Here is a 72,089-nt window from a genome sequence, read left to right on the forward strand (position 1 = left end):
CTCTAACATTTCCTTAAATTACATTTTTTTACTTACTTGCATACATTTTATCCCCCTAAAAATTTAAGTTTTTTTTTTATGAGCAGAGGCACTTTATTGTCTTTGTATCTCCAAAGCACTAGCCAGTGCTTTGCATGCAGTAGTTTTTGTTGAATTGAATGGAAATGGAGTCTACACACACTTAAAGGAAATTGGTATTTGTAATAGAATGTATACTGTAACTGGAGTTAGAACACTTAAGAGCTGAATCTTCAAGGCACCACCTGTCTTTCAACCCTACTTTAGTTCCACCTGGCTCAATTTGGTACTCCATGGTACTCCATCCTCCACCAGATCTCTCCCATTAGTGCATAAAGTCTCCCCGGTTCATATTCTCAAGGAACTCCATCATTCTCCCTTTCATCAGACATGGGCCCATTTCCCTTGCTCTTTGAATATTCCTTAGAGGCAATCAGGCTCCCATCCTTCAATTACCTTAGAGAAATCATTCATTCAGTATTTTTTCTGACTGAATTTGGATCCAAGTGTCTTGGCTTAGGTTTCATGAGATCTGGGGCTAGACATCATTGAGATTTGGGGGTAGCTGGGTAGCACAGTGGATAGTGCCAGGTCTGGAGTCAGGAAACTCATCTTTCTGAGTTCAAATCTGGCCTCAGGCACTGACTAGCTGTGTGACTCTGGGCAAGTCATTTAACCATATTTGACTGAGTTTCCCCATCTAAAAATGAGCTGGATGGAGTAGGAAACAAGTCACTCCAGTAATTTTGCCAAGAAAAGCCCAAATAGGGTCACAAAGAGTTGAACACAACTGAAATGACTGAACAATCACAATTATTGAGAGAAAGCAAGGGGCAATGGGGGGAGAGAAATTTGGGGAGAACACTCATTTTTGAGAAGTCAAAGCACCTGAGAAGCTTCTAGAATTTTATTGGCAAAAGAGCAATTAAAGAAGTAGGAAGAGATAGTAGTGGCTGACAATTGGTTTTTACTTGAGATTCTTTCTGCTCATTTCCGGGCAAAGACAGGTGAACAATCTAGTTTCTTCTTCTGAGAAGAGTCGGGAAATCTACCATAAATAAATAAGGGTTTGCAACTGAGCCACCAAGTGCCTTAAACAAGCATGGCCAAGAGGCAATTTGCTGAGACAATTAGCCATGAGAAATACCAACAAAGATTGAGGACTGAATACCTCACTTTCATTTGGTATGAAAAGAGATTTTATAGTGATCCTTCAGGGAGTGTGCTTTGTTTGTGTTTCTGGTTCAACTATCCATGCATTTTGTCTTTCTTATAGAGCAGAAGCTGAAAAGGCTAGAAAGCTTCTCTACATTTCAGGTTATCAGGGAGAAGGAAATCCTCCTTGGGAAAAAAAATGGTAGATGGACTTAAAAGTAGAAATAAAGAAGACAAATAAATTTAAGTAGGGAAAATTCCAATTGTAGAGAAAAGTGAAGAGGGTCAAGCTGGAATCTCTTAGGACGCAGCAATTTCTCATTCCCCAAGGAAAGAAAATGTGAAGTCACTAATGCCATCAGGAGAGAGATCATTCAATAAGAGGAAGAAGAAATGAGTGGTAATGATTGAGGACTCCCATCTTGAGAGGGACTGAGGCAACCATTTGTCAACCTGCCATGAACAATAGAGAGGTATGCTGTATTCTGGATCATGTATCCAGAATATGAAGAACTTCCAGAATTATTAAACCTTATGACCACTATCCACTTCAGGAAACTCATGTGGTGACAGATGATATCACCAGAAGGAACACAAAAAGGATTCCTGAGGAGTGTGAGATCCTGGGCCAGAAAGTGAAGGTCTTAGGGGTACAACTGGTCTTCTAATTACTGTTGCTGTTTAAGAGGGATTCAGATGGGAACAGCAGACTTGGAAAGTAAGGAACAGCTGGTTAAGAAGAGGCATCTGAGAATGGAATTTCACATTTCCAAACCACAGTTTAAAAATATAGGAATGGATTGGCTAATATGCAGGTTAGTTTTCCTGAACTAATTTTTTTCTCTCTTTTATTCTTTGTTATAAAGGATGGCTGAGGGCAGGGAAGGAAGGACTGGAATGGTGAAAGACTACACCAAGAAATGTATGTGATGTAACAACAAAATATATCAATTAAAGCTTTAAAATAAAGCAATAATGGTAGCCAGGAAAGGAATGCACCTAATGTAGAACTGGGTTCTGATTAGACTGATCGATGAAAAAGGAAAAATGGAAATCATTGGGACAAGACCATTTCATTATACTGTGACAGAGGAAAGCAGGTTCTTTCTGGTTTTCAGAGAGAGCAGATTTGAGAGGGTTCAAAGAGAGGAAAGGTAGGATCCAATAACCTCTTACTCTGGGGGTTGTGATGGGGGGGGTAGGAAACCAACCCAAGAAGGACGGGATCACTTGACTTCATCAGGAACAGGTCATGCCAGACTAATCTCATTTCCTTTTTTGACAGGGTCACTAGACTGGGAGATCAGGGGAATGCTTTAGCTACAACATGCTAAGGTTTCAGTGAAGCATTTGACAAAATCTCTCATGTTATTCTTGTGGACATGATGGAATGATGTAGGCTAGGTGATGCTACAGTTAGAATTTTTCAGAACTGGTTAAATAACCAGACCCAAAGCTTTCTCTTGCTTCTAGGATATAACCTCATTTATTATTTAAAGTCCTCCATAATTTCTTTCCAGATTTATTTCCCACTACTCCACTTCATACAGCATCTTCTGACTAAACTTAACTATCTTCCTCCCCAGTATATTCACAGCGGTCATTCTCTATCCTTGGAATGTACTTTCTCTTCATTTCCATCTTTCAGAATCCTTATCCTCCTTCAAGATTTAGCTCAGGTGTTCCCCATTTCATGTACTCTTCTTTGTTCAACCCAAAAAATCTGGTCTCCCTCAATAGAATATTCCTCAGTATAATATAAGTTTATTGAGGATTTTTTCCTTGTTTCTTCAATATTTAACACAGTGTATTGCATATAGTAGGTGGATGTTTGTTAAATTGAATTGCCCAAAAGAATTGGAAATTAAGTGCATGTCCTTCAATTCGGAAATGGCTTAATAAACTGTGGTATATGTATGTCGTGGAACACTATTGTTCTATTAGAAACCAGGAGGGACAGGAATTCAGGGAAGCCTGGAAGGATTTGCATGAACTGATGCTGAGTGAGATGAGCAGAACCAGAAGAACATTGTACACTCTAACAGCAACATGGGGTGATGATCAACCTTAATGGACTTGTTCATTCCATCAGTGCAACTATCAGGGACAATTTGGGGGTATCTGTGATGGAGAATACCATCTGAATCCAGAGAAAGATTTGTGGAGTTTGAACAAAGACCAAAGACAATTACCTTTAATTAAGGGGAAAAAACCATTATCTTATTATGTAATTTTGCTATCTCTTATACTTTCTTTTTCTTTTTCTTTTTTTTTTATACTTTATTTTTCTTAAGGATATGATTGCTCTCTGATCACATTCAACTTAGATCAATGTATACCATGGAAACAGTGTAAAGACTAATGGACTGCCTTCTGTGGGGGGTGGGGGGAAGGAAGCAAGACTAGGGGGAAAATTTGTAAAAGTCAAAATAAATAAAACCTTTCTTAAAACAAATTGAATTGCCCCCAAAATGTCATTAATTAGTCGATTGTGCCTGGAATAGTGGATAGAGAATTGGCCTCGGAACTAAGAAAAGATGGGTTGACCTTTGATACTTAACACTTGTGTGACCCTAGCCAAGTCATCTAATATCATTGGCTCTCAGTTTCCTCATCTATAAAATGAAGGGGTTACACTGGTTGACCTCTGAAGTCTCTTCCAATTCTGCATCTTTGATCTCTGAAAGCTTGGGGAACTGGGGTTCCAATCAAAGGTGAGAATTCTGTCTCCCATGAATCAGGAAAAGGCTATCAGGATCTTTAAGGTACCCAAAAACATACCTTATGAGAACTGGTTGAAGGAGGAAGGATGTTTAGCCTAGAGAAAGGGAGATTTAGAGGGAACATGATAGCCATCTTCAAGTATTTAAAAGAACTATTCAGCAGATGGAGGGATTAGATTTGTTTTTCTTGGCCTCTGAGGGCAAAATTAGAAGCAATGGGAAGAAGCTGCAGGGAGGTAGATTTAAGACTGATGAAAGTAAAACTTCCTTAAAAAGAGTTTTCCCAAAGCAGAATGGGTTGCTTTTGGGAGACAGTGGATTTTGCTTTAAAGAGATCTTCAGGAGGATATCCCTGAAAGGAATATTGGAAAAGGAATTCAGGGATTTTTAAACAAATGACCTCTGAGGTTCCCTTCCAGTTCTCAGATTCTGTGAGATGAGGGACATGTGAAGGATAAAGATTAGACAGATTCAAGTTTTGAATGAAGGAAGAGGGAAGAGAGGAGAGATGATGATTTAGTGAGGGATTTGGGGTAAGAGATGTGTAGGAGATGAAACTTGAAGGGGGAGGTGAATAAGGGATGCAGATTTTAGATAAGGTGGCTAGGGGTTGAGAATGAGGGGTGGGTTTAGGGAAAGAAGTCATCAGGAATTCAAGGTTTTTAAGTAGAGAGATCAGCAGAGGATACAGATTTGGAAGATAATGTCTGCAGTGATGGGTATGTGTATGGGGTGGGGGCTATTTGGAAATTTGGGACAGAGATAGCAGTTGCATCATCATTTGGATGCCAAATACAACTGTCAGCTAGGCACCAGGGCTAAGTACTTTCTGAGAAAGTAGAGTACAGAGTATAGAATGAAGGATAGATTGGCTAAAAGGTCAATCCCCAAAAAAATAAAAAATAAAAAATAAAAAAAAGGTCAATCCCTAGCTTCTGGTTCCTTCCAGTGCCCCTCCCCCAGGTTCTTCTCAATGAGGGACATGTTGCCCAAAGATCACGAGCTACACAAATATGAAAGAGATTAAAACTCAGTTTTTCCATCTTCCCACTTTTCCTCCCCTCCTAAAAAAAGAAAATATCCAGGCAATAGAGACCATAAGAGTTTATGTGGAAGAATATTTATCTGACTGTTTTATTTCTTAAATATCTCTCTCTACTCAGTAAGTGTACAATTGCTTGCTCTCTACTAGGAGAGCAGATATAAATTAGAACCATTGTCAAACTTTTCAAAGCCTGTACGAGGCTGAAGTCCAAGCCAGATTGGGATGGGTATCTTCTGAGATCTCTCCCTTGTCTTGGCTCTTGGCAGCCCCTGCGCTGGCTCAGGGGTTCCCCATCCCAGTCCACTCCCATTAGAATACCCATAATCTGGATCAGTCCCACCCAAAGTCCTGCCCAGTCATCTGATAGAATTTGAGATTGAAGGGCCGATAAAACTCTCGAAGGCGCTGGACCACATGCTCCTCGATGTGAGGGTGGGGTCGGCCCTTGGACTTGCCCAAGCATCTAGGACGGCTGCTGCCTTCTGGCTTCTTCAGGCAGGGGAAGCCTTTGGTCTCATTGAAATAGAAGTGCTTGTCCGTCACAACCCTCTTGAGGCCCAGGAAATCCTGCACTCGGCCCATCTCCCCGGCTGGGTCACTCACCAGCCTCTCACCACTCACAAACAGGAAATGTGACAGTGGGAAGTATTGCAACCAGTTGTCCAGATGCTTGGCATAGATTCCAATGCGCACAGCACTCCACGCAGTATCGACCAGCCCAGTACTGCCATTTCGGAAGGCCAGCGCCTGGAAGCTCGGAATGGATGGGTTCTTGGACAGTGTCTGAGTATAATCTGAGATGGCCCGTGTAACAGGGTTTCGGACAACCACAATCAGTTTGGTGTCCTGGGACATGTTGTGTATTCGCCGAGGGGCCTCTTTTGTCACAAAGTAGCTGGGGGTCTTCTCCATGGTGATTTGGCCATCCAGTGTCCGTGGCATCAGGCTTCTGGGGAGACAAGAGGGCAGAGCACATATTAAACAAGGTGTTTTAGAACTTCTCTACCACTCATGATCTCTAGAGACCATCTGTCCTCCTCATTCTGAGCCTTAGTTTTCTCATCTATAAAAAGAAGTGGTTGGACTACACAAGTCCCTTTTAGCTCTAATTTGTGTGTGTGTGTGTGTGTGTGTGTGTGTGTGTGTGTGTGTGTGTGTGCAACAGTAGGCATTTATATCTCCTTTCTTAGATCAGAAGCTCCCTGAGATCAGATCTGTCTTCCTTTCAGGGTAGCTTCTCACTAAGAATGAAGACCATGCCTCCTTTCCAAATCAAATCCTATGGAACAGGTCATATTGTATAAATAACAGGAAGGACAGCTTGGGAGATCCTGAAGATTGGAAAGACAAACCAAGTCCTTCAGTCTGATTCAGAAATTTCCTTTTAGAAGCCCCAGACTAAATCATTTGCTCTGAGCCTAACCACAGGGTTGGGATTTGGGCTGTTTACTTTTATCCTGGTGTGGTCTAGACAGCAGTTTCCTGGGTCCATTCATGAGAGACTTTGTCTAGAGAGGGGTCTAACCTCAATACATATATACATATGTATATATGTACACACACACATATAAGTATTTTATTTCCCCCCATATTTTTATATTTTTTTAAATGTCACTGTCATTCCTCAATAACTGAACTATCCTTTCAACTGGAGAATTCTCCTTTATAATAAAGTAGTTAAAACAGAACGACTGGCCACATCTGACTACATGTCATCCTATACCTACAGTCCCCCACTTCTCAACCTAGACTAGAAGAATTATCATTTCAACATCAATAATCTTCTCACAACTTTACTGACCCCTTAGTCCCTGGCCACATTCCACTGAATGCCTACAAAAGGCAGTTTAAGGAACATTAGATTTGAAACCTGAGACCTAGATTCAAATCCTGGTCCTTCAACTTACTACCTAAAATTCACTTCATCTCTTTAGGGCCTCATTTTTCTCCTTTATAAGATACGACAATTGGACCAGATACTATCATTCTTATGGGATGGGCATCAAAACTGTTCTCTACTTGTCTTCTGGGGCAGAGGAGGGGAGACCCATTATGTATCCATTCCAGTTCTGGACCAGGACAGAGGACAGAGACAGTGTGAAAGGTTTATTTCTATCATGGTCTGTAACCCTGTTTTTAGAGTTCCCATCATAGTAACTACTGAAGTCCTTAGGGCCTTCGGATCACTAATTGGAATAGCTACAAGTTATCACAATCATTCTTCACAGGGAGCATCTACTCTGGGACACAGTTAATCTTCCTAAAACTCTTTCATTCCATTGTTTATCAGTTCAAAAATCTTGCTGAGTCCCCCAATGTCCAAATGAGGAAAGCAACCCTGGAATGCACCCCAATGTCCAAAGGAATAAACTCTTGTATTCTAAACTCCTCACAATCTGCCCCCCAACCTGTTCAATTTAGCCCTAAATTGCTAACTCTAGACCAACTTTGGACACAGACGGAGCCCTAGCTGCCATCACAAACTGATTCCCATCCAGGCCAAACCCTGAATCCTAGTCCCACACCAGGACTGTTCAGAAGCATAAACCCATTCAAAAACTATTCTCCATCCCTCCCAGAAGATAATCTGTAGAAGAGGCAAACAGAGATGTAAGGGAACCCCAGTGATCAAAGTTTCCAAATGAGAAAGCAATAAAGGTATTTGGCTTCCTGGGATCAGAAAATACCCAATGAATGTGATCATACTGCCTCCCCTTCATTTATACCTTCATTATCTGAGATAATTCTGGGGGCATAATACATAATCCAGTTTCAAGAGGAAACTCGGTGAGGGGTGGGGAACACATCAACAAGCTTTATCCCTTAGCCAGGAAACCTAGGTTTGAAACCTGCCTGGATACTTACTAGTTATCACCTCCAGATAACTAGCTTAACCTCTCTGGGTTTTAATTTCAAATATAAAATGAGAGGGTTGGCCTAAATGATCTCTAGGGGTTCCTCATGGCTCTAAATTCTAAAATGGTCCCCCTCCCCATTGAACCTCGCCCCTGGCCCTCACCTGACCTCTAGCCTCAGTCATAGACTAACCCTTCACCCCAACTGAAGAGCAAGCTTTCCTCCCTGGCTTACAAATGCCTACCATTGATCCTAAAATCCTAAAAGAGCAGAGAGTGTAGCTAATGCTACCCCGTTCCCACTCCCAGGGACTCAGCTCGGAGCCCCTGGCCCCATGATCAGAGGGGTAGAGGGTCAGGATCGTCCATCCATCTCGTCATTCATTTATCTGACAAGCATTTATAGAGCCTAATACTGTGGGGGAGACAAGAGAAGGATGGAGCTGAGCTCGGGGTCTGGCTGGGGAGACAAAATACACAGGAAACAATTAGAGAATGCTAAAAGGTTAGGCTGCGGGAGGCACTCTGTAAATGTTTGCAGAATTTGTTGAATTGAATTATCTGGGCCAGGCTTGGAGCGGAGGCAGGGGTAGAAGTGCAGAAAGAGCTGTTTCCCAACTGCTTTGGGGACTTTGCTCTTTGAGCATCAAGGAGTGGATGGAGAGAGTTGGAATGGACTCTCGCTCCTCCTGTTTCCTGCCTCGGGTCTTGTTTCCTTACAGCGTGACTGCCCCTCAGACAAAGAGGCTGCCCCTCGGGGGCCAGAGGCTCTTCTGAAAAGTTCCTATAAGCACCGCTGGACGCCACTTGCCCTCCCCCCCAACAACAAGCTGGTTTGGTGACTGGTCTGTCTTGGGCTCTGTCCAGCCTCTATCTGCCCAAAACATTCTCTCCTCAAACCCTCTTCCCCTGCTCTTACCCCATGAGAAAACTCCTAGAAAAACCCCAGGGAGACAGAATTTCTCACCTCCTTTTAGGGAACCCCCCCCAAAAAAAACAAAGACAAGAATATGCTTCAATGATCAAAGATTAATAGCCAAAAGATTTGGGGGGGAAGAAAAGGGGAAGAGCAAGTAAAAGCCCAAACCCAAACATTATTTCATAGATTTAGAGTTGGATATAGAGAAGGCAGCCAATCTCTTCATATTATAAGGGAAAAGACAAAAGTGATTAAATAATACCCAAGATGGTAGTCAGGATTTGAATCCAGGCCCTCTGGCTCCAAATCCAGTGCGCTTTCCCACTACACTATGACAATAGGGATGCCTCATCCAGTACTTGTTTAATGAGTGTTTGTTGACTTATTCTCAAGATGTTCCTGCTGGATTTCCGCCTAGGCTGTAGAAGAGGGTCGTTCCCCAACTTCCAAAGACCTAAGGAGACAGATGGAGGCTCCAAGTCTCCAGGGCAGAAACATCTGTTCCCTCCTGAAAGAATGTGGGGCCAGAGTAAAACCTGAAGTCTGTCCTAGATCACAGCCCAGAGACAAGAGAACCAAGGCCTGGCTCCTTCTAGGCTTCGGAAATGAAGAAAGAAGTCACCCCGGCTCCTTGTTTTCTGTACTTTATTGGATACTCACTCTCTCCACCATTCAGGGATCTTGCCTGGTCCTTAATTCAGCTACAATGGGAAGAGGGAGGCAGAGAAAGCGTACAGAGGGGGGAAAGTGCCCCTGCTTGAGAAATAACCTAAGCAAAGGCTTAATAGCTGGTCCAATGTCATTTTCACAGATTTAGAGTTAGTTAAGCACTCTTGTACCCTGGGATCCTAAGATTTAGCACTGGGAAAGCCCTTTCCTCCCTTTTTCAAATGAGAAAAATAAAAGCGATGAGTGACAGGTCCAAAGTCATACAGATAATAAGGAGCAGATTTGGGATCAGAAACCAGCTCATCCTGTGACTTCCAAATCCAGTCCTCTGAGTGATGCTCCCTAATGATTAAAGACAGCAGGTAAACAAAATTTCCCAGGCAACTGAAGACATCTCCAATTCCCTTCTCCCCAACTTAGACTCACATTGGCTTCCTTATTTCCTTTCTCTTCCCCCAAATATTCAACCCTTTAAAATGAGAAAGCTAGAGCAGGGGGCAAGGGTAACTTCACTTCTCTAGCCTAGGACTGAACCAATCACACCCTCAGCACAACCCCACCCATGAGTGGGAAGAACCTGAGATGACCATTTGGGATAGGTGAAGTGTAGAGGAACCTCTTCAGAGCTGAGGTTCAACCAGGATTTTCCTATCTTCCTCAACAAGGAAGGGAGATCAGATCAAGGTATGAAGGAAGGAAAACAGGCAAAAGTTAGCTTTTTTTTTTAACCAGACTGATAGAATCCTAAGATTTATGAGCTAATGGCACTTCAAGAGATAATCTGGTCCAGGATCCTCATTTTACAGTTGGGGGAATGGGTCCAGAGAAGTAGTAAACTATTAAATGCCTTTGGGTATTAGAGTTTTCCATCTGTAAAATGGGGGGGGGGGGGGGGTTGGACTAACAATAGGCCTTTAAGGACTTTTCTAGCCCTAAATCCTATTACCTGTATTAGACTAATAAGTAGTAGGTAGAACTGGAACTTCAGATCTCTGACTTGAGAGCCAGTGTTACTTCCATTGGACCACAATTCCTATCCCTGGTCAATCATGGTCAGAGCTCTTAGTTGATTTGGGGGCCTGAGCACTCTGGCCTATAGTCTGATAACATCCATCTGTACTATCAGAATCCCAGTGGGGTTCCTTCTAACCTATGGAAAGGCCCTGGACCTTCTTGTGATATACAGAAGGACTGAGATTAGGAACAGCTCATACAGGATCTGTCCCTTACATGGTCAATGTGATACCCTCATCAGCTGGAACCCATCTCATCTTCTCATTGATGTGAGGCTGTGAAAGTTGGAGGTTTCCCTTGGCTCTCCTCCCTGAACTACTCAACCAAAGCTGTCCTGGGTTTTTTTTTTTGCTGGTTCTCCCCCTACACAAAGGCTCCCACCAATGCTCTGTAATTACTCCACTGTACATTTTCATTAACTCATACCTTGCCCTAAATTACCTCCATTAATTATTGACGCCCCCTCCTCCTTCCCAAAAGGGACAGCTTCCTGGACTCCTCCACTCCACTGACAGCCTCCCTTTAATTACCATCGTGCTAATTCTCATTAACCTTTGCCAGGTGGCTCCAGAATACTAAGCAGAACCTTCTGGTGACCCATAGAATGCTGACTGGATGCACCCAACTGGTCCGAGGATCCCAGGGATCCTTGTAATACAGTCTTCATCTCCTCACCTAGGACTCTTACTGGTTACTCACAGTCCTTCATCAGCCCAAACAACCACATCTCCCCAAAAAGATTCATCTTGGGGAAAGAGACTTTAGGGTGAAAGATCCCGTCTCTTACCCATCTGGGAATCAGGGTTTGAAGCTCATGACTCCTCAAAGGAACAAATCACACTTGATCATTGGAAAAAAAAAGTCATGAATTTGCAGATAGGAGACCAGGATTCAAATACTAGCTAAGGTCTTTACTAGTTCTGTGATCAGCCTCAGGCTTCCCATATTTAAAATGGGATAACAATATTTGCACTGTTTCCATTTCAGGGTTTCCACGAGGAAAGCATTTTGAAAATGACAAAATACTAAATCCATGTGAGATTTTTATTTATTATATTGTGAAGCTGGTGATGGGACAGTCCATACCAGAGGAACAAGGTGGCAGCCCTGTGGAGCGGTGGGGTCTGGGAAGATCTAGGGTAATAGGTGATGCCAGATGGCCAAATAACAAAGTGATGACATTAGGTGCCAGGGTGATGGGATCACCCTGGGAACCAGGCAGGCACTCTCTTAACAGCTCTCAAAATGCCTATGAGTCTGCCTCCTTTATTGACTCAGACATGGTAGGGGAATGGAAGAAGGGGAAAAGGAGTTAACAAGCTCAGACTCCCAGACCCTCTAATTGCCATCCCAGTAGATGAATTTCCAAAGCCCAGAACAAGCCAGCAAGCAGGGTTTTTGCTCATTCCTGAGAGCCCTCGTATTTTATTCCAGGGAAATTTCAGATCTCAGTGGCGTCTGCCGTCTTGGAAACGTGCAGCTTTGCCCCTCTCCTTGGGCCAAACAAGCCTAATAGGGCGGGCACAGCCTCCATCCCTTGCCTTTCTGACTCAGGTTGGCAATCGGGTTCTCCCATCAACCCCACCCCGGGAAACAATTCCAGCCTGTAAAACCCATCACCCAGAACTAAGAACCCAGAACCCTGTAAATTCCACTCATTGATCCCATTTCTCGGCTCTGGGAGCAACCCTAATCCTTCAACCCCATGGAGAGACCTTCAGATATTTGAGGACAGCTGCTGCATACCCTCTAAGCTTCCTTTACTCTTAAGTTAGAAAACACTCTTATAGTGCCTTCAAAGTTTCATCCCCTCCTTCCCCCCCCCCCTTACACACATACATCCTTCCACTTGCGGATGTCTCTCTTAAATGGCACTCTCAGAACAGAATACAATATTCCCTCTGTTCTTTCTCAGAAGATAGCGGAATTATCATGTGTCTTCTCTCATCCTGGACATTTACACACACATACATATACACATACATATACACTCCCATACAAACAAAGCTAAGTTTAAAATACCCAGAAGCCATATGACACTTTGGGCATAAAATTATTGAAGACATCTTAGGTCTTCACATGAGTGATGGTACCAGGGTGATGAGTTGGTTGTCTACTCGACACCTCAGAAAGTGCTTTCACAGTGAATTCTCAATATATCATCCTGGGTAGGAGTTTAGTAACTGTGCCTTAGAACAGAAGCAGCTGATAAGGGAAGTCCCTCAGGCTTCCCCTCTGGCAGTTCCTGGCAGAAGGCTTGTTGAAGTGGGTGTGATAAGTAGATGATAAGACTGACATACCCTCCTAGGCTATCCCCATACAGTAAATAGGGAAAAAAAATTAAAAAAGAGCTCGCTGTCTCTCTCTCTCTCTCTCTCTCTCTCTCTCTCTCTCTCTCTCTCTCTCTCTCTCTCTCTCTCTCCACTCCCATCAACTGGATGATAGGATACTACTATAAGGCAAGTTGTCAGGGAACTTAGATTACTATGTCCAACCCCCCCCCCTCACTTTACAAAGGAGGAAACTGAGGTCGAACAGAAAAAGAACCTTCTCAGAGTAACATAATAAAAAATAGGTTGATATTTGAACGCCAGTACCCGCTCTTTTCACTGTTAGAACTCTGCATTAGGCTCCTCAGGATTTACAAAAATAAAAGGGGGGGGGAAGGTTGGCAATTAGGTAATTAGGTAATTAAAGGGAAGGGAAGGGAAAGGAAGAAATGAGGGATTCCACAGAGTGATAAGCACATTCCCGCCTGCCCTGGGGAAGGACAGGTGCAGCCTCATGGTGTCTGCTATTTGAAATCTTGTCATTGCTCACCTGCCCTCCCACTCAGTGTCTGAGTCAGACACAGGTCCCCAGGGGGCCTGTGACAGGTGTCCTGCCTGTGACCTCATCAGCTGCGATAGGCAGCCTATAGTCTCTTGTTGGCCCCCTTCCCTTTCCCCTTCAATTATTCAAAGACTCAGAGTTCCTCCTGAACAACAACCTCCGACAGAGGAACATGGGGTACAGTGAGCTGAGGGCTGGAATTGGATGTTCCAAGTTTGAATCTTGCTTTTACTATGGTGTGACCTTAGGCAAGCCACTTAATGACTTAAGGTCTCAGTTTCCTTGTCTGTAAAATGAGGGGATTGGAAGTCGATAATCTCCAAAGACCCTTTCAGATCTAAGTCTTAAGATCTATGTATGGTTTTGGAACTTTGGACAATTGAGGGGTGAGGGAGAACAGAGGTTCAGAGCAAGTCACTGGATTAACCCATAACCCCATTGCATAGTCACATAGAGAGTCCCTAGGGTCAGTCATCAGGGGATGGGCAAGGGGCTAGCACCTTCACAGGCTCAGTTCTCAGAAATGATCCTTCCCCTGAGAGCTGGAGGCAGAGTCACAGTTGCTAGAGATAGAATTGGAGATCACCCAGCCCCTTTTATTTTGCACACAAGAGTCTAATCATCTGAACCCATGTCCAAGGTGATAAATTACTTTTTTCCCCTTTACTGCCCCCAAATTTCTGGGTTGCAGCATATAAACCTGTAAGTTGGGGGGGGGGTGGAATACTCCTAAGGAGGTGTTTCAGAAAGACCTCCTAAAATGGAACTGGGGGTCATCTTCTGGCCTCCAAGCTGTTGCCAGGGCCATGGGGAGGACAAATTATCCAACACATTTTCTCAGATCCAACACTGATAGGAAGCCATTCCAGAAGGCAGCAAGCCTTTATTGACTATGTGTGCTAAAGCCTGAACAAGTACTTTAATCTGACCCCCTCAGTTTTCCCCCACCTCTAAAGCGGACAGTTGGGGAAGAATATTTCTCAGGTCTCTTGCAATTCTAATATCCTAAATTCCCTCTCTTCTTTTTTTTGGTGGAGGGGGATCTGGGGAGGAATAGGGGTAAGGTTGCCAGTTTCAGGGCTCCCAAAATAGGAAGTTTCCAAAGTTAAGCTCTGAGAACTAGAAGTGTTCTTAACTGAGACCCCCCAGTAGTTCTTTATAGCCAGCCCAGAGAGCAGAGGATGTCAGCTATTAAATTCACACAACAGGGTTACCATGGACAGCCCTGTCCAGGAATCAGTATGTGATCATTTTTGAAAAATGTTCTGTTTTGAGCAAGAGACTTCAATCCTAGACCTGTCTCTGCAACTAGGTTACTGTGTATGTGGCCTTGGGCAAACTTATTCCCTGCTCTGGATCTCAGTTTCCTTACCTACACAATGAAGAGTTGGTTTTTTAAAAAATCAAATAAAAAGAAAGACCTACATTCAAAAATATTTTTATCAACTCTTTTTGTAGTGACAAAGAGCTGGAAATTAGAGGAGTGTCCATCTAATGGGAAAGGACTGAATAATTTATGGTATATGAATGAAATGAAATATTACTGCACTGTAAGAAATGACAAAAGGGATGGTTTTGGAAAATCTGGGAAGACTTAAAACAACCAATGTAGAGAGAAGTGAGCAGAGCCAGGAGAACAATATATAGAAAAACAACTTTGAAAGATTTTAGAACAATAATAAATGCAAAGACCAACCACCATGCCAAAGTACTAATGATGGATCATGATATCGACCCCTGACCTAGACAAACTGAAGATGTAGAATGAAACATAAATTTTGGACATAGTCAACATGGAAATTTGTTTGTCTTGACTATGTATATTTGTTAAAAGATATTTTATTTTATTTTATTTTTTTAATGGGAGGGGAAGGATAGGGGTAAGAATATTATTGGAGAAAGAAAAGAAAAGAGAAAGGAAGGCCATTGAAGATTTTTTTTAACGTGCAGAGAATAATGTAAAGAAGGCCAGACAAGCAGGACAGCTTTGAAAGTTATGTTGATATCAGATTATTTGCTATTCTAGGATGGGGGAAGAGAAGAGTGGAAGGGAGAAAACTTTACAAAAATGAATATTGAAAATTATCTCTATATAATTGGAAAACAAATTAATGTTTAAGTGATGTTGAATTTGCTACATAAAAAGAAAAACAAACTGCATATAATGGAGATAAACAGTTTAATGTACAATCCTCTTCTTTTGTTTTATTCTATATACAGAAATGTTCTCTTTATTTGATGTTTGTTAAGTCCAGAATAAAAAAGAAATCCAAAAGAACAAAATGAGGGGGTTGGGGCCGGATGATCTATGAGGTCTCTTCCCAGTTCTGAGGCTCTTTGATTCTTCCCCTACCTCCTAGTGCCAGCCTCTGGGGCTGAGCTGTATAACTGAGCCATTGACATTGTGTTTGCTGTAAGCCATCCTCTGCAGATGTTCCTACAGATGTTCCCTTATGATCAAGCTCTGGTTCTTCTCAACTTTGGAGCTGCCATACCCAGTCAGGCCCATAGCCTGTAAACTCAAATGAGGACAGAAGAAAAACTCCCCCAAGTCTGTTCGACCTAATTCCCATCAGATGGAGCTACTCAGACTGACTTTGGCCCAGGTCCAACATAAGGGCTTCCTGAAGAGGGAGGGTGGGGCTCAGCCCATAGGCCCAGGCCCAACCCTGCAGGTCTTCATCTAATTGCATCCTTCTTAGGTTGGCTGGCATGAGCATGCCTCGGGGCACCCAGGTAGCCCTGGCCTGTTTAATTATTTAGCACCTATTTGACCCTTTCTAATTGGGGCTCAAGGGACAGTGGGAGAAGAGAAAGGGAAAGAATACAATATCAGCTCCAATTTCTACCAAATTTTGCAACACACAAAACACTTTCTCTCCCATCAATACCAGGAAGAAGTTAATGTGAACATTATCCCCATTTTACAGAAGAGAGAGGTAAAAAAAAAACAAAAACAAACCAAAAACAACTCAAAAGTTATATATCCAATATACTTTGGTTTTCCTCATCAGTTAAAAATGATCACCATCCCCTGCCTGTCTCCGACTAGATACTGGGAAAATAAACCCACACATCTCCATTGAGCTCATGAGTACCTAGCAATGTGCTGGACCCTATAGGAGACAGAAGCACTTCTGGTGCCAACACCCTGCCTGGCTGGTCAGCTTCAGGGTTGCCAGAACAGGAAGTTTCCAATCAAAGGCAGCCTCTGAGAACTGGAGGTGTCCAAAGCCCCAACAGCTCTGCCCAGCCCAGCACCCACCCTCCTGAGAGAGCAGAGAACTTCAGCTATTAAATTCACATAACAGCTTAAAAATGGGCAGCCCTGCCCAGGAAGCCAGGCAATGCCAAGAGGTTGGTACCTTAACCCACCCATGCCCATTCAGAAGGTGGCCTGGGGGTAAGGATAACTGGTCCTCAGACTTAATTCCCTCTCCCTCTACAATTCTATGGAGTTCCCCAGTTCCCCTCCTATGCATCGATACAGCAAAACAGTTCCATGTGCAGCCCCCGAGCCAGCCCGGCCAGGCGGGCGCTGAAACGGCTGATTCCAAACATGCTTGTGGCTTCATTCCCACCTTGGGTTTCAGGCTTTGGGAGCTGCTCAGCAGAGACCCGCCAGAGTCAACAGGCAGGATCCACATGGCAACAGAGAGCCAGCCCCTGCCTTGGTTCCTTCCCTCCCTCCCCTACCACCCCACCTAAGGCAAGTTAGGGAAAAAAAATCAGAAGACTAGAGCAGGAGAGCCCCCCCCCCCCCAGCTCAATCTATCCCCAACACACAGGGCTTCTTTTGTCTGCCATGAGCCCGTTCTGGAAATAATGTTTTTACATGTATAAAATAAAACACATAGGATTACAAAAGAAACCAATTAGATTTTAAAAAACAGTTATCAAAATATTTCAGAAAACAAGTTTACTGACCCCAGGCTAAGAAGCTCTGCTAGACAGTGAAAACATCCCTGTTTGCTCACTTGGAGCCTAAATTCTGAATATCTTATAATTTTCTTCTTACTTTGGCTAACTTTTGTTTGGTAGAAAATAATGACAAGACCTAGAGCTAGAAAGGACATTACAGATCATCTAGTGCCACACCCCTGGCCCCCTAAGTAAAGGAAACTGAAGCCATTAAAGGAGCAGAACCCAAATTATCCAAGTTCATGCAATCAGAATCTCAACCCAGATAATCCTCTGCCTCCAAATTTAGTGTCCTTTCCACTATAGATCATCTGAGTTTCTCATTCCTTTGAACCCTAAAGTGTTTCCACAGTTGATTCAAGTTTGTCTTATGAGACAGAAAAACTGGAGAGGCGTTGCTTTGTAGTATTTGGGTGGGAGCTTCTCAAGACCTGCCTTGTAATGTAAAGAACCTCATAATTGACCCTGGGTTGGGGTTAATCCAGAATTCTACGTGGCTGGCCCAATTTCGAGGGAAAGGAAGAGGGGAACCTTTATTCCTTTATGTGTTTTCCTGTCTGTAAAATAAAGAGGTTAGACTAGATAATCTATGTTCTCCTACTCTGCCTGGTCACCAGAAGTAGCGGGGATGGGTCTATTTCTGAACCCACCAACCATCTGGACTCTGACTCAGGTCTAATTTTTAGTCCCATTGGTGCTAATTTCCTGGGTGATTTAGGATAAATAACTCCCACTCTCTTCTCTGGCTTTATTTCCTCTGTTAATAAAGTGAAAGAGTTGGATTCATAAAAACACTAAGGTTACCTCTGGCTCTAACCAGAGATCAATTATTTAGAATTTATAGTTTTAAAAACTAAAATGCTAACAGAACAATTCCCTGAATTCCAAGCCCATGGGCATACTTTCACTTCCACTACTGGGGAATCCCAAACTTCCCTAAACACAGTCTCACATAGATGACAATCAGAATTACTTGGGGAAGTTCACATAGCCTCCTTATAGCTAGAGGGGAAACTTTGAATCTAGATTTGGAAAGTGACTTGCCCAAAGTCACACATCTCTCAGGGGCTCCCTCCCTCCTTGATGCTGAACTCTTCCCTGCACTCACTCTACCCTATCCTCCAACTTTCCCCATAACTTAAACAGGAATAGAACATGTGCATGCATGCAAATACATCTCTGCTGGTATGAATGTTTGTATCCATATCAATCAATAAACAAGCATTATTAAATGTCTACATGCACCAGACGCTATTCTAAATTCTAGGGATACAGAGATTAAAAAAATTTAAAACAGTTCCTGACCCCAAGGAGATTCTATTCTAACAGGAGAGATAATCACATTTATATTGAAAAGTACATCTAAGATGAAAAACACAAGGTTACCTTGGATAGAAAGGCACTATCAACTGTAGAGTGAGTTGGGATAAAGTGGAGAAAAGGCAGGGAGCAGGAAAGACCTCTTTCTAGGAAGTAGTGCTTGAACTGAATCATGAAAAAAATGGGGACAGGGGGGGAAATCCAAGAAATGGAGATGAGGAGAACAATCCAGGTATGGGGACAACTGGCACAAAGGCCAAGAGATGGGAGGTGGAGGCAGCAAGTAAGCCAGTCTGGCTCAGCTATAGACTGAGTAATGTGTAAGAAAAGAGGGGAAAAATGGCAAGTTGGGGAGAGTTTTAAAATACAAAAAAAAAGAAGAAAATCTAATACCACTCCCTGCAGCTCTTTGCAATGTCCAATATTATTCTCTTCTAAGAGTATCTGTTCTTTTCTCCCAGGCTATGAACACCCTGAGTAAGTGTACTAGTCTCCTACACTATACTGAGATTCTCAAAGACTGCTTCCTAGTTTCATCCTATATTCTATGTTTGCTTCATTTCCCTTGGACAGACATTTACCAGTTGTGTGACTCTGGGCAAGTCACTTAACTGAGTTTTGGTTTCCTCATCTGTAAAATATAGGGGGGTGGGGATGTTAGACTCAAGAGACCCACAATACTCCTTCCAATGATCATCTCTAATCTAATTCCTTCAAGTCATAGAGTGACCCAGAAAAAATAAATAAATAACTTGACCATAGTTACATCAAGAGTTCAGATTTAGAGCTAGAACCTAGGCCTCCTGACTTCCAGGAAAATATTTCTTCCACAATACCCTGTTGGAATAATACTCAACCATTTTAGTCCATAGAGGAGTCCAGCAGCAAATTCTAAAGAAAAAAATGTATTTCTTGGAACCCTGGAGTCAGGAGCACCTGAGTTCAAATTCAAACTCAGACACTTAATAATTACCTAGCTGTGTGACCTTGGGCAAATCACTTAACAAACAAAATGTATTTCTGGCTAGTCTGTTTGTGGTCCATGTACCTACAACTAGACCACATTCAGAGGTAGAAGTTAGAAGGTCCCCTTTGGGAACTCATAAAGAAAGAACTCTGAATGACTCTTCTCTCTCTCTCTCTCTCTCTCCCTCCCCCAACCCCCCACCCTGCTTTTTTTTCTGTCTCTGTCTCAATCTACTGACTCTTTCTGTCTCTTTCTATCTCTATATCTACATCTGTGTCTGTGTCTGTCTCTCATAAACACACACTTAAACAGGAAAAGAACATGTGCATGCAGGCATATATTTCTCTGCCAGTATGTATGTATGCTTATTGGCTACCATTCACCAGGCATTATTCTAAAATTCTAGGGATACAGAAACAAAAAAATGAAAGTTTCTGACCACACCACAATTCCAGGATGGGTATCATACATAGCTCAGCCTAGGTCAGGAAAGACTATTTCTACATCCTCCCTGCCCCCTCTATTTTGGGAGATCCCCCAAGGATGTTAGCCATGACTCCCGCTGCTTCTCTCTACCTCTGGAAAGTCTGTCTATACATACCATTTTCTAGTTGCCAGTGACCACAGTTGGCCTATGTCCTGCCCAGTCTATGATCTGAAAGGCAGCTTGCTCTAGTGTCAAGTCACAAAACCTGAGGGAGTTCACAGCAAGGGGGATGAGGGGGAGAAAGGGAAGGAGGGAGGAAGGAAGGGAAAAAGGAAGGGAGGGATTGAGGAAGGAAGAAAGGAAAGAAGGACTTCTATAAGGTCTCCTATGTGCTAGGTATTATGCCAAACACTTTCTAAATATTATCTCATTTGATCCTCTTTTGAGGACAGTGAGGGGAGACAACATGTAAACAACTAAGTTTACAGAAAAAGATATCCAGGATATATTGGAGATAACCCCAGAGGAGAGGCTCTGGCAAAGACGTCATAAAGCAGGGGAAACTTTAGTTGAACCTAGAAGGAAACCTGGGAAGCTGGAGATGGGAGTGAGAGGGGAGAGCCCCTCAGGGAGATGGAGCATTTTGTATGAGCAGTACAGAGGCCAGTGTCACTGGATCATAGAGTATGTGGGTGGAGTAAAATTTTAAGAGGACTGAAAAAGTAGGAAGGATCTAGGCTATGGAGAACCTTAAAAGTAAAGTAGAGGTTTTCTATCTGATTCTAGAAGTAATGAGGAACCACAGGAGTTGCTTGAATGAAGGGGTGTGATGTGAAAAGAGGACTGGATTAGGGAGTATGAAAGAACTGGAAAGGAAACCCCCCTCAGACACCTCCAAGCTGTATGACAATGGGCAAGTCACTTCACAAAAGCCTCAATTTCTTCACCTGTAAAGTTTTACCTCCTTCATGGACCTGTGGGGAGAAGTAAATGAGAAAATGCAGGCATGAGACATTTGACAAACCTTGAACAGGATAAATGTTTACTATTACATACATTTGTTCCCAATCCAGTTAGAGATTCTGTAGCAGCAGAAACTAGGTCTCTGTCCAGTATTAGATAGGAAGCACCTCATGTGCCTGGGTATTTCTACCTCTCCTACCCTAGGCTGTTGCTTTTCCCAGGAGTTGATCCATAGCAAGAGATGGGGAAGAAGGGGAGCAGGGAATACCCAAAGGTTTCTGAGGATAGCAGATGGAAGGCACCTTAGAATATCATCTCATCCAACCTTCCCACTTTACAGATGAGGAAAGTGAGACCAGGAAAAGTTAAATGGCCCATCTAACATCCCACAGATAGTAACAGTGCTGGGATCTGAACCCAGGTCCTTGTATCCCAAAGCCATTATACACTTTCTACTGCTGATCTGTTCTTCTCTCTGTTGGGGTGAAGAAGCCCCTGGAGTTTCAACTAACATTGGACCTTGGAAAACATCTATCTGCTTCTTTTGATAGCTGGGGAAAGTGAAGCCCAGAGAGGGAAAGCATTTTGCTTAAGGTCACACAGCTGTCTGGGAGCTCTACAGATTTATCATCCAATCCTGTTTTACTACCCCAAGTTTTTAATAATATATCCCAGGAACATGTATAGGTATTGGTGCATATAAATATGCCCACATGTTTCTGCTTCCATCTCTCCAAAGCTCTGAGGGTCACTCCATCTCAGTTTCCTTTACTGGATCATCTGGGGGAAAGATGACTGAGGTCAAATCTACTTGTGCCCTTAATCCCCTCTGAATTTGAAACATATTTATTGAATTCAATTTAGCACAGACTCCTCTAACTTATGTGTTGGAGCTGGTGGGACAGCAATTGTCATAGTTTGGGCTATTGTGGGGAGACCAGCAGAACCTAGTACAATGGGAAAAACAGTGGCCTTGGAGGTAGGCCCTGGGGTCTAGTCTCACTTCTGTCTCTCATTAGCTGTGCTTCTTTTGGCAAAGAACTTCATTTCTCTGCACCTCCATTTCCTTATCTGTAAAATAGATAATCACAACTACCTACTTTGTGGTAAGGGAAGTGCTCGGCGAACCCTAAAGGGGAGCGAGTTGTTGCTGTTGTTTGAGTTATGTCTATGGTTGTAAGGGCATAGTCCAGAACCTTATCTATCCCATGGAATCTCTGGAATATTCTTGGGGGTAATGTGACTCAGTTAAGTCTAATATCACATTTTCCAGGCTCATTTTTGCCTCGTTTTTTGCTTTTATAAAGCAATGCTGTTAATTGTTTGTCTTTCTCTTTCAAATTATTTTACAAATGAGGTACAATGAATAGAGCCTTGGACTTAGAATCAACTTCAAAGTGAGACTCAAATATTTACCAGTTGGGTGACCCTGGACAAGAAATTAATCTCTGTTTCCTCAACTGTAAAATGGAGATGGAGGGCAATACCTCCTAGTGCTGTGAGAATCAAGTCAAATAATATTTATAAAGTAGTTTGCAAACCTTAAAGTTCTTTCTAAATTCTAATAGTAGTAGTAGTAGTAGTAGTAGTAGCAGTAGTAGCAGTAGTAGTAGTAGTAGAAGTAGTAATAGGAGTAACAGTGGCAGCAGCAGCAGCAGCAGCATTCGTATTAAATTGGCCGTCATGTCTCTCCCCTGGGCAAGGATGTACCATGTTATCAGCCTAGGGCAGTTTCCAGTCACTTCCAAAATATTTCCTCACTGAAGTGTTTGCTTTACAACAGGTTAAATTTTTACAGGAAATGGTAATAGTCAAAGCCAGTTTCTTTGCCTCCCCCCCCCACCCCGCCCGTGTTTTACATTGACTGCTTATTTGAATAGCTAGGTTGATGCTTTTGCAATCATTCATCATATCTTCCCATCTTTGTCCCTTTTCCTAATTTGGTGTTGACTTTGACCCTTGCTCTGACTAATCAATGGACTAAATGAGACAGCACTAAGTGATCATTTCCTGTCTCTCAGGATATTGCCAATTTCATTTTCTGTGAATTCTGTTCAGGGCTCCCCATTTTCAGGGCCTTTTTTCTGAAGAAAAGATGAATGGTCTAGAGATGAACCAGAGGCTTCTCAGGTACCTACATCTTCTTTACTGCTCAAACCTGAAGGACATTTTCCAATGCACTTTTTTTCCTGACTATTCTCCCCTAGCCACACTAAGGTCATCTCGCATCATACTCTATTGCATAACTTGGTTTGAAGGATTCTGTTGAGTTCATCACAGAATTTCTTCATCCATTAAGTGATATGGGCATACATGTTGTAATTATCTTCAAGGTGTTCTTTTTTAGTTATGGTCATCATGAGCACAACAAGTGTCCCACAAAATGATGGTTTTCATTTCCTTTGGATGTCTGATGAAACCAACTTTTTGTCTCTCTCCAGGGACAGCCTGGGAACCATATTTCCTTTCTTTTAGTTACAACTTCCTTGTCTTCTGGTTTTGTTTATCACAAGAATATCAATACTGATGTGTTTCAGTTCTGGAGGTATTTCCTCACTGGCCACGACAATCAATAATCTCTACACCTATAATTAAACTGATTTAAAAAACTTGCAAGTATTCTCTCTGCCCTTGGTACTCTAGAAGATCTTGAACTTGTATAATAGTAAGGACCATTTTGCATTTTGTTCCATAGCTTGCCATGGTGGCCAGTTCCTTAATGATGAACTCCTTTGTACCTGGCTAGATTGGTCCCCATTCCAGTACACTCACCATGTCGCTGAGAAAGATGTACTCAAAGATTTTCCAGCATGGTAGAACTTGTCAAAATGTTTGCTCCATGGAAGAGCCTTCAAAAACCCAATGAGGCACAAATGTAGGCCTCTGGGGCAACTAGGTGGATAAAGTCAGGAGGACTTGAGTTCAAATCTATGTAACCCTGGACAAGTCACTTAACCCCAGATGCCTCTGCCTACCTACTACAAAAAAGTAGGTCTCAGTATATCAACACAGTATATAAAATGGAGTGTGGCTTTTCATAAACCTACAGCCTGAGAATTTAACAAATCCAAAAAGGTTCTTTCTTAAAAGGGTCAACACAGCAAGTATCTGAGTTCATTTCTGTTTGGCACAATAACTCACAAGAGCAGCCCCTTTTACTAAACAGAAAACTAATGGGCTAAAAAAGCTGGCTGTTAGCTTCTTAGTCCCTCTCCTCATATTGTAGAGTAGGAGAGCCAACTAAACTTCATTCCATCAGGGTCCTGTTATATAAGGGCTGACCAACAGTGGGACTTAAGCTAGGTGAGGGAACCCAAGGACAGAGGACCAGAGTGAAAATTGAGTCTTACTCCACAACTGAGACTTCCCTGTAACACCTCCGCCCTGAGCCCCGCTTCCTATCTGTGGCCCAGAATGAACAACTGCTTTTGGTATTCTTAATCTAAACCAGAGAGGCAGTGAGCATATGGGTATGCCTGTCTCTCTCTCCTCCCAATTCAGGAGCAGCCCCAGTGCTCACAGGGAATGCTTTCTAACAGGACTGGAATACACCATCCTGGTGACAGAAGAAGCATTTCTGTACTCTTGCTGGAAACAGCCCTCCAGGAGGAGGCCAGAAGGGATTTGTTTCCAATCCAATTTAGCACCATTGTTTCAGGAAAGGGTTGGGAGGGGGTTAGGCTCCCTTAGATCCAGGGGCCAGGGACAGCTGGGCCTTCCATCCAGCTCAAGGTTCTCACACAGCAGACAAACAGCACTGGTTATCTGAGTAGGGGGCTCAACCTCCTAATCCTATTCCCTTTTCAGTCAAGCATTGGGTTATGTCTCTGACCAAACCTCCCAACTCTAGGAATGGGTAATTGGAAGAGTTTCCCTTCTGGACCTTGGGCAGAGGGCAGGATAGCAGAGACTAACTAAAGGAGAAACTGAGTCTTCCCTACCCTCAGTCTGGGCACGTGGGGGATTAGCAGAAGAAAGAAAGGGTGGGGGGAAGCTGGGAGGAAGCCTGGGTGTTCAGACACTAAACAAATCATTAGGGTCACTAGTTTCAACCCTTGAGATAAAAGAACAGCCCAGCTGTCAGGAAGAGGTGTGGGAATGCACAGCCAGGGGTGCTAGCTCTGTCCTAGCTGATTCCCTAGAGGATCTGCCTCTGGGTCAGCATCTGCAAAATGGGCTGGGGTGGGGGTGTGTGTGTGTGTGTGTGTGTGTGTGTGTGTGTGTGTGTGTGTGTCTTTTTTGGGGGAGGGGAGGTTTCATCAACTTAAAAAAAAGTAGTTCATGGATACTTCTTGTCCTTATTATCACAGTTATTTTAACCCTCTCCCAAGATAGAACTGACTCATCTAACAAAGAAAAACAAATAAGTGACCACATCTGACAATGGATACAAAATTCAGCCCTAGTTATCTTTGGCTTCTGCCATGAGGTGGGGGGTATGTTTCATTATCTGTTCTCTGGGGATCTTCACTGGTTTTTCAATTACTTCAAGTGTGACTTCCTTTCAATGATCAAAAAATGGGAGACAAACACATTCATGTGGTTGACAAGGCTGCTACCAAGCTGACCCCAAGGGCAGGAGAGATAGAATGAAACCAAAGACAAAAAACAGCTAAAGGACTCAGAGAGGTTCTCCTGGGCCTATAACTGGAGGCATTGCTGGTGACTTTCCAAAATCATTCATTTTTACTGAGACTTTGTTTCCCCAGGACCCATTCCAAACCCACATAACTGCTCCTAAACTAGAGTGGACTAGACTCTGACTAAAGCCCCTCAATTAGACCATCTGGATGTGTTAGTGTGATCTGAGTCTCCCCACTCCTTTCCTTTCCAGAGAAGATCCCCTGTGGAGTCACACTGGACTGACTCCATTCTGGAAGAATTCCTGCATGGGATATGCCCAGGTGAACCCATAGCTGACAACTGAGGATGTGGGGAACAATTCAGTTTCCCCTGGCCTGTTTCCCAGTCATATCAACTTGCCCATCCCAAAGCCTTTAAGATAGCTCTACCCCACCACCTTCACTAAAACCCTAGCATCAGAGATTTTGAGTCAGAAAGGACTAGAGAGGCTACCATTTTACAGATAAGGAAACTGAGACCAAGGGATGTTAAAGGTCACAATAAGTAAAACAGTGAGCGGCAGTAGTTGAACCCAAATCGAGGGTTCCCCACCCCCACACTGTACCAAGTTGTCTCTAAAGGTGTGAAGCCTCTAGTCTTCCACCTATCACACATTAGGTCAGTCCCTGGGCTCTGTGTATCAGAAGTGACATTGAATCTGGAAGCAGCCCTAGGGATTGGTTCCCCTTCCCATCCTGCATCTGAAGCAGTACTCAGGAAGACACCCTTCCCCCACCCCCAGTGGAAAAGTCTGCCTTGTTTCGAGAGATCCTGGGAATACTTGGCCCCAGAACAGGAAACAAAGCAGCATCTCCCCAGAGCCACCTTCCCCTCCCCTCTCCCCAATCCTGGGGGTCGGGGAAGAATTCAAGGGAGAAAAACTGACTCCAAAACTTTTTAGATCAGAAAATCACTTTGCTAAATCCTTCTCTTCCGGACAAAGGGCCAGCCTCGGCAGCAGCTAGACTCCCAGCTCCAGGAAGCCCTGCAGGATTTCAGGGTCGGCTACAACTTGAAACTGGCTAGGGATTTCCTTTCCGTTCCCCGCCTATTTGAAAACCGATTACCCTCTTCAAACCCGGATAGATTACCAGCTCCCCCTTCTCCCTTTCCCCCTTCTTTTCTGGAAAGAAAAATCGACAAGAAAGGGGGAATTAATCAGAAACAGCTTCTGAAGTTTCCTAGTCTGCTGCTCTGTTTCCAGTCCCCCAGCAGAGTTATGGCTCCATTCTTGGAGGGATGGCTTAGGGCTGCAGGGAGAAAAGGATGGACCCTTGAGTTAGGGAAGAACAACCACCCAGAACTAAAGGTTTATTATGATTCCTGACCCATTAAGACAAATTCATGGTGTCTTAAATTTGGGAGGCTAATACTGCTCCTCCCCTAATCCACTTTCATCCCCTCCCGTGCCGCACCCTGCTTCCTACTCATGGAACACCCTCTCTCTCCAAAAAAGATAAGCGGCACTAGACATGGGTCCTTTCCTTCAAACTCGGGCCCCTAGAGTTGAAAGTGTCCTAGGAGATCTATTTATAGGTGAGTACAATGAAGGTAACTTGTCCAACATCTTTCAAAACTGGACCTTCTCTAGGAAATTTTCTCTCACCAACTCAACTCACCCAGTTATCTCCCGTTAGTGATCCCTCTTGGTCCTTTTGTGATATGGGATGAAGCACCAGAAGTCCAGAGTTAGTTCCCCCTCCCAAAATAATTCCCGACTCCCACTGTAACCCAATTACTACCACTCAGAAAGAAGGGTCATAAGATCAGCTGGGGATATTAAAGACATGTTATTCTATTCATTTAGTATTGTGATATGGGGCAGCTAAGGTGGTACAGTAGATAGAGTACTGGCCCTGGAGCCAGGAGGACCTGAGTTCAAATTTTTTTTTTTTTTTAGGTTTTTGCAAGGCAATGGAGTTAAGTGGCTTACCCAAGGTCACACAGCTAGGTAATTATTAAGCATCTGAGGCTGGATTTGAACTCAGGTACTCCTAACTCCAGGGCTGGCACTCTATCCATTGCACCACCTAGCCACCCCTTGAGTTCAAATTTGACCTCAGACACATAACACACCTAATTGTGTGACTTTAGGCAAGTCACTTAACCCCTTACAAAAACAAAACAAACATTTAGTGTTGTGATAATACTCCAAATATTCTGGAAATCTTAAAAACTACTTTAAAAAAAGTTTCCAGTATTCTTATCAGATGCATGCTGGTCCTTGGTCTTCTTTCTTTTAGGTATTCAGATTTTTTTTTTTAGGTTTTTGCAAGGCAAATGGGGTTAAGTGACTTGCCCAAGGCCACACAGCTAGGTAATTATAAAGTGTCTGAGGATTTGAACTCAGGTATTCCTGACTCCAAGGCCGGTGCTCCATCCACTGTGCCACCTAGCCACCCCCTCTTTTAGGTATTCAGAAAAGGACTCTTAATTCAAACCTGGGCCTCCTCCATCCCTTAGGGGGTATCTGCAGTGGGCAGCAAACTGAAGATGGACACAGCTAATCCTGACCAATCTCAAGAGCATTCCAGGTACCTTTTGTGTAACCTCCCCAGCTAGGGGCCCAGTTAAGAGACTTCTTTGGACTAGGAGAAAAGGCAAAAGGGGCAGTCATCTTCTATCACACCTCACACCATTGTAAATAGGGTTACCTGTTTGTGGAGGATAGACAGAAGCAGAACAGAAATTTTTGCCTAAGATTCCTGGTCTCCTTAGCAGGTACCTTCCCCCAGTCCTGCTCCACAGGCCTCTCTCTTCCCCTTTGGGGAGGGGGCCAGGGTCTGAGTCCAGGGGACTGAGAGGGAACCACACCCCCCTACAACCAGCATCTTACAAATTGTCTAACAAATTATCTCTGCTGATCCACATCTGGTATACATTTCCCTGTGGCTTTCATCAAGCCCCAGGCGACCAACTGCTCCCTCAGTCTCGCCTGACCGTCCAGATAAGTTACCCAGACAGGCAGTAGAATGGAGGATCCCTCCCTCAAAAGGCTCACAGATAGCTATAGCTCAAAGAGACCCTAGAGATCTAGTCCCAAACTCCTCATTTTACATATGAACAAAGTGAAGCCCTCAGAGGTAAATCGACTTGCCCAGTGTCATACAGCTAATAAATAGCAGAGCCGAGATTCAATCCCCCGATTCCAACAGCTTTCTTACATCACTCTGTAGGTACCAACAGTAGGAGGGTCCAATAGGGATATAGCCCCTGGATCCCCACTCAGTTAACTCTGGGACCACAGTAATGAATACCATTTTAACAAATGGCCCTTATCCCAGGGATGGAAGGGAACCCTGGGATGTGGGTGGGACCTGGATTACCATCCTCATTACAGATAAATAGCCCTGTCTCCCCCATCATCTCCCCTCCCCCCCCTAGCCTGGGCTTTTGGGCTGAGACTCCAAGAGAGACTTGAATAGCAAAGAAAACCCTATAATACCAGAGGAGTTGCATCTGCATAAGGTCCCCCTAGAGGGGTGTGGCTTGTATTTCAGGGAACAAAGCAACAGAAAGGGAGGGTACTCTCCTATCCCCTCCTCCACTGTGAATTATCCAATCATACTATTTAGAGTACAAAATCTACTCTATAAGCACTGCAAAAGAACTTCAGGTAAATTGGATTAGCAAGTTATAGGTGCCCCACTCGGTCAAAGACCTCACTTGGCCTCAGGCCAACTCCACTATCCCCCTCAGTGTTTGGGGATGACAGGTCCTTTCTGGCAGGACTCCAGGAGCCTTTGTGTCCAACCTGGAGGAGTTGGGGACTGACTTAATTTGAGGCTAAAAAGGAAAAGAGAGCCTCCGAGATGTCAACCCATAACCACCCTTCTAGAGCCCGGTTAATGTCCACAGTGTTGTCACCCTGCCCCTCCCCTTCTTTCTAGTTTTGGGGTCAGGGACAGCAGGGAGAAAAAAGGAGAGAAGAGGGAAAATGGTCTTTGGGTGAGGACATGGGAGGGGGGAGGGAGGAGAGGGGAGGGCAGCTTTCCACCCCCTAGTCCAGCCTGAATTCAATATACTCTAGTCCCTTCTCTAAGTAGAAAGCCCTGCCCCCACAAGCTGGGCTGGAGGCCTAAGGAACCCCACTCTGTTCCCCACCCCCAGAAGCTCTGAATAACCAAAATGAAAGGACAGAAAGAAGGATGGAGGGAAGGTCACTGCACACAAAAAAAGCAGTTCCCCGGGAAGGGATGGGGGTGGGGGGTAGGAAGGGGAAGCGAGGAATGAGAGGGGAAGTTTGTCCTTTAGGCAGGGGACTAGGGACTAATATTCAAGGACTTGTGGATGGAGAGTCCTCCTCTCCACCGATGACCTACTGAGTACCTGAGACTCTCTCGGTCTCTCCCCCCTCATCCCTGTCCCCCTCCCCTAATCCAAGTCCCCTTCCCTAAAGGTCTCAAGGGTTGTAACTAACTGCTGTGAAGAGAGAGAGAGCCCAGGGCTATCTCTGTTGCATGCAGGCCAGTGGCTCTACCATATGGTGCCCATCCAGAAGGATTGCTCCCTGGGGGGCCATCCCCCCCCCCACCCCGCCTCACTCAACAGCTGCCCCCTCTGAAGCTGTTCCAATTAGCCAAGGGTCACAGAGCAGATTACAATGGTGACTTCAGAGCAGGCAGCAGCCACAGGCGTGTGCTCGGAGGAGCACTGTGAGCCAATGTATGGGAGTCATACGTTCCACACGTACATACATATATTCTCCAATTTGTAGCCAGGCCCATGGCATTCTCAGGTACCCCGTCTGTATAAGAAGTATTCACAGAAGGCTGCCTCCAGAATCCAGATTCTTCTATGTGGGCTGAATCGGGGAAGGAGGGACAGGAATGACCTCCAGACTACTCAATGAATCAATAAAGCCCTGGTCATCAGTAGGGGCATTTAATGAGGTCACATGTCTGTTCCCTGCAGACTAATGCATGCTGATTACTAATAAGACCCCAGTGACTAGTGACTATATTAATGCAATTCTCTTTCTCCCCCTCATCAATTCCCTGAAGTTTGGATTCTCCATGACCCTCTTGGGTCTGACCCTGATGCTGCAGGTTGTAGACAGATGCACAAGATTGGCCTCCAGGGACTTGGAGGTTTCCTATCACGTCTGCCACTCTGGCAAAACTCTGCCCATCATTTACCCTATGGGAACATCCACACCAGGTAGATTGGGCTCAGAAAAAGGCTAATTCGAAGACAGCATAGAATAGAAGAGAGTCTATCAGGCAGAAAAGTAGATAAGGAGGAACTGCCAGTCAGTGCAGATAAACCCAAGAACTTAGGTCTCTGCAGCTTTTGCTCTCTGTTCTCTGTCTAACCTATTCCATTTACTTCCAGTCTATCGAATGGCTGCTTCTCCCCCAAGAGGCAGCTAGGTGGCATGATAGATACAATTTTCATTTTGTAGTCCCAAAGACCTGAGTTCAAATCTCATTGGGTAACCTTGGGGAAGTCTCTTAATCTCACAACTGTTCTGCCCCTTCCATTCACCGCCTCTCTGAGGATAAAATGAAATAATACATACAGAGTACTTGGCAAACTTCAATATAAACCACTATATAAATACTAGGTATTATTATTATTATTACAAGGTGAAAATATCTCAAGTCTGTTGAACACACTAAAAACCTACACTTTTCCAACCACAAACACCATTCCTGCCAACAAGGACATTCACACTCATATACAAACACCCCACTATGAACTCACAGACCCATATAAACACATTAAGAAAAAAAAATCCACCCACACAACACCTTCACACCCTTACATACCCACAATCACACATACTTCTATTCTCCCCACTCAAACAGAAGCAAGACAAACTTCTTGGAGGCTCTAAAGAAATGGTCTCCATTCCCTTCCTCAACTCTAAGGCTGAGCCCTAGTTGGTGGCCCTACCCTCTCACCCTAAGGACCTTCCTTCCTGGGTAAGGCAACCCCGTCCAAGGCAAGCTACCCTTCCAAATGGCTCCCAGCAAGGCAGCAGGGTGAGGCAGGCAGATTCTAAGGGCTCTTTGAAAACTGTTTTAGGGCTAAACCCTGGTATTAGGGCGCCTTTGCTCAACCCTTTCATTAGCCAAGTTCTCAATCCCCACCCAAAACTTCTCAAAGGTCAGTAATAAGCTTTTAAATATGGGCTCCAATTAACATTCAGGCTTCCCCATAGCTTCCTGCTCTATCCTACTTCCTTCTCAGAGTGAGCAGCTATAATTATTTGCTTCAGGATTCCTGGGTAGAGCTAAGTAGCAAAATCCACTTTAGCTCAGGCATCTAAAGACCCTATTAGACTAGCCAGGACTTTTTGGAAATTAGGACAGCCAGCCATTGAGATGTTCTTAACTTCAAGGGGAAGAAATGACCTGGAGAGACAACAGGATTATTTTAGAATGGGACAAAGATCATTAGAGACAGGACCAATCCCTGGGGGGCCCAAGTGGTTACTGACACTGTGTTTCAATCAATAAATGTGGGCCTGGCCCAGTCTCTTTCTACTGACTGACTTGCCAAAGCTGGCAGGTTGGGATTTCTTCACTTGAACCAACAGGATAGTGGCAGCAATTTCAGAGATGTCCATCCATCTATAGGCAAGAGGTAGCAACTCCTCACTCTTGTTTGTGAGTCCCAACTACTCTCTTCTTGTCCCTCTTCAAATGACCTCCAGTTTTATGCTAATTCTTGAAAGAGGAGTCAGGGGCCAAGTTTCTATCCTCCCTTTCCTAATTAATTACTACCTTAGGTAAGCCACTTGACCTCTGAGTGTCAGTTTTTTCATCTGTAAAATAAGAAGGTTGGATTAGAGGGTCTTTGAGGTCCCTTACAACTATATGGCACCAAGGCTGAAATAGAATCTGTTTGATGGGGGGTGGGTAAGAGGAGGAGGAGGAAGAAAAGGAAGAAGAGGAGGAGGGAGAGGAAGGTATAGGGAATATCAGTACCTCTGGATAAAACAGGGACCTCCTGGGAGAGATTTAGAGGCTAGGACTGGAAGTTCTATTTCCAACTATCTTTCATTTTTGGTGTGACCTCTATCCCCTTTTCAGTTTTGCCATCTCTAAACTGGGGGAATTGGACCAGATGACCCCAAAGGACCCTCCCAGATCTGCCACTCTGGAAGTCTAGAATGTCTATAGAGGGGCTTTGTTTCTTAGGAACTATCTCTTCATTATGCAGAGGCAACATGGTTTTACCTACCCTACATAAAAGGCTCCCCAAGAATTTGTTTTGCATGACTATACATATTTGTAACGGTTTTGTTTTTTCTAGCTTTCTCAATTGATGGGGGAAGGGGACAGAGAGAAGGAGAGAATTCACAAGTGAATAAAAATTTGAATTTAAATAAAAAAGACTTCCCAAGATCGGTATCTTCAAGCAGAAATACTTATTACCAAACTTTCCCAGTTCCAGGGAAGCCCAGTTTAATTCTGAGAACTGACTCTTCCCATGAACACAGACCACTAAGAATGCTGAGGAAAATATAACTGTTCCCTGCTGAACAGACATACCTGCTTCCTGCAAGCTAAAAACTGTCTCCTCTGACCCTCTCTTCCGCCTAGAAGAAGTCCCAGAGAGGCCCCTGCTCAGGGACACCCCTGAAGAGATTGATTGGGCTGTGATACATGAACCTGGAACCATAAAAAAAAAAAGACTTCTATATCACTATCAGTATCAACTCAAGGACTAACGGGTTAAGGGGGGGGGGACTACAGTCATTTATCTTGGGGGGAGAGGAGAAAGGGAGGAAGGAGGGCAGACAATCTACAAATCAGACTGTCAGAGTTGGAAGGGACCTTAAAGATCATCTGGTCCAGATTCCTACTCTGCTATAAAGGGAGACAGAAACCCAGAGGGGAATTGACTAGCCCAGGGTCACAGAGTGAAGCAAAACTGCAACTAGGATACCCTGTCTCCCTATTCAGAGAGCTTTCTACCACCCATAGCCTCCTTCCAAGCTTGGGCTGGAAAGCTCAAAAGGGAGCCTCATTGGGCCTCTCAGGGTAATTATCATCAGAAATGCTTTCAACTCCATTCAGCTCAACAAACTTTTCACAAACACAGACCAAGTGCAAGGCACAGTGCATTCAAATGAAGTCTTTCCTGACCTCTAGGAGTTTACATTCAACAGCAAGGAAATGGGTCTAACCCATGCACAAAGCATATTCATTACCAGGCCCACATGGATCAGCAGAGGAGCCGCCAGGCACCAGAGGGAAACTGGGCTGAACTGTTAGAATGAAAAGACAACTGTGTGATTATCGAGAAGTCATTTAACTTCTCCTCTAAGTCTTAATTTTTTCAATCAAATCTACTATATGCTTGATTCTAGAAATACAACAATTAAAAAAGAAAAGAAACCATCCTAATTCTCAAGATGTGCTTACATCTTCATTTATAAAATGGAAACAATGAGGAGATATATACCCCAAGCTCAGAAAGTTGTTGTGAGGAAAGCATTTTGTAAACTGCAAAGTGTAAGACATGTACGAACCACCTTCATGGTTATGAATCCAATCATCAGTAAGATGAACCAACCTCCAAGATAAACCTCCCCCCCCCCCAAATAGGGTAGCCCTGTTCTCAGAGAGATGACTCTCACCTAGATCATGGTGTTTCTTGGCAGATAAGCAGTACACTATTAAAGCCTAGGATAACCAGGAGATAACAGCAATAGAGATGGACACCAGAATGTCTACAATGTCTGAGCCTCCATCTGAGAGATCACAAGGTTCAGTTTCCCTCCCTCCTGGAGGCATCTCCTTAATTCCACTTTCCAACTGCCAATAACACTAAATCCTGAAGCTAATGGAGTAACCCTGTAATTGGAGTGGGGCTCACCGGGATACATGGATACACACACACACACACACACACACACACACACACACACACATACCCCCCAAACCCTTAATTCACTTCACTCTGTGGGTTGGGCCCCAACATTCAGAATAATCAAGCCTGGCTGCTGTAGCCTTCCCAAAACAGACAGACTGATAGACAGACAGAAAAACAGAGATAAACACACACACACACACACACACACACACACACACACACACACACACACATTTCTAAACTAAAGCAGAGAAAAGGAGAAAAACCAAATATCTCTAGTCTAAGAATGTCAGATAGTCAGACACTCTACCTACCTCTTTCCTGTTAATTAAAACACCAGTCAATAAGCTTATCACAGAAATGAGAGCTGGAAGGAATCTTAGAAACCATCTAGTTCAACCTACTCATTTTACATATAAGAAACTTGAGGCTCAGATAAATGAAATACCCAAGGCCTCCTCAAAAGTAGGTGGAAGTAGATCTAGAATTCAAACCCAGGTTATCTTGATGCCAACTCCACTCTTCTTTCTTACTATACCAAGTTACCTTCTGAGTCCTTCCCAAGGATGCATTACATCTGTGACACTACTCCCTGTATTCCCCAAAATTCTTCTCTCCTGACTTGTGCAGGTTTTAGGATTATGTATTATGTACTTAACATCTAGATCTGGGGTTGGAAACCAGGAAAGTAGGGGGCCAGATTCCCAGTTAGCCAGCCCAGGCTAGGGTCAACAACCACAGACCAGTCATTTCTGTAGCATTAGTTCCAGTACCATATAAACTCATTGATTCAATGCAGGACCAGCTGCTTCTTCCAGTAACAGTCCTTAATTTGTGTCAAAGGAGTCTGCAGGGGAGTTGTGGGACCCTTTCCTGCTAACTGCCATGAGACAGAGATTTGATCTCGTGCCATAGTAATATTGCCCCACATCCCTCTTCTAGGGGAAAAAAGAGAGTGAGAAGAGAAAAGGGACTGCTAAAGCACTAGCAATCTGTGTACTCAAATCGTTCTTACAACATCAAGTTCATTTCTGCCCCCCCAAACAAGGTCCCAGTGCCCTGATGGAGCTTGTTAGCAGTAAATAGAAAGAAGATTCATTTCCCAAACATCCCTCCCAAATCCATTCGGACCTTGAAACCTCTAGAATTGCCTGTCTTCGTATTTCACAAAGCCTGAATCCCAGGGAGCTGGCAAACCGGGAGGGCGGCTCCCTGCAGGCTCAGCACAAGAGGGAAGGTTTTTTAAGTTTTGTGAGTCTATTCGCTTTCTCAAACATAATGTCTTCCCTATTAGGGTGAGTTAAGACTCCAGTCATGGGAAGACTGTCCCTTTCGGTAGCTCCCTTGTCCCAGAAACGGGCCAGCGGCAAAGATACAGTGGATACAGTAACAGCCAAACAGGAAGATTCACCCGATCCAAGAGCACAGAACTACAGATCGTCTGGTAAAACTCTCTCACGTTATAACAGGAATTGTAATTACTGCCCAGAGAGATTACGTGATTTATCCAAACCCAAGCAGGTCGTAAGTGGCGGAGCTGCCACTTGAAAACTCCAACCCCCCCCCCCCATTTCAGTACCCATTCTAACTCCACTTTCCCCCCGAGCCAGGCAACTCCTGACCAGTCATTTTGTCAGTTAGCAACCCGGCAGACTATTGGCGTTCTGCATGTGGGGGTTTTCCGACTAATAGAAAACATGTTTGTGCCACTCCGAGATATGAAAGCCCATCTCCATCCCCTACCATCCCGAAAGCCTCAGCCAGGCTCTTACCCTAACTTTAAAAACAAATTAAAAACTCACAACATCCAGTTCTGGTCATCGACTCGACATAAAAGCAAAAGGGAGCTCCTTCTACCTCTCCAGTCTTGATTGCTTTTGCTTAGAAACCGTTTTGGTCCCCATCTGAAAGGTTGCTGTCATGCTCCCCTCCAGCCCCTTACTCACTCCTCTCCCTCTCCCATCATCAGCGACCTTCTCTGGGCTCCCCCAAAGCTAGGGGGTGGCAGGCTCCGGAGACTACATCCCTAACTAATTCTCCTAAGTTAGACTTTAAGTGGTTTCCGGGGTTCCCCCACCCTACCCCCCAACCAAAGCCCGAATCGGCCGAAGTGGTGCCGTTGCCCTGTTTCCCACCATTGGGTCCCGGGCCACGGTCCCCCCGACAGTTCCTCCTGCCTCCCGGGAAGAGGCATTTTCCCTCTGGGGGACCTGAGCCGGCGGGACGGGGTCTCGGGGCGCCCTGCTTCTGCGGGCGGACTCTGAGAGCTGCTCCAAGGCGTCGCCGGGGCTGGGGCGGAGGCCGGTCTGGGCTCTCCTCTTCCCAAATTAGAGGGGGGTGGAGAGTGGCGCGAGGGCGAGACCCTCCCCGGCGCCCCTGAAGCGGCCAAGGAGGGGCGGGGGGTCCCGGGCGGGCGAGCCGCGGCGGCGGGCGCCTACCTGTACCAGGCCAGCCCCTTGCCGTAGCACCTGTCGAAGAAGTGGGGCTCGGCGCCGAGCGCGCGGACGTCGGGGTGCACCCGCAGGAACTCCAGCAGGGCGCGCGTGCCGCCCTTCTTCACGCCCACGATGAGCGCCTGCGGGAAGCGCCGGCTGCCGAAGCTGCTGGCCAGGGGCAGCCCCGGGCTCCGCGCGGCCCCGGCCCCGGCCCCGGCCCCGGCCCCGGCCCCGGCCCCGCCGCGCGCTCGGCCCGGCCCCGGGGGGACGGCGGCCGCGGCGGGCAGGGGCCGTCCGGGCCGCGGCGCCCAGGACGGCGGCGGCGGCGGGCGGGTGGCCGGGGGCGCGGCGGGCGGCGGCGGGGGGCGGGCCGCGGCGCAGGGGCCCGACAGGCAGTAGAAGAAGTAGGTGCCGAGCAGCAGCACGGAGAGCAGCAGCGGCGCGCGGGGCGGCGCGCGGAGCAGCGCCCCGAGGTGCGCCCGCAGCCCCGGGCCCGCGCCCCCCGCGCCGCCGCCCTCCCCGCCGCCGCCGCCGCTACGTCCCATGGGGCCTCGGGGCGGCCGGAGCCCGGAGCCGCGGCCGTGGAGCGCCGCGCGGGGCCAGCATCCCGGCCCGGGCCGCGCTCCCTCCGCCGGGCGGGCGTCTGGGCTTCTGCGCGGGGCCGGCCGGCCCGGGCGGAGGCGGCGGGGCGGGGGAGGGGGCGCGGCCGGGGAGGGGCCCGGGACCCGCCCCCGCCCGCCGCGCCCCGCCCCCGCCCCGCCCGCGCCGCCGCCGCCGCCGCTCCGACCCTGCAAGCCCGGGCGGCCTGGGCACGCGAGGATGCGCCGCCCCGCCCGGCCCAGGCCGGGGACCCCCTTCTGGGAGGGCCGCCCCGCAGCTCACGGGGCCTCCGCTCCCCGCAGCCCGGAGCCGGCTCCCGGGCAAGCTGCCCCGAAGTCCGGTGCCCCCGCGTCCCGCGCCCGAATCGTTCCCCAGGGCCCTCGCGTGCTGAGCCCCCGGCCCCGCTAACTCCATCCCTCCTTCCCACTCAGGCCGGGACGTGTGTGCGTGTCTGTGTGCGCGTGTGTGTATGCGTGTGGCTGTGTGCGTGTCTGTGTCTGTGTGTGCGTGCGTGTGTGTCTATGTGCGCGTGGCTGTGTCTGTGTGCGTCTGTGTGAGTGTGGCTGTGTGTGCGTGTGCGTGTCTGTGTGAGTGTGTGTGCGCGCGTGTGCCTGTCTGTGTGTGCGCGTGTGTCTGTGCGTGTGTCTGTGTGAGTGTGTGCGCGCGTGTGTCTGTGTCTGTGTGCGCGCGTGTGTCTGTGTGTGCGCGTGGCTGCGTGTGCGTGTCTGTGTGAGTGTGTGTGCGCGCGTGTGTCTGTGTGTGTCTGTGTTTGTGCGTGTGGCTGCGTGTGCGTGTCTGTGAGTGTGTGTGCGCGCGCGTGTCTGTGTGTGTTTGTGTCTGTGTTTGTGCGTGTGTCTGTGTGCGTGTGGCTGCGTGTGCGTGTCTGTGTGAGTGTGTGCGCGCGTGTGTCTGTGTCTGTGTGTGCGCGTGTGTCTGTGTGCGTGTGGCTGCGTGTGCGTGTCTGTGTGAGTGTGTGTGCGCGCGCGTGTGTCTGTGTGTGTCTGTGTTTGTGCGTGTGTCTGTGAGTGTGGCTGCGTGTGCGTGTCTGTGTGAGTGTGTGTGCGCGCGTGTGTCTGTGTGTGTCTGTGTTTGTGCGTGTGTCTGTGAGTGTGGCTGTGTGTGCGTGTGCTTGTGTGTGCGCGCGTGTGTCTGTGTGTTGGAGGCAGAGTCCCTAAGGCCGGGAGCCGTGGCCGGAGCCCTGGGTGAGGGGATGCCCCGACTGCTTCTGGGGCACGGTTGGCGGAGGCGCCCCTATTCACCCTCCCAGAAGGGCCTGGACGTGCCCAGGTGTAATTTTCCGGTCCGAGTCCGGGTCCAGCTCGGGTCCAGCTCGGGTCCAGCACAGGACCGGCTGAGCGACTCTGGGGGGGGGGTGCTAAGGAGGGGCCCGCGGAAGCTTCTAGAGGCGGATGAGACCGCTTCTTAGAGCAGCCCTGTCGCGAGGACTTTTCACTTGGGTTTGAACTTGGGGACCCTGCGGGAGCCTTTTTACCCCTCCCGCCTCCTTTGGGGCCTCGTCCCCCGTCCCCCCCCCCGCCGCGAGTTTTCGTCCAAGCCTTCACGGTCGCCCCTCCCGCAGCCATCCGCTGTCCCTTCTCCCGTCTCCTCCCTTCCCTCTTTTACTACCTGTCCCTCGCCCCTCTTTCCCGTCCTGTTCCCCTGCCTCCTCCTCCCAGTGCACTCTCCCCATGGTCCGGTTCCATCGTTTCTCCTTTCCCCTTGCCTCACTCTTCTCCATTCTTATTTTCCTTCTCCTCCCCACAGCCTCCTTTCTCTACTCTCCGTGTCCCTTGCCTCTGTCTCCTCATCCTTCTCCCCGTGCTTCCCAACTTCCCTCACCCCCTTCCTTCCCTGTTTCCCTCTCCCCTTTCCTCCATATCCCTCCCCACGCCTCCCAGTACCATCTCCTGTCCCTCCTTTGCCTCACCTGACCCTGGCCTTCCCCTGCACCACTCAGTCTCCTCCTCAGCCTCCCAGTGTAAACCATGACTTTCTCCCTCCCAATCTCCTGCCCTTTTTCTGACTGCTCCCCATCTCTTTCCTACATCTGCAGAATTTGCCCAGTGAACCAGCATGCAAGGAGTTCTCTGGCTTGTGGTCCATAGATGGGTCACTGAACAACTCCAAGGCGACCACCTCCAGAGCTTTGTTTCCATGGCATCCCTCCCTCAGGAACTTCTCCACATTCCCATCCCCAAAGGGTGGCTGGCCTACCTGTCCCCATCACACACACACACACACACACACACACACACACACACACACACACACACACACTCACAGAGTCTCAGGAGTGTGGAATGATTATCCTTTGTTTTGAAACTTCAGGATACCTACCATAGTGTCTCCCTTCTTGGAAAATGACTGGTAGAAAGCCATAATTAGCTGTAACTACTAAAAGACAAATTCAATTGAGAAAGAAGATATAGTACAAGACACACTCAGAGGACAGCTGCATCTTGGGTATAGTTGCAATGGGAAAGGAGCAATCTGGCTCTCACTGCCCACCCCCCAACACACACACACACACACACACACACACACACACACACACACACAGAGATGGGGAAGTGGTTCTGAGAGAAAGACCCTTGACTAAAGGACCCTGGTAGTACTGCCGGACAATTGAATGCTCCTTTGAGGACTTTAAGGGTAGGCATGTGGTGGTTGGGGATTCCAGTTTTCCTCAAGGTGGGGAGAGGTATACTCTTCCATGTCAAATGCATTTGAGAAATGCCAATTTGTCTCCAATCTAGTTATGGCTCTGGACTGATGTAATTACACTTTTTCTTTATAAATATCTAGTCATCAAGTATTAGAATCTTGACATAGAATGTTGAATGGTCCTAGATATACCTTTAAGAATGAATTAAGGGGGCAGCTAGGTGGCACAGTGGATAGAGCACTGGCCCTGGAGTCAGGAGGACCTGAGTTCAAATGCAGCCTCAGACACTTATTACCTAGTTGTGTGGCCTTGGGCAAGCCACTTAACCCCATTGCCTTGCAAAACCCTAAAAAAAAAAAAAAATGAAGGTAGGAAAAAAGGAAGGAATGAAAAGAAAAAAATTATTAAGTGCATTCTAAGTACAAAGAACTATGCAAAGTTTAAGGATCACAAATAGAAAAGCTAGACAATCTCTGCTATCAAAAAGCTTACATTTCAGTAGATATCTAATGAGAAATGACACAAAAAGTTTTAGTTGCAAATTGGATGGAAAGACTCTATGATCATTTGGGTAGAACAACAAAGCAGGTGGTAATTATCTTCTTTAAAGTCATTTTCATGGGGGGGAGAACCCAACTAAATCTATTTTTGATGTTATTTGATAGTACCAAAGTATTTTGGGTGGCAAAGAACTTTCTTTCCTAGGTTTTTAGTAGTTGCAGTTGTTTTGGGGATAAGGTTGTAGCATGCTGCAGCACCTGCAGAAACACTTGTTATAAGGGTTGGTTCCTTGATGGGGAACTGGATTGGAAGCAGGGCCAGTGGTCTTGGGGTTACTGCTATCCCCTAGTTCTTATACTACAGGACTATATCCATTGTGGTCAGAAAGGTTGTCAAATGGTGGTCTAGATGGTGACAGTGGGTTGTCTTGCCTGACTCATGCCACCTCCTGCTTCACCTGCTTCATCCTAAACTCCTGGATTAGGGTAGTAGCTGGTGGGAATGGCCTGCCCCCTCTCCATGAGATTGTAGCTATGGAGGTGCGGAAGCAGGGCCAGTAGTATGGAAGGGGGTACTGTTTTTCCTGGGACTTTAGGGATTTTCCAACCATCAATAGTGGTTGGTCAGCAGGTGGTATTAGTAGTGGTGAGGATAATGGGTTGTTCTTGATGATGACTGCAGAGGCCTGACTAAAAGCAGAACTAGTGGTTTGAAGGGAACATGATTGGAAAGATCCCTGGACTTAAGGTTCTGAGCTCTCTGTCCATGTCTTAAGGGAGGTTGGTGATTGAGGTTTTGACAGGGGTTCAACTTGCCTGACATATGTCTCAGGTAGCTTTCTTTGCTGCTTCACTAAACAGACTTGCCTGCTAGAAATATCCCTGAATTTCCTACTCCCTACTTTCACCTAGATATATAAAGGCATATAAGGAAGTATGAATGTAGATAGAACCTGGTTGTCAAGGCATTTTTATTTCTAAGAATTTCTCTAGCATTTAGGGGACTGCCATGATATTGCTGTCCTCGTGGTGGGTTTAGTGACTATTAGTTAGAGTTATTACCTCATTCCTCTGCCCTGGTGAGGAAGAAACCCCTTCTTCTGATTCATCCCATGGAGACCAAATTGGGCAATAAATTAATATGCATATGCTTATACACACACACACACACATATATGTGCTATGTGGAAAGGGGGGGCTCTCCCGACACCAGTTGATATATATATTCACTGAAGTAACCAAGTGTTAATGAATTAAACAGTGTAATACAAAGACTCTCTATGTCCCATTATCCCTTAAGGAAGTGTGAAAAAGCTTCCCTGATGGAATTGGAAGGGAAGCTTGCCAAAGATTGGCCATGTCCCTGGTGGCCTTTAAAAAAATAAACTTGCCAGCCCTGGAGGCAGCAGAGACATTTGAGGCAGGAAGTAGCTTTGTGAAGTAGGAGTCCCTCCTCTTCTGGGGTGGGGTGAATTTCTTGCAACAGAGCTACTCACCCAGTAAACACATTGCATTTAGGAAGGAGGGAAAGGGACTGAGAGAGAGAGAGAGAGAGATAGACAGAGACAGATGGAGACAGAGACAGAGAGACAGAGACAGAGAGAGACAGAGAGAAAAAGAGAAAAAGAGATAAGGCAGAGAGACAAAGAGAAAGAATTGGGACAAGAAAGACCTTTAAGGAACATGACTCTTGGCAGCAGAGAAGAGAGTCATTTATAATTTCTAGGGGAGAAATTAGCCCTAGCAATTAGGAGATGACATTTGGAGAGAAAGCAGTCCAGAAAATCTGACTGAGTGACTAGTCAAACAGAAATGTTGCACCCAAAGTAGAGCATCAGGAAAAGAAAAAGCATATTAGAGCCCACCAGCATCAGAGGTATGAATTGCCTCCATGGTTCTCACTACCAGCATATTCTAAATCTGTGCCTATTCTTTCCTCAGACAATGAGCACATTTGTGGGGGAGTATGCCTTAAGTTTATGGGGGGGTACTATTGTAGAGCTATAGTTCTTATCATGCCATCTTGATGAGTGCTATTGCTTTAAGGTAATTGTGGCTCATTATTAAAGATAACTTCACTGAAAGCTCATAAAAAAACCCAACTTGCAACCAGTGAGTGCTGAGTTGGGGAAACATTTCTAGGAAGGGAAACGCTATACTATAATGCACTTAAATGGTTTTAAAATTCAAACATCAGTAATAATAAATTTATTATAATTGATAATTTAACAAATTCATTCTACTAGATACCTTAAGAATAATTGTGAAAATAGTAAATAATTAATAATAAATGTTTGATATATTTAATACCAAACATTTATTAAGTATTTACTGAAAGACCCTAGGTTGGTACCTGGGGGAGCTACACAATTCCCAAAGGACCTTGAATTTCAGAAGATCACAATCTGGCTTTCTTAACTAAGTAAAGGAATTCACAAATTAGTAAAGCACAAAGTTGTTTGCTCTTGTTTGTGTCCTAACTAGAGGGATCTATCCTGGTCTACTTACCATCTCCTTAAAAACAAATAAACAAATAAACAAAGCCTATTATTTCTCCCCAGCTCCTTGCTGCTAGATAAAGAGTATGTTGGGAAGGAGAGAGACCTAAATCCAGGTATCCTTACCACTGGAAAACAAATGATCATTAGGACTAAGGGCCACAGTTCTTTTTCCCAGATTCACTTTATAATGCCAATGGAATAGCAAAGTTCAAATTCCCTCAGCCCCCAAGCCATAGATATTTAGAGATATAGCCCCATGAAAGGATGGCCCCCAAAGGGAAAGGTTTCCCTCCTGAGAAAAAGCTATAGACATAGTATACCAACCTGGCTGTCAGCTAGGCCTTTGTCAAAGTCTCTCCTGACATCCCTGTCGACAGGATGGAGAGATGTGGGCTGGATGATAGTTGTTAAGTGAATTCAGAACTGATTGAATGACTAGATCCAAAGAGTGGTGATTAGCAGATCGATGTCAACCTGGAGGGAGTAGAAAGCCCCAGGGATTTCTATCCTTGGCCCTGTACTGTTCAAAATTTTTTATCAATGACTTGAATGAAGGAATGGTTGGCATACTTGTCAAATTTACAGAAGCTGGGAGGGATGGATAGCCAACCCACTGGATAATAGGATCCAAAAATATCTCCTTGGGTTAGAAGAATAGGTTAAATCTAATAAGATAAATTTTAATAAGGATAAACGCAAAGTGCTAGGCTTGGAATCAAAAAATCAACCACTGAAGCACAGAATGGAGGAGATTCAGTGAGACTAAAGCTTGTGCCAAAAATGCCTTGGAATTTTAGTGGACAACAAAACTAATAAGGAATCAGAACAGTGGCCTGGCAACCAGAGAAGTTAATACCATCTTAAACTAAATTAACAGAAGCATGATATCCCAAGGACAGTTAGGTATTGAATCGGATAGTGTTCGAGGTCTGAAGTCAAGAAGACTCATTTTATTGAGTTCAAACCTGGCCTGGGCGGGGGAGGGTGGCTAGGTGATGCAGTGGATAAAGCACCGGCCCTGGAGTCAGGAGTATCTGGGTTCAAATGCGGTCTCAGACACTTAATAATTACCTAGCTGTGTGGCCCTGGGCAAGCCACTTAACTCCATTTGCCTTGCAAAAACCTAAAAAAAAAACAAACCCAAATCTGGCATCGGAGGCTCAAACATTTACTAGCTATCTATATAAACCTAGGTAAGTCACTTCACCCTGTCTGCCTCAGTTTCCTCATCTGTAAAATGAACTGGAGAAGGAAGTGGCAAACCACTTTAATATCTTTGCCATGAAAATCCCAATGGGGGTCACAAAGGACTGAGCAACAACAAATAGTGTCTGAGACAAAGCAGGGAATACTGCTCTTCTGCCTTGGTCAAATAGGGTCTAGAGTGTTGTATTCTATTCTGGATATGACATTTGGCAAGGTAACTGATATCTAGAGCATCCACGAATAAATGCAGTCAAGATAATGAAAGGACAGGAAACTCTATCATGTATTAAAGGAACTAGGGACCTTAGGCTCTGATTGGTGAGCTATCACCTTTTCTTACCTGACCCAGTCCTTGATCAGCCACTCTGGTCATTTATTCTATCCATACTGAATTGGCTTGTCCCTGCTCAACTACACTGGGCACCAGATAGGAAGAGTCTAGTCCTCTACCCACAGAGAGCCCCCAAGAAGTTTCCCTAAGAGAAGATTCAGACATGGGACAGTTAAAGGCCAAGTCTTGATCGTGGGTGATCAAGGGCTAGAGTATGTCACTCAGACTCTAAATGTCATTTCTAGAGTTCAGAGAAGAGAGAAATCTTTGTGAGCTGGAGGGATAATGATAGCTCACATGCTAAACAGAGCTTCACAGTTTACAGATCATTCATCCTCTGATGGATGCAGCACAACTATTTTTATCACCACTTGAGAGCAGAGACTAGTGAGATTCAGATTAGTGAAGTAACTTGACCAAGGTCACATAGCTAATAAGGAGCCAGAAATTAAGCCCAAACCTCAAGCAAGTCGCTTAATCTTGATTATCTCACATCCAGGGCCCATCACCAGTCATCCTGATTCATATCTGGCCACTAGACCCTGATGGCTCCAGAGGAGAAAGTGAGGCTGGTGACTTAGCACAACACCCCCTCACTCAGATCCAATTCACTTGCTTGTCATGGCATCACCTCCCTGATGTCATGGTCTTCTTTGAAAAATCAGCTATCCTGAGAATCAGATGGGAAAAGACCAGGGTTCTGCCTATCTGTCTCCAGTATGCATAGGTGGTAGTATTTCTTGAGTAATCAAGGTGGGATCCCTGGAAGGTGTTAGGATTTGAAGTGGACCTTGAAGGATGGGCAGGATTTGAATAAGCATAAAAGAATGGGGCAAGAGTAAAGGGCAATTGGTAAACAGCTCAGAGCACTCCTGGTAAAGTCAGACAAAAGGAAGGAAGGTCCCTGGGAGACTGGGTGGCAAATTTTGGGCAGGGCTTAAGGATACAAGGCAAATTCCAGGAAGGACTTGGAGAAGGATCCCACGAGATAGGCTATCACAGGGTGGGGATGGGGGACAGGATTTGATCTGTATTATTAGAAGGGACTTCCTAATCCAGAAGATCCCACATTTACTAGAGGAGGTGAGGAAGCACAGTCTACACAAATCAAACTGGGAGGAAGGGAGAAGCCTATAGACTGAGCCAGAGAACAGCTGGCTGGAAGCTGAGGACCTGGGAATAACCACTCTCCTATGTGGGAAGGGCCTGGTCTTGCCCTCTGGGGGTGTCTTTAAACAGGAGGGTACTGGATCCAAAGGGGACAGGAGATGGCGCTAGAGCTGGAGAGGAGCCATCTCCCTACAGACCTGTGTGGCGCTGCTGGGGCAGAGACTGCATTGGGGAGCTCTCTGTGTGAGAGGCTAATTACTATTTTAAATGAGTTGCTTCTTAACAACAACAAAAGCCAAACGTGGCTTTTGCCTGCAGAGCGTTTAATCAGTGGGGACAGGGGATTGTAAACACTGTTGAGGCTGAGACACCGCCACATGACGGGAATTAACCACCTGCCCCCAAAGGCAGCGGAAGGAGGGCCTGGCTGGCTCCAAGCCTCCAGGTGGGAATCCTTCCCAGACAGACAGACCAGCAACCTCGGCTCAGCCCCAGGCCTGCCGGAAGTTTACATTCCTGGCAAGCTTTTTTTTTTTCTTTCCTAAAAAAATATATATATAAAATACAAGTTGGAAAGAACAATTTCTCTGAAGTCAGAGGTTTAGATTTTGTCTTCTGAGACTTAGTTTCTTCATCTGTTAAGTGCTCAGTTGGGTGAGATAACTTTCCAATAGTTTCAAATACATGATCCTACTAAGTCCCCTTAAGATTTGACTGCTTCCAGCTTCACTATTGTTTTCTACTTTAATAGACCCAAAGTCTTAGCAAGATTCCCACTCAGGACAGACTGGCAAGGAGGTCTATCGAGCCAGGCAGAGTTTGAGACCTGGCTCTCCACTTACCAAATATGTGTGACTTTGGACAAGTCATTCCACTGTACTGAGCCTCAGATTCTTTATCTGTCAAATGAAAGGGCTGGATTAAGGAATCTAATTGGCTCTCAATGACTTGAAGCCAGAGGATCTGGCTTTGAGTCTTAGCTATAACACAACTGACCATGTGACCTTGAACAAGACATTTATCTGAACCTCAGTCTTTTGTCAACTGATGCTTAAAATGCTTCAGCTTTCTAAGCCTCAGATATCCTCAACTGAGAAAGTCAAATTAGAACAGGAATTTTTAACTTTTGTGTGGTGGTTCTTTTTCACACAGGTAAAACCTATGGACTGCTTCTCATAATAATATTTCTGAATGCATAAAATAAAATATACATTATGGAGAAAATTTATATTAAAATATAGTTATCAATTTTTTTTATAAATCCAAGTTTATGGAACCCAAGTTAAGAGCCCTTAGACTAAGTGAATAAGTGAATGAAAATAGATTTATTAAATGTTTATTATTTGCCAGCATTTGCCAGTGCTTAACAATTGGATATAGAAATAACAAAAAGTGAAATAATCCCTGCCTTCAAGGACAATATATTCTAAGAAGTAGAAACAACATATCTATTAAAGTTGTAACCAGGAAAGGGAGTATCTGTAGAATTGCAGGGATGGTAAACTAACGTATAGGACAATTTATTACTATGTTCTTTCCATTAATAATGGCAGAATGATAAATATGTTGGAGTACTACAACCAGAGCAAGAAGAGATAAAAAAAGATGATATTATGTTCAGACTAGCAGGACTGGTGGCAGTCAACCAGGCTGGACATGAGATGTGAAATATGGTCTGGTTTAGTTGTCTGGAGCCACTTAGATATAGAAAACTATAGAGAAGGAGACAGACCAACAGAGACAGAGACACCAAGAGGTATTTAGATACAGTGATGATATTTGTCCTTCATTCTCAAAGAAGACCATGAAGTGATACCAGGGAAGTGATTCCATATACTTCAGGTATAGAGATTTGAATTTGTACTCACTCACCAATTAAGATAGCCCTACCCAGGATGCATTCCAAAACTGAATGGACTGATTATCCCAGGACCTGGGGCATTTTTTGAAATCTTGTCTAGACAAGGCAGTGAAGTGGAGTGGCAACAAGATGGGTGGAAAGATGACTAGGTGGATTGAATGTCCACATCTTCTCGTCAGCCAGGTATTGCTCTTTGGTCCTTTCATAGTAATATAAGTTCTAAGGTACTATTGACTCCAAATCCTAAGTAAGGGAGACTTAAGAGGAAACCAGAACTTTGAGCCAAGTGGGAGCCTGAAGTTTATTTGGGAACAGAAGACACATACTCTTGAAACCATCTAATAGCATCATGCTACACATATAGGGAAGGATTGTAGGCAATCCAAAATTAATGAGAGAGATGGCTATAGGCTGGAGAAGACTCAGAATTCCTTTCCATGCTTCCTGGAGAAAGAAGGTGGGACTTGGATTGTTCTTGAAGGACTTGGAGAGGCAGAAAGGGAGGAGGACATTCCAGAAACTGGGGACAACCCAAGCAAAGCTGCAGATTGGAGTGAATCCCAGACCATAGGGACCTCCTTGGCTTGCCTATCTTCCCTCCTCCATTCTGCACCTGTCAGGCCCCTGGGCTAGAATGACCTTCAGAGCCTTCCAGGAGACTCTAGTGAAATGTCCCAGCCCTCTTTGCCTGTCCCAGACTTGCTGAGGTCTGCACCCACAGGCCCTTTTGCTCAGGATCAGCACTCTCTTAATTAGTCAGTTAATGCAATTATCTAGACCTAATTAGGTCTCTAGAGTTTCCAAAAGGAGAAAGAGCCTTTAGAAGTGGGAACTTCAGGTAGAGTTCTGGCTTCCTTGAGTCCTTTTTTTCAGGTTCATGGGAATTAGAGCTGGAAGGAACCTTAGAAGATTACCTACCTTTCTCCCCTCACCTTATGGGTGAAGAAGGATCCCCAGACTCTCAATCCTCTCTCATTCCCCCAATACCCAGAAAGTATAGACCTGAATGGGTGATGGAAATATGGATCATTAAATATGGAGGGGATATGATAACCAGGCTGAACCTTTTAGGATCACAGGATCCTGATACATCATCTTTCCTAAACCCTTTATTTTACAGAGAAGAAAACTGAGGCCACAAAAGTAAAATGTCACCCAGAAAGGTCACACAGAAAGGAAGATTTGAAGCTAGGTCCTCTGAATCCAAATACAGTATCCTTCAATATACATTGCATTTCTGATGAATGGTAATTACTACTGGTTATTCCAGGTCCCTCCAAGCATTATTGGAGCTCCAGAAGAGAAGTAAGGGGATCTGTCACCTTCTGTCACCTTCATCATTCTGCAAACTAAGATTATCATTAGTTTTTTTGACTGCCATATCACTCTACTTGTGGCCTCCTGAGCTCTTGTCTAATCATACCTTCTCCACTATGCCTACCAAGTCTTTCTTATTCACCAAGAATCAGAGTCAACCTCTGAAATGTCTCTTTTCTTTTTTTTCCCCCTTCATCTGCAATCCTTCCATCCTCCCAATGATCAGACTCCAAACCCATAGAACTACTCTGTCTGTCTAGAGTTGTTCCCATTCCTCTTGTTCCTCCTAAACAGTGTGATCAAGTTTTCCATTCTCCTGATCTCTGACCTAGAATATTCAACAAAGATAATTCTATTCAGGAATGTGGTTTAGTTTAATCTTTCTAGTATGTCAGAGAAGGGATATATAAAGGGGAAAAAAAGTTTTCCTAAGAGGTCTAGGCAGATTTAATTGTCAACCAATCTTTCCACATTCCTCCCAGGTGCTAACCCCTTCCACTCTAGGACTGCTTGCCATCTCTCTGTCTATATCTAATACAGATCTGGTTTTACATGTTGTCTCTCTCATTAGAATGTAAGCTCCTTAAGGACAGTGATTGTATTTGCTTTTCTTTATATCTTCAGCACCAAGCCCAGTATGTGGTACACAGTAAGTGCTTTATACACCCTTTTTTGATTGAATGATTGATAGCTCCATGTAACAGCAATTAATTGGGTTATAGATATGGCCATGCCATTCTACATGAGAACTAGCTGGGGATGACTGAACAAATGAGAAGGAATAGCTAGATGGGAAGGCACCAGAGGAAAGATCCAGATGAAGGAGATTTCAGTGCTGGAAAATGTTAGAAACTGAGGGAGCAGCCATACCAATGCTGTGCAGAAGAATCAAACCAAACCCTAAAAACAGGTTCTGAGCTTGCGTTCAAGCTTTATTACTGACTGTATGAGCTCAGGAATAATTCATCCCTTTAGATCTCTGGTCTCTTCTCTGCAATGCCAGGAGGTTGCCCTAGATCAAAGGCCATTGATCTTTTTAGTGTCACGCAAGGACCGCTTTGGCAATTTGGTGAAGTCTACCCTTGTCCAATTTGTCTAGAGCATAAAGTTTATATATGGGGGCTATAATAGATATGGTTGGAAAAGGAAGTAGATAATTAGGTACAGTACATAAGGTACAGCTAGGTGTTACAGTAAATAACGCACTAGAGTTGGAGTCAGGAAGACTCATTTTTCTGAGCTTAAATCTGGCCTCAGGCACTTAATGGCTGTGTGCCCTGGACAAGTCATGTAACCCTGTTTGCTTCAGTTTCCTCATCTGTAAAATGAGTTGGAGAAGGAAATGGTAAACCACTCCAGTGTCTCTGCCAAGAAAAACCAAATTGGATCATAAAGAGTAGGGCACAATTGAAAAATGCCTGGAAAATGACAATAATTAATACAGACTTGAAGGGTTTGGAATATCGGACTGAGGAGTCTAGACTTTCTCCAGCAGACAATGAGGAGCTACTGAAGATACTTGGGTATAGGAGTGGCAAAGTCAGAATTTTATATCAAAAAACTCAGTTTTAGGGGCGGCTAGGTGGCACAGCGGCTAGAGCACTGGCCCTGGAGTTAGGAGTACCTGGATTCAAATCCGGTCTCAGACACTTAATAATTACCTAGCTGTGTGGCCTTGGGCAAGGCACTTAACTCCATTGCCTTGCAAAAAAACTAAGAAAAAAAAAGATCCTAAAATTTGGGGTGGCTAGGTGGCGTAGTGGATAAATCACTGGCCTTGGAGTCAGGAGTACCTGGGTTCAAAAAACTCAGTTTGGTAGATTAGAACTGAATATGAGAGAGCAAGTTGGATTGTTGTTAGGAAATTACCTACTACTCTCAATGGGCCCAATTTTCACCTGAAACAAAAGTCCATCTCTTTTAACATTATTTTCCAAGACATTTTTAATAGTTTCAAGAATAAAAAATTGAGAATCATACAAAGGGTGATATAGAGGTATAATGATGAGCATTAATAAGCTCATTAGTAACATGTCATGCATATCTAACAAAGAACTGAACAGAAGAAGCTTTATAATGGAAGTCATCAGTGCCTGTGTAATAAAAAAAGAGATGGACTGATCATCCAGGGAGAGTATGGTATAATCAATGTATTCCAGTATGCTCCATCCATGTAAAAGAGATCCAGGAAGGCCCCCAAGTCCAATGGAACACTCTAATATTAGGATTTAGTCATTAATCCTCAGGAAGATGTAAATGGGTCAATACCTAGACCTATATATTTATTCCACATTCTCATTTTACAGATGGGAAAACCTAGAGGGGAAGGGATTTGTTTAAAACCAGCAAAGAATAGACTTGATCTTTGGATCCACTGGTCTTTTTTTTTTTTTTTTGCAAGGCAATGGGGTTAAGTGGCTTGCCCAAGGCCACACAGCTAGGTAATTATTAAGTGTCTGAGGTCACATTTGAACTCAGGTACTCCTGAATCCAGGGCCAGTGCTTTATCCACTGTGCCACCTAGCCGCCCCCTGGTCTTTTAATTATATCAAGACTTCCTCTCAGATTTATTATAATGCGTTGTCTAGATCTCTTATGTGTTGTTCAGTCTTTTTTCAGTTGTGTCTTGTTCTTTATGATCCCATTTGGAGTTTTCTTGGCAAAGATACTGTAATGGTTTGCCATTTCCTTCTCTGGCTCATTTTACAGATAAAGAAACTGAGGCAAACAGGATTGAGTGACTTACCCAGAATCACAAAGCTAATAAGTATCTGAGACCAGATTTGAATCCAGGAAGATTAGTCTTCCTGACTTCAGATTCATTGCTCTATCCACTATAATACCTAGAAACCCTATCTCACTTTTTACTATATTATAGTTAACTTTGTAATTATCCTCCCTCTCCTTGACCTTTTGATTATTAAAAGCTCCTTGGTGGTGGTGGGGTTTCATTGGGGTTAAAAAGCTAACATTTTAGATACATGATCCTTTATCTCCCCCCTTTCATCTGTAATAAGTCACATCTTTTCTCCCCTCCCCCACTTTCCCCTTTTGGAGGTCTCCTGATTAGTAGCATCCTGTGGTTAGAATTTACCTGAGAGAAGTAAATACTTGGGGTTGTTAAGGAGTCAATCAGTGAATGAACCCATTACAGAAGGAGTTGGGACAAACAGGTATATTCATTCCTTCTAGTTGAATTTCAACCTTGCAGATTCTTTTTTTTTATCAATGATCTATTGGATAATATATAGTATTTATTTTTTTAATTTATTTTTTATTCTCATTTTGTACAAATGTTTTTCTTTACATTAATAAAATATACTTGTTTACAAGTAAACAAAATACCTCTCCCCCATGAATATAGATAGACTTGCTTGGGCAAAAAAGTAAAGGGGGGAGAAAAAAATTAAAATTAAAAAAAATAATAGTAATAATTGTAGGTATGGCCAGGTGGCGCATTGGATGAAGCACCAGCCCTGGAGCCACTAGCACCCGAGTCCATATCCAGCCTCGTAAACCCAATAATCACCCAGCCATGTGACATGCAAGCCACCCAATCCCCACTGCCCTGCAAAAATCAAAAAGAAGAAAAAAAAAGACCCAAAATAAAATAAAATAGTAATAATAGTAGGGGTGGCTGGGTGGCAGACAGAGCATTGGCCCTTGAGCCAGGAGCACCCGGGTCCAAATCCGGCCCCAGACACCCAATGATCACCCTGCTATGTGGCTCCAGGCAGGCCGCCCAGCCCCACTTGCCCTGCACCCTCCCCCAAATAATAATAACAAAAAATGTGTTTCAGTCTTTGTTCCAACACCATCAACTCTGTCGTGAGTGGATCACATTCTTTATGATAAGTCCATCACAAAAGTTACTTCCATATTTTTCCAACGTTGCCATTGCTGATCACAACTCCCTCCTTTCTTATTTCTCCACTACCATGTACTATATTTTCTCTCTCCTTTCACTCTGACTCTGCTGTAGGGTTGCTGAGTGGTGCAGCAGACAGATCCCTGGTCCTGGGGCCAAGAAGCCCTGAGCCCCCATACCACCCCTTAGGCCCAGAATCCACCTGGCCCTATGGTCCTGGGCAGGCCATCCAATCCCAGCCCCTTGCAAGAAGTAAAAAAAGAAAATGTCTTATATCTGACCACTGTCCCCCCATGGTCCATCCTCTCCTCCTTTATTCACATTCCCACCCCTTCCCCCCCTGCTCCCCCCCTCCTTCTTACTCCAGTTGTCTATACCCCATTGAGTATATTTGCTGTTTCCTCTCCTAGCCATCTCTGATGAGAGCAAAGGTTCTCTCATTCCCCCTTGCCTCCCCCCTTCCATATCATTGCAATAGCTCATTGTAATAAAAAAAAATCTTATTATGTGAAATAGCTTGGACTATTCCCCCTCTCCTTTTTCTTTCTCCCATTCCATTTCCCTTTTTTTCTTATTGACTCCATTTTTACACCATATTTTATCTTCGAATTCAGCTTTATCCTGTGCTTCAACTATAAAAGCTCCCTCTACCTGCTCTATTAACTGAGATGGTTCATAGGAATATTATCAGTATCATTTTTCTATACATGCAGTTCATCCTCATTAAGTCCCTCATATTTCCCCCCTCTCCTCCAATCTCCATTCTTCACCTGAGTCCTGTATCTGAAGATCAAACCTTCTGTTCAGCTCTGGCCATTCCAAAAGGAACCTTTGAAATTCCCCTGGTTCATTGAAAGTCCCTCTTTTTCCCTGCAAGAGGACATTCAGCCTTGCTGGGTAGTTCATTCTTGGCTACATTCTAAGCTCTTTCGCCTTCTGGTATATTGTATTCCAAGCCCTACGAGCTTCCAATGTAGTTGCTGCTAAGTCCTGTGTGATCCTGACTGCAGCTCCATGATATTTGAACTGTGTCCTTCTGGCTGCTTGTAATATTTTCTCTTTGACTTGGGAGTTCTGGACCTTGGCTGTAATATTCCTGGGGGTTGGTTTTTTGGGATCTCTTTCTCTGGGGGATCGGTGGATTCTCTCCATTTCTATTTTGCCCTCTGCTTCTAGAATATCAGGGCAATTTTCCTGTAGTAATTCTTTGAAAATGATGTCAAGGCTCTTTTCCTGATCATGACTTTCAGGTATTCCAATAATTTTCAAATTATCTTTCCTAAGTCTGTTTTCCATATCAGTTGTTTTTTCAATGAGATATTTCACATTTTCTTCTAATTTTTCATTTTTTTGGTTTTGAAGTATTGGTTCCTGATTTCTGGTAAATTCATCAATCTCCCTGAATTCTATTCTTTGTCTGAAGGATTTATTCTCCTCAGAGAGTTTTCTTATCTCTTTTTCCATCTGGCCAATTTTGCTTTTTAAAGCATTCTTCTCTTCAATAACTTTTTGCACTGTTTTATCCATTTGACCTAAGCTGGTTTTTAGCATGCTATTTTCTTCAGCATTTTTTTGGATTTCCTTGACTAAGCTGCTGACTTCATTTTCATGTTTTTCCTGCATCTCTCTCCTTTCTTTTCTCAGTTTTTCTTCTAACTCCCTTATTTGATTTTCAAAGTCTTTTTTGAGCTCTATCATAGCCTGAGCCCAATTTCTGTTTTTCTTGGAATCTTTAGATGCAGGAGCTTGTGCTTCCTCATCTTCAGAATGAGTATCTTGATCCTTCTTGGGCTCATTTGCAAAATATTTCTCAATGGTCTTCCTCTTGTTTCTTTGTTCATTTTTCCAGCCTAAGCCTGTTTTTCGGGGGTGCTTCCTGAACTTTTGGGACACTCCCACAAGGGTCTCAGGGTGTGAGGTTCTGTCCTCCCTCCTGGTCTGTGAATGACCATATGCGCCCCCCTCTGCCACGGGGCCGAGGTGGGGGGGGGCCCTGTTGTTCTATGGGGGGCCTAGACTTCGATCAGGATCTGAATGTGGTCAGAGCTCCAGAGCCCGGTTCCAGAGGCAGAGGACAGAGCTCAGCAGTCTCTCTCTTCACTCCCCTCCCTCAGCTCAATGGGTTCATGTCCTGGGGGCTCCTGCTTACCGGCTCTGCCTGCTTCTGTTTCCTGGATCTGGGCTGCCAAAAGACCAGGCTGCTGGCTGTGTGCCCTGAGGGCTCAACCTTGCAGATTCTTTCTGCAGATTCATCTGGAAGTATATGATCAAAATTACAAAAAATAACCATATCTTTGACTTGATAATTCTTTTGTTAGGAATGTACCCTAAGAGTGCTATTTTTAAGAGAAAAAAGGACTAACTGTTCAATGATTTTTTCATAGTAGTATTATATATAATCCACAAAACTGAAGGCAAACAATGTTCAACAAAGGGAAATTATTAAATAAATTGTGGTATATTAACGTAATGGGATACTATTAACCAATTAAGATGAACAAGTGCAAGGAATACCAAAAAATCTGGAAAGACTTTTGAGAAAATGTGATTTGAGAAATTTGAGAAAAATTTGAGAATTTTTTTGAGGAAAAAGTGAATGAGAATGAATGGACAGAGAATCCCAATGGGCACTTAATGGAAGAAACTGAAAATGTGATACTATATTGAATTGCATTTAGCTTAATTTAAATGTAAATAGCAGTTAGGACAACTAGGTGGCATAGCGGATATGGTAGCAGTCCTGGAGCCAGGAAGACTTTTCTTCTTGAGTTCAAAAAAAAATTTTTTTTAAACTCAGTTGATTTTTTTTAAGTCAAAAACAATTTTTAAAGTCACCTCACCCCTGTGAGCCCTCCTTCTCCTCAGTTCTCCTTTGGATCTTTTACAATCCTTCAGTTGAATAGTACTACCCTAAGGCTTTAAGGCTTCTTCAGAAAGGAATTTTGCTTTTGGGCTACACTTTACATATTGTTGCCATAAAGGCACATCCATTCTTGGTGAATCTTCACCTCCACCATTCTTAAGGACCTCTAATCCTCGAAATTTATGATATTGTCTTAAATGTTTTGGACTTCCACAGAAAGGAATTTTATATGGGATTTTGAAAGCGTTTAGTTTCTCCCTACCAGTCCAGTCTTCTTATATTTTACTCCCCTCCATGTACTCTGTAATTCAGTTATCTGGCCTACTCTCTCTCTCTTCCTTACACAAAACATTCTATCCTTCAATTCACTGTCTTCAATTCAATTTGCACTGTCTGTCCCCTACATATGAAAGGCTGACCTTCCTTGCCTCTAATTCCTATCTCCCCTGACTTCTTTCTAGACATAGCTCAAGTCTCATCTTATGCAGGTCTTTCCCAGGCTCCTCAGCTTTGTGTGTCTTTCCTTTTTGTCACTGTCTGTGTGACCCTAAGAAGATTACTTAATTTCTCTGCTTATCTCTTTATCTATCAAAGGAAGGGATTAAATTAGATGACCTAGCTCCATATCTATGATTCTTTAATTTTGTACTTTTCCTAAGTACATAAGGAAGGAGTTATGTAACAGAGAAAAACAAGGGAGATTTCTCCATTCATCTAAAGACAGTGGTTAATTTAAGTGCTATTGGTCATTTTCCTCTCTTTTTTTCAGGAAAAAAAACTTTAATGAAGAAAGGAAAACATATACAATGGGAGAAAAATTCTTCCTACTAGCTGAAGAGTGGAGAAGGGAATCTAGTTAGAAGCAGATGGTAGTGGTCCAGGTGGGAAGTGATGTAGGCCTAGAATGGAGAGGTGTAAATAATCATGGTAGTTCCATATTCTAGCATTTCCCTACAACAATCCTATGAGATTATGTGGTGCAACTTTCGTTAAACCCCACTCTACTGACAGGCCAAATGACTTTCCCTAAGCATACAGGCAGTAAGTGTCAGAACTGGAATTTGAATGCATGCCTTCTGGTTCCAAGTCCAATACTCTTTCTCTTATATCCCCATTGTCTCTGATTAGAACTTGGAGATCATTTGGTCCAAATAAACCTTGGATTTTATCATTGAAGAAACTTCAAGAAGGTAAACCATTTGCTGTGTCCACTTAGGTGGTAAACAGAACCAGGAGATTTGAACCCAAATCTTCTGACTCCAAATCCAAACTCCTCTTTACCCTCATTGTCTACTGGGAGAAGATAAAGTCATATAGAGGAGGTGGAATCTATAGATCTATTGATTCTGTGGCTCTGTAAGTCTGTACTACCTTGTTGATTATGGGGAGATGTGATGGACAGGGGAGAGAGAACCCCAAAATCTGACTTTATTCCCTCTGTGTAGTGAGACAATGAGAGGGTGGCCATAACTCAAGATGGAGGTCTCTCCCTGACCAACTTTGCAGAGAGGTGCTCTCTATTTCGCACTAAGACCAAGTTCTGGAAACATTCCATACAATACACTATATAAGAACCAGACAATATCTTAGAGACCAGACGGTTCACTTCTCTTGTTCTAGGTTAGAACACTTGCACAAGATCCTATGGCTAGTGATTTTCAAGGCTTGAATATAGTTCTCTTAACTCTTAGTATAGGTTTCTTTCCCACTATACTAGGCTGCCTCTCTTAGATTTCTGGCTGGAACTTTGGGGATGTTATCATCAAAGGAACCTCCTTCCTCCTGCCTCAGGGCTCCTGAGACTCCACTGCTCTGTAAGGACAAGGATGGGAGTTTCCACAGGCTGGGTTTTCTCAGAACTTGGATTGCCAAAGATGCACAGAGGGTGTGTTCTGCAAAAACGAGAGGGTAAGGACAGGGTAGTTTTTCCACAGGGGGAGCTTCCCACTAACCCTTTTGGAGAAGAGATCAGCCTATTCAGAGTCCCCTAGACACTGATGGGATCTCAACCTCATCTCCTTTGTTAAGGTTCACAATCCAGGCTAGAGGTCCTTCTCTTGCCCAAGCCCTGGAGATGGCTTCCAGGTCAAGGATAGAGGACCTGAGGAACCCAGCAAGACTTGTCCCAGGAATACACCATCTACCACAGGCCATGTTGGAACAGGTCTTAAGTATGTTGAGATAGCAGGGGAGGGTTAGGAGTGAGGCCTCCCAATCTGCATTTGGGAAAACCATCCTGCTTGCATTTGAACTTGTGAGTACATGTACCTAGTGATCTATCGACATAGATATATGTATCTACATGCAAACATGGGAATTCTTCTCATTGTGCATCCATGAACATATATGTATGAAGTCAAATGAACATGAACATCCTTGTCTCAGTTCTCCCAAAGTGCTCTGCTGACTTTAGATTTCTATACAACTCTGTTCAGAGACAAACAATAATGGCAACCTTTACTTAAAAAAAAAACAGATCTTGCATTATTTGTGTAGAGAATATATTTTGCAATTACACCTGATTTTTTTCTCAGTCATTTAAGTTCTTAATACTTAAAAGTCACACTTATTAAAAAAACATTTGGCATTAACTTGCTATAAAATTTGTTTTATACTGTTGGACTTAAAACCTTTGCCGCAGTAAAAGTAGCATTATGAAGATGAATAAAATGGACAATACTCTTAAGTCTAAAAAATGTGGGAAAAGAGCATTCCTCCTAACTAATCTTTCTAAGGGATAGGAACTGAGTCTGTGATTTTATTGATGCAGAAAACTCCGGGGAGAGGAAAATACCTTTACCACTGTAGGTCAGCAATTTCTCTGCAATATATAGTCTTAAAGTTGCTAGGGTACTGGGAGGTTAAGTAACTTGGTTAAGGTCACACAGTTAATGTGTGAAAGACTGAACTTGAACTCAAGTGTCCCCTAACTCCCTGGCCAACTCTTTTTCCACTTTGTCAAAGTTACCTCTATGAGGTCAGTAATACAAATATAATGAGGACATTGTAGCAGGATTGCCAGCAATGGTTGACACCTCTGCCCCTCACCCTACAGGGCTCCTAGTGTGATATTCATACTTCTACAGACTTCAGGGTAATTTGTAAGACCTGGCACTAATCATTAGACAGAATGATTGAAGTTGTGACGGCAAATGGAAAATAATCTGAGTGTTTTTCCCTAGTCTCATAAAAACTCAGTGGGAGGTACTGTGTGTGTGTGTATTGGGAGGGGAGGTATGTTGGAGAGAGAGGCATACTACCTGCTTCCAGAGGCTGGAAAGAGGTGAATAGAATTGTTACCTTCATTCAGCTGTGATTGAAAGTTGGAAGCCTTCATTTGATGAGAGTGATGATGAGTTTTTGTTTGTTTCAAGGCAATCAGGGTTAAATGACTTACTCAGGACCACACAACAAGTGTCATTTGAACTCAGGTCCTCCCGACTCCAGGGTCAGTGTTCTATTCCCTATGCCACCCAATAGCCTAAGAAAAATAATCTTAAAGAGGTCCCTTCAGGTGCAATGAAAACCTCTTGAAAGTCCTTGAGGGGGCCTGAATAACAAAAAAATATGGCAACTTGATGACTTCAGCCCAGGTCAGCACATTCTAAGAGAGCTGAGACACCTCTCTAAGGATGTGACAGCTAGAGCTAGGCGGCAGCAAGAGATGAAGGCAGTGGATGTGCCAAGGGACCAAAGAGGTATTCCTGGACCAAGTGGAGGCCCAAGCCCAGGGACTTTAACCCGAATTGATTAATGAGACACAGAGACATTACAAGGCAGAACAGAGTGAACCCTGTTTTTTCACTGATACTCTGGGTTATGTGGACTTTGATGGTCTGAGGTTGGGTGGTGGGGGCTGGTGGGAAGGGGGTGAGGTTGATTTCCTAGCCTCCTTGTCTAGCTCTTTCCTCTCTAGGAGCCAACATCAATCCCTGGTTGATGCTATAAGGGCCTGGGGAAGTAACGGCTCACCAGATATGCTGTCTTTGATTGTCTATGAGTTCAGGTCCTTTCCAAAGACTTTGTAATAATTTGATGCTTGCCAGGAAACTGAGGACACTAAAACAAAAGCTCCAGGTATTTTCTCCCCCAGCCTAGAATAATCTCCCTCCTCATCTCCTCCTACTTGCTTCCTAAGCTTTCCTTATTTTACAAATGAAATCCCTCCACTATAGGAACTATAGGAAATCTTTCTCAATCCTTCTTAATTCTAATGCCTTCTCTCTCTTCATTATTTCCTATTTCTACTGTGGGGTGTATGGGGTATTCAGGGAGGGTTAACACCTTTGGTGTGAGGTTTGGTGAGCCCTTTTCAGGACTGCTCATCCACCTTTGCTGTCCATCTTTCATCCAGCTCTTATCTGGCTCCCAGAAGCTGTAAAATAAGCAGGGACAACACCCGGTAAACCACTTCTGCAGACAGGCAGGTTGAAGGTGACCTATAGGTCTCAAATGAGAGCTAGGGAAACATCTACTGCAAGAATATGAAGACTTTCCCCAGCAGAATGGGCAGAGGAGAACAATTTGTTCCAATGGTCACGAAGGCAATGGAGACAGGTGCTATGGAACTTGGTCAGGCATTGAAGACACCAAGGTCATCCACTGCATCCCAGCCATCAGCAGTTGTCTTGTGTTTTTGTCTTGTCACTGGAATGATCTCACCACTTAGATGATTCTGGAAGAGAGAGTGAGGCTAATGATTTTGTGCCTCTTAAAAATCCAATTTATTCACAAGTCAAAGCATTAGCATGTCACTGATTCTCTTCAAAAAGGAAAGATAAATAATAACATATGTTTACTCATTGTCTCCCTCATTAGGTTGAAAGTTCCTTGAGATCAGGAACTGACTTTGACCTCATTTTGTATCCCCAGTACTTAGCACAGTAGCTGCTATACAATAGGCACTTAATAAATGTTTATTGACAGATTGAACTAGAAATGAGTCAAATGTTGATATTTCCAGGGGAGACCCTGGTTGAAGGCAAAAAAAATGAGCCCTGGAGAGAATGTTATTGCTGACAAGTCTTCAAGATTGAACCTGCTCTATCCATCTCAATTAAAGAATTATTGTATTCATTCAAAGAAGGAGAAACTGAAGCTCGGAAAGCCTTAACTTGCCTGGCTCACATAGCGTATGTAGCAAAACTGAGACCTGAACCTTAGACTCCTGGTTCCAACTGAGCTCTGGTCTCTGGGATACTAAGTCCTCCTAGGCCAGGAGGTGAGGATACTGGGCCAGAACCCAAGACAGCTCTCCCCCCAGAGGAGGAACACAAGAACCATGATATAGAGATTCCTGTGTCCTAACATCAGGGCCCAAAGGAGACCTCAGGCAGGGTCTGGATGAGGGCACATTCTTCCAGTTATGTCTGCTCCTTCCCTCCGGGTGTCTGTGTTGGGGGATCAGCATGGATCAGCATCCTTAGCCAAATTGAAAACAGGCATATGTGTTTTCCTTCTCCCCCAGAGTCTGAATCAGCTGGACAATGCTCCCACTGAGGCCCTCCCAAGTCTGTCCTTGAGAGCCACTGTGTCTTAGGTCCAGAAACAAGATTAGAACCCATCTTCCCCTCTCTCCTGGACCGCTGTTCTGTCTTCTGTGAACAAGTTGGGGAAATTAAACACTTGAAAAGGTCATCTGATATGAACAGAGCTATATACAGTCCCTCACTGAGGAGTTATTAAGGGGGAGGAAACACACTTCTACTGTCTCCTTCAGGGAACCCTTGATATGAGGGAACATTCTTAGGGCCCTGATTTCCCTAAAAATCTGTGCCAGTGTCGGGCCCATGAGGACTGTGAGATTTTGTAGGGAGAAGGCTTAGTAGCAGCATCTCCTCATATATTATTCTGTGCTGATTCTTGCATCTTCCAGAGCTAGCCCAGACTGAGAGAGTGTGGTGTCTAATCTTAGTCAGCATCCACTGGTATGGTCAGAGTTCTGAGACAGGATTAATGGAGAGTAGAAGAAGGGGAGATAAACTATTTCAATTGTTTTCTGGTTGTGTGTGATTCTTCATGACCCCATTGGGGGAGATACTTGGCAGAGATACTGGAATGGTTTGCCATCTCCTTCTTCAGCTCATTTTACAGATGAAGCAAACAGGGCTAAGTGATTGCCCAAGGTCATACCTGCTAGCAAATGTTTGAGGCTGAATTTGAACTCAAAAAGGTGAGTCTTCCAGACTTCAGGCCTATGTGTTATGGTATCACTTAGTCCCTACACAGGTTATCCAGGGGCTCCTTTAGACAGGGTCAAGACTCCAGCTTCTCACCTTCCTGAATTCAGGGTCCCACCTTCTATATGAGATAGTACAATGGGAGAATAAATTAGGAGTCAGTTCTCTGACCCTTGGTTTCCTCCTCTACAAAATGAAAGGATTAGGCCTAGGTGAACTTTAATGCCCCTTCTACATCTAAATCCTATGATTTTAGATTGGATTTATACCTGAAGTTGTACCTCACAGAAATAAGGTTTGAGGATGTACTTGTTACAGCTCTCTTCCTAGTATATATCTCACTTGGGAGCAGCCCTATGGGGAAGTGAGGGTGATCAGTTCCTCTCTTTCTTTAGGATTGACTATAGCTATGGCCATTCTGATCTGTCTTGGCAAGCCCAACCAAAAGAGATAGAAGACTGATTAATCTGTGTATGCAGGGAAGAGGTACTGTGTATATAGGCATATATATGTATCTTGGAATGGTAAGTGGGTGGATGTGGAGGGGAGGGGGGAAAGGATGTACATGGACTTCAGTCTCTTGGTTGCCATGTTCCTGCCCAGAAATCCTCACCTCCTTTTGCATAAGGGCCCCAATTGCGGCACATGTTTCCAGTTTGCTTTCCTTACCCCCAGGGTTGTTCCTGGCTCCCCTCACAGGCAGGAACCCCTCCTCCCTCAAACACATTCCAAACCCTGTTTCTAAGAGGGGGAGGGGAGACTTTCAGCACTCTGGCTCAGGAACCCAATAGTCTGAGCACAGATCCTTCTTATTCTGAGGCCTGGGGACCAGGCTCTGCCCTCAGCAACCCACAGTCTAGTAGAAAGGTAGCCTTCTTTAAATAAGAAGCTCTGGATTCAAGCTCTTTCATTGGCTAGCTAAATGCCCTTGGGTAAGTCATTTCTCTTTGGGTCTCCATTTCCCCATCTTAAATGAGATGGTTGAACTCAGTGACCTCTAAAGTCCCTTCCAGTCTAGATGTAAGGTCCTATGCTGTCCATACCCCCATGTACCTGGGATTCCAGCCTATACTTATCATTTCTTCCTCCAGGAAGCTTCACCCCAAGTTTCGGTAAACCCTTATCATTTCTTCCTCTAGGAAGCTTCACCCCAAGTTTCGGTAAACCCTTATCATTTCTTCCTCCAGGAAGCCTCACCCCAAGTTTCAGCAAACCCTTAAACAATACTTCTAATCCAAGTGCCTCCTTTGTCAAGGAGCTCATGCCATAAGTGTTAAAAGTCTTTCTGTGTATTGTTCTCTTCTTGGGTCACTGGTGTACATTCAGACTTCTCTCCGATTGTGAGCTAACGCCCCAATCCCTTTCTGCTCCTCTTCCTCATTCTCTTTGCCTCTCTTCCAACTGGGAACCTCCTACAAAAATCCTAAGTCTATCCTTTGATCTATTTCCTCCATAATTTGGCTTGGCTGGTTATAGGAAGGAAGGAAGGAAGGAAGGAAGGAAGGAAGGAAGGAAGGAAGGAAGGAAGGAAGGAAGGAAGGAAGGAAGGAAGGAAGGAAGGAAGGAAGGAAGGAAGGAAGGAACAAGTAGCTCTCAGGAAAAGCTTGTTGAATGAATAAGAGGGTCAATGAATGTGGATTTCGGAGACAGTTCCCTGGATGTCACACAGATAGCATATCAAGGTCAAACTCCATTCTATATAATTTGGACAAATTATTGGGGCAGTTAGGTGGTTCAGTGGATAGAGCAATAGACCTAGAGTCAAGAAGACCTGCATTCAAATCCAGCCTCAGATACTTACTAGACATGTAACTGGGAAAATTTCCTCCAATTTACCCAATTTCCTCCCCCAAAACATCAAAATAAAAAATAACTCCTTTCTATATCCTTATGCCTTAATTCAATTCAATGAAATACTTTGCACACTCAGTAAATGCCAAAAGCTATGTTGGGTAGATGCTAGGGATAAAATAAAGCAGTCCCTCCTTATCTTAATGTTGACTATTACAGAGGTCTTTCTGTGACTTTCTAAGTCATAATCTTGCCATGGTGGTAGTAGGGAGGTATGATCCTAACACCCGCCCCACCCCTACTCCTACTCCCACTTTGTGCATGCCTGTATAAACTATAAATGTAATCTCTCAGAATCTGGAAGGGGCAAAACCTTCACAGCTTATTGTATTTTTTTAAAACTAAGTGTTCATTGATATTTTTAGCTATTTACATTATCATAGTTATCCCAAGCAACTCTTCTTTGCCCCCCACAAAGAACCATTCTATATAACAAATAGTAGTTTTTAGACAGGAAAATAAATCAGCACAACTGATCAATACATTAAAAAAAAAAAACCATGGACAATCTATAACACCTGTGGACCTCTTACCTCTACAAGAGTGGGTTGGGGTGTCCTCTCATATCTCTTCATTCAAGTCCCACTTGATCTTTTAAATTTTATTATATTTACTTTTGATTTTTTAACATAGTTATTCTTTCCATATACATTATAGTTATTGTATACATTAGGGCAGCTAGGTGGCACAGTGGACAGAGCACTGGCCTTGAAGTCAGAAGGACAGGAGTTCTAAGCTCAGACACTTGACTCAATAGCTGTATCACCTTGGGCAAGTCACTTAACCCAAATTCCTCACATTCAGGGCCATCTCCAGTTATCCTGATTCATATCTGACCAATGGACCCAGATGGTTCTGGAAGAGAAAGTGAGGCTGGTGACTTAGAATAGTACCCCTTCACTCAAATCCATTTCACTTCCTTATCATGGCATCACCTCCCTGATGTAATCTCTTCAAAAATGGACAAAAATTATTATTTTGTATATTGGTGATTCAGCACAGCCCATCCCACTCAAATCTCCAATTCATGAGCTTGTCATGGCATCACCTACCTGATGTCATGTTCCTCTTTGAGGATGAAGGACAAATCATCAGTTTTTTTCACCCTGTTTCCAATGCATCAGTTCATACAGGTCTTTTCATACTTTGCATTCATCACACATATTTCTTAACAGCTCAGTAATATTCCATTATATTCATGTACCACAATTTGTTTAGCCATTCCTACTTTATTTCCAAACTATCACCAAAAATACAACTATAAATATTTTGGAGTATATAGAGATTTTCTTCTTAACATTGGCTTCCTTGGAGTATAAATCCAGTAATGGAGTCTCTAGTTCAAAGGGTATGGACATTTCAGTCACTTTATTTGCCTAATTCCAAACTGGATGCAATATTTCACAGCTCTAACAGTGTATTAGTGTGCCTATCAATCCTCAACTCCTTCAACATGAACTATTGCAATTTTGGGGAAATTTTTGCCAGTGATGTGAGGTGAAAACTCAAGAGTTGTTTTGATTTACATTATTTTATCAGTGATTTGGAGCATTCTTTCATGTGATTTTGAATTCTTTGTATTTCTTCTTTTGACAATTGTTCATATTCTTTGACCTCTTATCTACTGGAAAAGAGCTATTAGCTTTATATATTTATTAATTGTTTATAATATATACCAAACTTTTTGGAGAAATTTGATTCAAGATTTTCTTCTCATTTGATTGCTTTTATTCTTGTCCTAGGTGCATTTTTATCTCTGAAGAAGCTTTTCAGGTTCAAGTAATCAAAGTAATTTACCTCTTTTGTAATTGCCTCTATTTCTTGTTTGGTTAAGAATATGTTTCTTACCCATAATGTGAATGGTACATGGTTTATTTCTCTTCTACTTTTTTATATTATGACTTATATTAAGGTCAGGTATCCATTTAGAATGCAATGTAGACTATGGTAAAAGGTATTAGTCTAAGACTAATTTCTGCTAGACTGCTTTGCATTTTTCCCAGCAGCTTTTGTCAAATAAGTTTTTTTTTTCCCTAGGTAATTGATGTTTTCCATGTAATTATTGAGTTCTATTGTTTTTGATTTTTCCTTGTCTAGTCTATTCCATTGATCTATATGTTTTCTAACCAATACCAGATGGTTTTGATAACTACTGCTTTATTATGTAGTTTGAGGGCAGGAAACACTTTTCCCCCTTCATCTTGACTTCTTTCATCATTTTCCTTGTTATTTTCAATCTTTTGTTTTTTAAAAAGATTGTTACGATTCTTAAAAGTTCTTTAAAGTGTCCCCTTGATTGGTATAGCATTAAAAATGTATATATTAATTTTGGTAGTTTTGTTATTTTTGTTACATTAGCACAGAATAGCCACAAGCACTCAACATTCCTCTAGTTATTTAAGTTGGTTTTTTTATTTTTTAAGGTGCACTTTGTAGTGGAATCTATATAATTTTTTTTGTGCTTTAGTAGATCAGTCCCCTGATATTTTATGTATTTTGTAGTTATTTGGAATGGGATCTCTCTTTTTATTTTTGCTTCTTGTATTTTATTATTATTATTATTATTATTATTATTATAGAAATGCTGTTAATTTCTGAGTATTTATTTTGCAGTCTTCAACTTTGCTGAAGCTATTCATTGTCTCAATTAGTATTTTTGCTGATTTCCTAGGATTTCCAAGTAAATCATCATATTATTATCAACTAGGAGTGGTTTTTGTCTCTTATTTTCCTATCTTTATGCCTTTAATGTCTTTCTCTTAATTTTTTGTTATTGCTACCATTTCTAGAACTAGATCAAATAATGATGGAGTGGGTATCCTTACTCATATGTTTATTAGAAAAAGTTCTAGTGTATAATAATTGCTAACATTTATACAGCGCTTATATACTAAGCATTGTAATAAACACTTTACAATTGTTATATCAATCATTACCCCCAAAGCATATGATGCTTCCTTTTGATTTTTTAAATGGCTTTTATGATAGTAAAAAAAAAAAAAGGTCTATCTGCACCTATACTTACAGGCTTTTAGTCAAAATAAAAAAGGTGGGGGATGGTTGTACTTTCAAAAGCTTTTTTTGTATCTATTAAGATAATTCTGTAAGTTTGGATAAGTTGGTTTTTAATATGATTAATTATGTTGATTTTTTTTAATGTATCATCCTTGAATCCCTGCTATAAATCCTACTTGGTCACAGATAAATTGCTATAGTCTGGCAGGATTTTGTTTAAAATGATTTAGTCGATATTTTATTAATGATATCAGGCCATTTTTTTCTGTTTTATCTTTTCCTTAGATATTAGAACTATATTTGTCTCATAGAAGGATTTAGATAGGGTGCTTTCTTTCTCAGTTTTGAAGAATAATTTGTGAAGTATGGTTCTCATAGAATTGAATCCATCAGTACCAGAAGTTTTTTTCCCCCTTTGGTGGTTGCTTTACAGCTAGATCTATTTTTTTTCCCTGAGATTGGATTATTTAAGGTCTCTAGCTGGTCTTCTGATAGTTTAGGTATTCTATATTTTTGATGTAGTTCTCTTTTTTGTCAGTTTTGTTATATCATTTATATAAAATGTTTTGACTATTCTGATTTTGCTGTGATTTCACCTTGCTTATTTACTTTTTTACTGATTTGATTTTCTCTTCAGCTTATTATCTTATACCTGAATCTTTTATCCAGTAATCTAACAGTTTGGTTGGGGAAACACTCAATTGATCAGAAATCCCCTGAGTACACTTCCAGTTATTTTATGTCTGATAACCTTTACCTTCTAATTACTGAGGTTTTCTATTTTTAAAGTATTTTGGACATTTTTTACAAGATTTTGGATTCTTATTCCTTCACATCTTTATTGTAACCTTAAAGGAGGTACTTCCATCCTTCAAATACTAAGCAACAGAAAATCTTTTCTAAATAGGACCAATATGAAATCTAAAGGGATTAAATTGTACCTTAAATGGAAACTTCAAGGAAATGGAAGATTCACAAAAATTAAAAATTAAATTGCTCCTATCCCCAAGGACCTTACATTCTACTGGACATAAACATATGCACAGATAATTATATATCAAATATAGAGAAAATCAATAAAAAGTCAATTGTTGGAAGGATGAAGAGATAAACTAACAATTGGAGAGATTGGGAAAGGTCTCCTGGAGAAGTTGGCACCTTAGCTTTTTTTTTAAAGGAAGTTATGAATACTAGGATTCTATAAGGAGAAGAAGAAGGAGAACATTCCAAGAAATGGGGAACAGTTCAATCAAAGGTATGAAGACAGGAAATGAAATATCAAAGTAGAGTTCATAATAGCTGTTAAGAGATCTCATTCATAGCTAGGTGGTACAGTGTATAGACTACTAGACATGTAGACTTTCTGACTGAGTTCAAATCCAGCCTCAGATGTTTATTAGCCACATGACCTTAGGCAAGTCATTTAACCTCTGCTTGCCTCAGTTTCCTCATCTGTAAAATAGGAGCAATAATAACATTTACCTCTTGCAGTTGCTATGAAGATCAAGTGAGAGCACTGACCCTGGAGTCAGGGATACCTGGGTTCAAATCTGACCTCAGATATTTAATAATTACCTAGCTGTGTGACCTTGGGCAAGCCACTTAACCCCCATGCCTAGCAAAACCAAAAAAAGAAAAAGATCAAGTGAATGAATATTTGGAAAGCACTTTGAAATTCTCAAAATGTTGTATAAATGCTAGCTATTATTATTACTAGCTCTTTTTATCAGTATGGAAAGATAGGTTGGAGCCAGATTGTAAAGGGCTTAAATGATAAATAAAGGGGCTTGTAGTTAATCCTTCAAACAGTTGATAATAAGGGAACCATTGAATCTTCTCAAGCAGGGAAGTGGAATACCAATTTTGTAGCTGAACTGAATTAGGGAAAGACAAGGAACAGAGAAGAAGAGCCTGTCTGGGTTTTTCTCCAGGCAGGGAACACTTATAAAGAAAAGAAGTTATTCCGGTAGAGGACTGCCTGGCAAGAAGAGACAATCTTTAGGTAAAAAAGAAAAGCTCCTGGGGTAACTTTATCACTTTTTGAATATCTTATTTACACTTTTTGGCTTAAGAAAGAATAAAATCGGAGTGCCCTAGAGGATTTCATCCAAGGAACTCATTTTCAAGACCATCTCCATCTTTGAGATACCTTAGGATACTAACAAGATTAGAAATTATTTTCTGCTGCCTCTCCTTTGAATGTACTGCATACTTTGAGTACTCCCTCCAATCAATTAGTGCATACAGACATACATACAGACACAGGCACAGACAGACAGACACATACACACAAACACACATACAGCTTCTTACTAGGTAAGTCAAGATATAACAAAACATATCTGAAAAAATATAACAAGAACAGAAATACAAGTATTTTCTTTGGACATCTGGGGGGGGGGGTTTACACCACCTTGATCCCTGGGGAAAGTGGGTTCAAGTCAAAATTAGTTTCTACAAAGCATTGGCTCTACAAAGCTCATTTATGAATTTAGTTTATCTGCTAGATGCTGGCATGTCAGTTGTTATTATTGTCTGTCCATTCTTGAAGAAGACCATGACATTAGGAAGGTGATGCCAAGACTTGCAAATGAGTTGGATTTGAGTGGGGGGTGCTATGCAAAGTCACTAGCCTCATTTACTCCTTTGGAGCCATCTGGGTCCAATGGCACAATATAGATTAGGAGAATTGGAGACGGCTTGGCATTTCAGCTATGTCTGGACTTGGTTCCCAATCTCCCAAGGGCTATACTGGTATCAAAGTCTGGCCTAGACTTCTCTCACAGGACTTGTGGTAGCTTGCTTTCTCAACTTTTCAAAACTCACAAGATCATTGCTGGCTCCAATATGCCTTAATTTAAAAGAAGGAAAGAACTAACACCAAGAAGCAAAGAATAACATCCCATATACATACAGCCCATATTGGCCCTGGGAGGAGAGGGCTGAGCTATCACCCCATCCATAGGCTTAGCAAGTCTTTCTCCTTCAAATGCAATAGGCAGGAAAGAAATAATCCCTTTGCTGATTAGTGCCTTTTGAATGCATCCTCAGTTCCAGTTCAGCAACCAATGGAAAGACTTTTTCACATGGCAAAGGGACTGGAAACTGAATATCTGTACCTATGCATGCTCTGAATTGGGAATCAGGGCCCTTCTGTGACCCAGTGTCAAAAATCTTAGGACAGTTTCAGGCTTCCTAAAAGAAGCAGAATTTAATGAGAATTTGGAAGAGGCAGGATTGAGATGAGTAGTAGGAGGGGAGAAGGTCACTCAAGGTGAAGGAATGTTGTTTGAGGAGAACCAATAACATCAGGAGGTGATGGTAGACAGTGAAGACCCACCTGGCTGGAAGTGAAGGTGTGAACTGAGCTGATAAGAGATCACTGTAGAAAGCTGTTGGAGTCAAATTGTGAAGGGCTTTGAATGTCAGTGTATGTAACAAGTTCTTAGAACACTTGTTCAACCCTCTATTTCAAACCAATGCTCACAAGTGTTCATTTTCCATTGGATCTCTTCCCAATTAATCCATAATTAAGTCCATAATATCTTAATGAGACAAAATGGTAAGTATTTCAAATAGAATTCAAGGTAAATGACAAGGAGTTAAAATAAGCTCTGTGTTCCATCATTCCCCAAATCACCTCCTTCCATGCCTTTAGTCCCTAAGTTCTTTCTACTCCTTGTACTGTGTTAACAGTATTGTGCTACAAAATAAGGAAAAGATCACTGAGCAAAAACAAGAGTCTCAACTGACAGTCTCTACAGCTTTAAAGTCTTGTACTCCAGAAATGAAAATATGAAGTACAGAACCCTGCAAGGGTGACTTCTTAGAACAGGATCCATCACTGAGGGGAAACCCATAGTCAATGTTGCCCAGTACAAAGGTGTTACTTCCAAAAAGACATTGACTGCAACCTCAGTGTCTATAAAGCTAATACTACACAGCGATGGGGAAACCAGCTGTTAGTGATGGCAAGCTTAAGATGCAATTGGGGAGATCTACTTCCATTTTTCCTCTCCAAAGTTTATGTTGTCCCTTGATTACAGCTGCATTTTCCCCTTCTGTTTCTCATCAACTCTCTCTTCCATCTCTGATGTTGTTACCCCTTCCCAGACATGAGAGAGTTCAACCTATCTGGCTGTTACCCCAGGAAGAGCAGGGGCAATAGGAGAGGGTCAACCTCCTCTTCCTACCACAACAGACCACGGAGTCTGGACTGTGTCTTCTAGACAATAGGGGGGAAAGGAGGGAAGGAGAGAGGAAAATCAATGTTTATAGAGTGCCTACTGAGTATCAGACCCTGTGCTAACCACTTTTACAAATATTATCACATTTGAGTCCCACAATTACTCTATCAGATAGTGTTATTCTCATCCCTATTTTACAGTGAAGATACTAAGGTAAAAAAGAATGTAAAATGATTTACCCAAGGTCACACAGCTAGGAAGTGTGACTAGATTTTAGCTGGGTCCCACAGTGGATAAAGTGCTGGGTCTGGAATCAGGAAGACCTGAGTTCAAATCCAGACATCAGACACTTCCTCTCTCTGTGACCTTCCAACAAGTCACTTAACCTTGTTTGCCTCAGTCCCCTCATCTGTAAAAATAAGTTGGAGAAGGAAATGGCAAACCAGTCCAGTATCTTTGCCAAGAAAACTCCAAATAGGGTCACAAAGAGTGGGACACAACTAAAAAAGGCTGAACAACAGTTCCTGACTCCCAGCCCAGTATTCTATCCTCTGCCTCAAAAGAGGCAATGGAGAACCAGTAAAGGTGTTTAACTGGGTAGTGACAGAATCAGAGATGTTCAGTGGGAAGATTAATTTGACAGGGACCCACTGACCCAGGTAGCTGGAACAAGAATGGAGGAAGGAAGGAAGGAAGGAACTAACCTAGTCTCCAGGCAAAAACTCAGTTCAAATTCGGGGTGAGAGTTGGGACTGAGATATGTGTATGTGTGAAGGGAGGTTGCATTTACTGGGATGTTTTAATCAGGATTCTCTGTTTCCCTCCTCCCCCCACCCCACCACCACCTCTCTGGGCAAACAGCCATAATTCTGCAGACCTAAGAATTGGCTGTCCCTTCAAGGGAGGAAGGGAAAGAAGACAAATCCTTGTGGAGCTGTTTCCCAGCTGACAAGCCCAGTCTGTCCAGCCACACGAACACTATCCCTCATAGGCTGTTTCTGGAAGCTGGCCACATGAGCCTTGAGACATCCGCTTGTATGAACAGGCAAGGGGGCTCCCCACAGCCAGATGAATGGGCAGTGGGGGATGGGAGAGGAGCTTTGGGATGAAGGACTGGTAGTCGAACTTGAATATTGGTCCCACTAAAGCTGACAGGGAAAGGATTCATTCATTTATTCAGTCAAATTAAGTACTTAGGATTACAGAGCTCTGTGTTAGGCTCTAGGGGAGATATAGAAATAGATAAAACATAGTCCTTCCTCTCAAGGCGATTACAATCTAGCAGGGGGTGATAAGGCAAAGAATCAGATAAATAGAAGA

General features: G+C 43.6%; 1 protein-coding gene across 1 annotated transcript; it reads right to left on the minus strand.

Moving 5' to 3' along the window:
* Nucleotides 1-4,952: 4,952 nt before the first annotated feature.
* HS3ST6 (heparan sulfate-glucosamine 3-sulfotransferase 6) lies at nucleotides 4,953-37,260 on the minus strand. The gene is made up of 2 exons (XM_074197209.1): nucleotides 36,719-37,260; nucleotides 4,953-5,890 (listed from the first exon to the last, which is right to left on the minus strand). Exons 1-2 carry the CDS (start codon nucleotides 37,258-37,260, stop codon nucleotides 5,272-5,274), a joined length of 1,161 nt encoding a protein of 386 aa, XP_074053310.1. The 3' UTR covers nucleotides 4,953-5,271.
* Nucleotides 37,261-72,089: the final 34,829 nt, after the last annotated feature.

Source organism: Macrotis lagotis, chromosome 8 (assembly GCF_037893015.1).
Source record: "Macrotis lagotis isolate mMagLag1 chromosome 8, bilby.v1.9.chrom.fasta, whole genome shotgun sequence".
NCBI lineage: Eukaryota > Metazoa > Chordata > Mammalia > Peramelemorphia > Peramelidae > Macrotis > Macrotis lagotis.

Bases quoted from the DNA above. Each gene is read 5' to 3' on its own strand.
- HS3ST6 (XM_074197209.1), bottom strand. From the start codon at position 37,260: ATGGGACGTAGCGGCGGCGGCGGCGGGGAGGGCGGCGGCGCGGGGGGC. The intron at 5,891-36,718 runs GTAGGCGCCCGC...TTGTCTCCCCAG, and splicing joins AAGGGGCTGGCCTGGTACAG to AAGCCTGATGCCACGGACAC.